This window comes from Syzygium oleosum, unplaced genomic scaffold, assembly GCF_021117445.2.
Source record: "Syzygium oleosum isolate NSW1041296 unplaced genomic scaffold, Sole_v2.1 Sole_v2.03, whole genome shotgun sequence".
NCBI classification, from domain to species: domain Eukaryota; kingdom Viridiplantae; phylum Streptophyta; class Magnoliopsida; order Myrtales; family Myrtaceae; genus Syzygium; species Syzygium oleosum.
Genome location: NW_026607487.1, coordinates 12,250,533 through 12,320,797, shown reverse-complemented (window position 1 = coordinate 12,320,797; position 70,265 = coordinate 12,250,533). Strand labels below are relative to the sequence as shown.

The 70,265-nt window shown below is 40.2% G+C and overlaps 5 protein-coding genes across 11 annotated transcripts in view; 1 reads left to right on the top strand and 4 right to left on the bottom strand.

Moving 5' to 3' along the window:
• LOC115670677 (protein indeterminate-domain 5, chloroplastic-like) overlaps positions 1-3,665 on the bottom strand; it is a 5,375-nt gene extending 1,710 nt beyond the window's left edge. Inside the window, exons 1-3 of one of the 3 annotated variants that reach the window (XM_056309468.1) lie at positions 3,524-3,665; positions 2,605-2,888; positions 1,850-2,246 (exon numbers count right to left, since the gene is read on the bottom strand). In XM_056309468.1, coding sequence (XP_056165443.1) covers positions 1,850-2,246; positions 2,605-2,758 — 551 coding nt within the window. In that variant the 5' untranslated portion in view covers positions 2,759-2,888; positions 3,524-3,665. The other 2 variants (XM_056309467.1, XM_030592000.2) reach the window with 2 other exon arrangements.
• A 20,029-nt stretch (positions 3,666-23,694) lies between these two features.
• On the bottom strand, positions 23,695-34,433 carry LOC115670686 (protein CHROMATIN REMODELING 19). 2 transcript variants are annotated; one of them, XM_056309509.1, is made up of 13 exons: positions 33,720-34,433; positions 32,496-32,613; positions 29,080-29,120; positions 28,708-28,958; positions 28,451-28,631; positions 27,456-27,641; positions 27,133-27,306; positions 26,882-27,040; positions 26,081-26,149; positions 25,865-26,001; positions 25,098-25,316; positions 24,810-24,974; positions 23,695-24,292 (listed from the first exon to the last, which is right to left on the bottom strand). In XM_056309509.1, the coding sequence occupies exons 1-12, from the start codon at positions 34,308-34,310 to the stop codon at positions 24,812-24,814; spliced, it is 2,289 nt and encodes a 762-aa protein (XP_056165484.1). In that variant the 5' UTR covers positions 34,311-34,433; the 3' UTR covers positions 23,695-24,292; positions 24,810-24,811. The 2 variants fall into 2 exon arrangements, with proteins under 2 accessions (XP_056165484.1, XP_056165483.1); XM_056309508.1 differs by lacking the exon at positions 23,695-24,292 and adding an exon at positions 24,519-24,728 and having other exon boundaries at positions 33,720-34,432.
• A 5,243-nt stretch (positions 34,434-39,676) lies between these two features.
• Positions 39,677-43,976, bottom strand: LOC115670613 (transcription factor bHLH111). Of its 3 annotated transcripts, none has more exons than XM_030591917.2 (7): positions 43,519-43,976; positions 41,837-42,488; positions 41,336-41,458; positions 41,090-41,155; positions 40,877-40,942; positions 40,238-40,279; positions 39,677-40,124 (listed from the first exon to the last, which is right to left on the bottom strand). In XM_030591917.2, exons 1-7 carry the CDS (start codon positions 43,860-43,862, stop codon positions 39,960-39,962), a joined length of 1,458 nt encoding a protein of 485 aa, XP_030447777.1. In that variant the 5' UTR covers positions 43,863-43,976; the 3' UTR covers positions 39,677-39,959. The 3 variants fall into 3 exon arrangements, with proteins under 3 accessions (XP_030447777.1, XP_030447775.1, XP_030447776.1); XM_030591915.2 differs by having other exon boundaries at positions 41,090-41,161; positions 43,519-43,969; XM_030591916.2 differs by having other exon boundaries at positions 41,090-41,161; positions 41,837-42,485; positions 43,519-43,967.
• Positions 43,977-49,830: 5,854 nt separating this feature from the next.
• On the top strand, positions 49,831-53,307 carry LOC115668679 (uncharacterized). The gene is made up of 2 exons (XM_056309632.1): positions 49,831-50,207; positions 53,229-53,307. The coding sequence occupies exons 1-2, from the start codon at positions 49,831-49,833 to the stop codon at positions 53,305-53,307; spliced, it is 456 nt and encodes a 151-aa protein (XP_056165607.1).
• Positions 53,308-60,452: 7,145 nt separating this feature from the next.
• Positions 60,453-66,772, bottom strand: LOC115663549 (uncharacterized protein At2g02148). 2 transcript variants are annotated; one of them, XM_030585541.2, is made up of 10 exons: positions 66,687-66,772; positions 66,235-66,478; positions 66,016-66,139; positions 65,534-65,875; positions 64,042-64,204; positions 62,769-62,892; positions 62,373-62,438; positions 61,523-61,783; positions 61,018-61,155; positions 60,453-60,815 (listed from the first exon to the last, which is right to left on the bottom strand). In XM_030585541.2, the coding sequence occupies exons 2-9, from the start codon at positions 66,397-66,399 to the stop codon at positions 61,054-61,056; spliced, it is 1,347 nt and encodes a 448-aa protein (XP_030441401.1). In that variant the 5' UTR covers positions 66,400-66,478; positions 66,687-66,772; the 3' UTR covers positions 60,453-60,815; positions 61,018-61,053. The 2 variants fall into 2 exon arrangements, with proteins under 2 accessions (XP_030441401.1, XP_056166259.1); XM_056310284.1 differs by having other exon boundaries at positions 61,027-61,155; positions 66,235-66,713.
• Positions 66,773-70,265: the final 3,493 nt, after the last annotated feature.

Genomic DNA, 70,265 nt, shown 5'->3' with positions numbered 1-70,265 from the left:
AATATCCATGAGCCAACTTTCCACATGCTCCTGGAAGATCTGAACAAAGAGTGGTTTTTGAAAATAAATCGGTCCTCTAATTGCTATGGACATCAATACTTAGTTGTTTAATCACGTACGACTCAGTTAGGACCAACAAATAGTGAATGAGTGATTGATACGACGCGCCATGGACCCTTTATGGTCTTAGTGACAGTGATTACTATTGATTTCACTAGCTAATTCCATAGTCTCCAAACGCATTACCACTAGCTATAGGTAAAGCTAAAGGTTAAAATGAAGCAGGATGATCGTGAATCAATAAGAAAGCAGTGAATTTCCATTGCATTAGTTTTATACATAAAAGCCATACTGATTTTCTAAATGAAGGACAAATTCCGGTATAGGCAAAAGAAGGTAGAATACTAAAGGGGAGGGACAACTCCAATAGGAGTCGAAAGGAGGGCAATTATGGCTATAGGTGATGAAGAAATGATGAGGCACAAACAAATTCCGTCCCGAAAAGAAATTCCCGAAATGAATGAAGCCCTATTAAATGCGGTACCCAATTATGGAAAAGAATTTAAGGCGCGAGAGACCCGGAATCCTACTATCGAAACCCCATATGTCGATAATGATTCGTGAACAATCAAATAAAAACCCTAAGTTTACCATGTCCGGAACTGGCTCTTCATTAAATGAGAGGATAGAATTATTTGCCAATTTGGTGAAAGCCACCTAAAACTTTTTTCCCAAAAACTCATCCATTTGAGTAATTGCAAGAAGCGAACCCCTTGGACAATCTGGGTCACCGTTTTCAGCCAAAAGATAAAAAACCAAGAACTTTTGGAGCGCCTCTGATCGACCCATGAGAGCCTACACTTGCAAGGTCACTGAACGAGGCAATTATCTCAAAAGACTAGGAAAGAGAATGGCTAGTCGAGAGAGAGAGGGAGGGAGGGCGGGAGGGCATCTTTGGCAAAAATGTCAAGACGTTTTCATGAAAAGGAGAGGACCAGAGAGAGAGAGAGAGAGAGAGAGAGAGAGGTGTACAATGGAGCCAAGCTAGAAGAGAACAAAAGACTGGAAACAATATTATGCTGCTCGTGAGAAACGACGACAAAAACACTCCCTCGCGTCGTTAAACTACACGTGAACAAGGAAGGCCCAAAAAACAAAACAAGATAGACAGATGAATGAGTGAGAAAGGGCGTTGTTCTCGAGGAATGAACAAGTTCTGAAAAAAAGGAAAAACAAAAACAAGCTTCAAATTTTTTGCTCTCACTTTGAAACCGAAGAAATGCGAAAAAAGAAGGAAAAAAAGATCCTTGTTGTTTTTCAGACCACTCCGTTTCACACAGATGTTCACGTGGAGGCTGTCCTTGGGTCGTTAACCTCCACGTACGCATGGACAGCCAAGCACAAGATGATGAAGATTCAGAAAGAGGTAGCTTTTTTGTTTGTGCTGGCTATGGATTTACCCAAACACCGAATGACAATCAGAGATAAGTGAGATGACCCAAATTTGAAGTCTTATAAAGGAAAAAAGAAATAAAAGATGAGTAACCTCGGACTACCCATCATTCAAAATCGAATGAACCCTTTTCCTCCTTTTGTGTTTTGAGGTTCAAAAAGCATAAAATCCCTCTTGTCCCGGTTCTTTTTCTCAAGCTTTGGGCTAAAAAAGCAAATTGCTTTTCAGGGTCAGCTCGTGCGATTCAATGGGGACTGAATGATTGAAGTTATCATCGAAAAGCTTCTAATAAAACACTAACCATGGCGTAGGCTTCATTGGATAGTGAACACACAGAGTAAGATAGATAAGAGTGTAGTGTAGTGGAGTGAAATTAGTGTAATAGTAGCAGCGTACCTAGAGAAGAGAGTGCCGCAATCGCATCGGTATTCCCGAGTGCCGCAGATCTTGGAGTGGGCCTTCCAATCAGACTGGACAGCATAGCGCTTGGAGCACTTCTCGCACTTCCACTTCTTCTCGCCATGCTTGCGTGAGTAGTGCTTCTTGATGCCGGTGAGGTCGCCAAGGGCCCGGGACGGGTCGTGGTGGACGCAGGTGGGCTCGGGGCAGAGGTAGACCTTGCGCTTCACGTCCTTTGTGGTCTTCTGCTTCAGCTTCCAAGGCAGGTTGTGTCCTCTTCTGTGGAGCTGTAGGTTTTGCTCCCTTTGGAACCCTTTGTTGCATACCTCACAAATGAACCTGTTTGTTGCCATTAGGGTCTTGGGAGATAGTGCTATCACTTCTGCGTCTGGATCTGCAAGGTCCCAACAAAAAAAAAGAGGCAAAGACCAAACAAAAAAAAGACAATTAGGAAAAGAAAGAACAAAATTGAACCAAGAATTAAATCTTTTAGCTCAAGAAGAACATACAAACAAAAGGGTACATATATTATGTGAAATGAGAACCGCAACGGATGTGTATTGAATTTTTTCTCTTCTCTCCATTGAAAAAGTGTGAAGAGAAGTCAAGGGAGAGAGAGAGAGAGAGAGAGAGTAACTGCTGCTAATGAGCAAAAACCCAGATAGAAAAAAAAGGGAAAAGAAATTCCCCCATTTTTTTTGCAAGGAAGCATAGAGATTAGAATTGAAAGAGGATAAAGGTGGGGGACTTGCTTGGAGTTCCGGGCTGGTTCCTCTTCTTCTTGGGCGGCGCCGGCGTCGGGCCAGTCGAAGAGGTTGTCGTGGAGGATTGCTGCTGAAGCATCATCTGGTTTTGGCTCTCGTCTCCGAGGCTGAAGAACGGTGTCGATGATGATGTTGATGCCATATCTCTCTATCTAACACCTGCTTTCTCTCTCTTCTCTCTTTCTCTCCCCCTCTCTCTGTTTGGCGGGCAATCTCTTCCTGGTCGATTCTTTCTTCCGCCCTGCTCTCCTTCTTCTTCAACCCTAGCCCAGCTGAATTATCAAAAAAGCAATCCGATTCAACAAAGAAACCAGTAGGCATGTACTTGAGTTGTTTCTGTGGTTCTTGAACATCTGACCAAGTCATGCAACATACAGATAACGCAAATCTAATTAAACCCTCTCGTTACCCCCTTTTTCTTTTCTTCTTTTTGGTGGGGTGGTTGTGATGTGAAGGGTTGAGTTTACCTTGAGAGAGAGTGAAGCTTCTGGGTGAAGAGAGTTTGAGACAGCCCCCCCCACACACACACACAGAGGCACAGAAAGATCCAAGAGGGTAAATATCAAAAGGAGGTGACAGCTACAATCCGGAGAAGATGAAGAGAGGGAAACAACTGTCGCAGTGGATCTACTGGGGTTGAAGCGAGACGAGACGACCCTATTTTGCTTCTTCTTCGCTCTCTCTCTCTCTCTCTCTCTTTCTCTCTCTCTCTCTCTCTAAGTACTCTGTCTCTCTTTCTCCCCCTAAGCTCAGTTGTTTCGTTCTGGTGAACAGAACGGATCTATCTGTCTATCTATCAATCTGTTATCATCAAGGGCTCTCAATAAAAACTCTCACTGTTGTTCAATCATTTAACGTTACAGACCACACACACACACACAGAGCACAGCGACCGAAAGGCTCTTACATGTCTAGCAGATGCTCTTTCTCTCTCCTCTTCTCTCTCTCTCTCTCTCTAGAGACTGTCCTATACCCACATTATTTCTTGAATAAAAAAACGGAGAAACACCGTAAAACAAGAAAACGAAGGGGGAAATGAGAGACAGAGAGAGAGGGAGAGAGAATTAATTGAGGAGGTTGAGGTTGCCATTCATGCAGCTCTCAACGCGGTCATGGGTGTCGTTATTCGGCGAAGGGTTTGGGTCCACCAAACCCCCCCCCCTCTCTCTCTCTCTCTCTCTCTCTCTCTCTCTCTCTCTCTCTAGTTTCGTATCTTTGCTTTGAGTCCTTCCAAAACTTCCTTTCGTCATCCCCAGGATCGTATATTTTTCTCTTCTCCTCTTTTTTGACCCCCATGATTTATTCAGTATTTTATACGCGTAACCCGTTCTAATTCTTCGTTCAAATTGAAGATTAAGGTGAGCTAGCTAGGGCTATGGTGAGCTCTAGCTAGGGCTATGGTGCACAAGCCTTTTTTTTGAAAAATTAGTATGTGGTTTAACCTAGAGCTGTTTGGCTTGATCGCGCGTCTCATGTGCGCATTGTCATTAGTTATTGTGAACTTATACTCAAAGGTCGCCAATATGTGCATTTGAATGTATAAGTAATTCATATTAAAAAAAAATGATTACCGGGGAAAGTCTCTCCAATGCATTTCTTTTGAAAATCATAAAATAATCAAAGGGTATTGATACGTGCATTTGAGTGTATCAGAGGTACAACTTTTACACATAAATAAAATCATATGCAAATGGTGTTGATAACAGGATCATGTGCATTTTAGTGTGTGTGGAAAGGACCTTCAGTATATTGTCGAATGTGAACAAGTTGTTCGACCATAAATACGTTGCAGAGCTTGCAAGGACTTTGTAGAAAGTAACAAATTATTGGATGTGTGTGTGTATATATGTATTATGTATAAAGGTTCATTACAATCTGCACTAACTAAGACTCTTTCTAAGAAAAGGTCTTTATATTCTCTGAATCCCCTAAGAATTTGCTTTTCATTTTTGATAAATGATCTTGATTTCTCTCTCTTATGTGTGAAGGATTTCCTGTAAAGTGAAGTGATATAGAGAAGATGAGTGTATCGACAGCATCTTGAATGATTTGTCCATTTTCATCCTCAATACGCTGTCCATACTCATCTATTCTATATGCACTTAAAATTTGATTTTTTTGTTCATCAGTGAGGTAATTATCCTATATGCATATATATCGAAGACAATTTCGCATATATTTAACAAACTACTGGAAGTAGAAAGGATTTGGATGGACTACTGGAAGGTGAATCAACTACAAGGCACGAGGGCATCAGTAAGCTTGGATGTACCGATTTGCAGAGGGTGAGCAAACTGTAGGATGTGAGATTGTCAAAGAGGTCGGATGGACCAGTAAAAAGTGAACAGACTATAAGACATGAAAAATATCAATAAACTTGAAGGAACCTAATTGTGTATGATGAACAAACTGTATGACCTGATAGTCAAAAAAATTTGGATGGACCTGATTGTAAAAGGCGAACATGCTACCAACGAAGTGAATGGTCCAAATGTGTGATGGCGAGCATCTACAAATAAGAGTATTTCACAGCTGATTTTTAAGTATGAGAATCCTGCAAAAAAGAACTACAAAAGATCAAATAGTTTTTGCCTTTTACCAGCAGATACACAGAATGGCAGACTGTTGTGGAAACAATGACTTGTTTTGGGAACTTTTTCTCTGAAGCGATTGAAGGTAGAACTCGCAACTATATTTAGGATTTGAGTTTGTGTAGGTCATTTAAGACAAATGTCTATGAATACAATTCAAGGGGAGACGTTGAGTTGGGGGAAAGAGAATAAATTAAAACTGAATGTTCTTGGCATGTAATCTTTATCTCGCTATTTTCTTGTGTAGAAATTGAGTATAGCGATTATAATTCTATGAAGAAGGCTGAGTGATTGAAATGAGAAGATTGTTTGAGCATGATGAGAAGAATATGGCCAAAACGAGTTTAAGGGTTTCGTGTGTTTCACGGAAAATGAATTATTTTGAAAATATTTTTCTGAAAATGATCGCTTGTGCCGCTTGAAATAATTAGTCAATTAAAAATGTTATCATTACAGACAACAATTCATGTTTTAACATTTTCGTGGCCAATGCAAATATTTTTTGTTCGTTCAACTTTGTAAGTGATATGAGTGATTATTTTTAAGAAAATATTTTTTAAATTATTCATTTTCTGCGAAACAAATGCACCCTAAGAGAGTAATGAGTTTCCGTAATCTTTATCAATTCAAAAATGATAGTTCGGGAATTAACGACTTAATTAAATTAAGAGAATAATATGGCCAAAACGAATTAAGAGAAGATTACTAACTAATTGCTACTCGGACCATGGCAACTTCGGGCTAGTGGCAAATCCCTATTACTATTTTAAAATCGAAAAGAATGAAGTAAGTCGAGCTTTTCAAGTCAGAGACAAAGATCGGTTTCGTATTTACCAGTTACAGCGCAAACAAATGTCAGTCGCGAATCACATGTCTTGTCCTTACCCTAAATAAAAACACAACAACATAGGGATAGGCGACTAAGAGTTGGAATTGATACCAACGACGTAAATCAACTTAATCCTGGATAAAAATAAATAAATAAATAAATCCCATATGCGTTGGTCTTAACAAGTTGCAATGGCTGACCTTACTGTTATATTTAATTATCTTTTCTAGTTATAATTTTCATGTATTTCCCATCTTATAAGCTTCAGTTTCTTACATGATCTTGTGCTAATAACTGACGTTGCTGTGTATGTGATTCTGTGCTATTGCATTGGCGTATCATGTGGGCATATTCCACCTGCCTTCATCGATCCCTCAATCAGCAGGTTCCCAAGAGAAAATTCTCTTTTATGAATCCGACTCGTATATTCTGAGTCCATTTTTCAAAATGTGGCGAACCTCAAGGTGAGATTGATCAAATTCAATGTTTCCGATGCCTGAGCAACAGGAAAGTGAATGAAATTAATCTGTATTTATTAACACAAAAAATGCCGAACTTTTAATTATTATTGACAATTGGTAGACTTCGTTGATGAGAACAAACAATTGGTCATTTATGAACAAGGAAACTGACAGCTTGAAGGAATCTACAATCTGAAAATCAACAACTTGAAGGAATCGACAAATAGTTGATAATTAGATGCAACCATCAAAGAAGTAACTATCAACGTAGTGGAATAAAACAACAGCCAATATAGTGAAGTCAATGAAACCATCCAGATAGTGGAGTGGGTGAAATCGTCAAGGTAGTGGAGTCAATGTAACCGCTTGTAACATCTGTTTGTAATTTCTATTTGTAACCGTCGATTGTATGCTTTAAATAATTACATTGTACTCCGTATAGAGCCCCCTAAACAAACAAACAAAGCTCGTTATCTTTCAATCAACTTTCAATTCCTGTATCTTAGTTGCGGTTTCTAGATATCCCATTGTCGATTAAATTCCAGCACGTTATCTTAGTTCTCGTTCTCATATCTTTGTAGTTGATTAAATTCTAGCATTGTATCTTGTTGTTATCTCATTTTGTCGTCAATTAAATTTCGGCAAAGCATTGTACTTTGACTTCAGTTAAATTCCGTTAAAGTATATCTATTGGTTTTCTTGGGCTTCAGAGATATATCCCATTCGAACCTCTTATAAAATCCAAAGAATGACTTTTGGTGAAAGGTATTTTGTCGTCAAGACAAATTCTGGCCAAACATCTTTTTGGCATACCTGGTGAGACTACTTGTGGTTTATTCTGAGGATTAACAATGCCAAGACCAAGGAATCCCCCAAAGCCTAACCACGTTGCGGGTAACAACCCAGTGAAAGGGTCACCCAGTTCGAGATCTCAGCCGCTTCTAGAGTAGTAGAGACAAGCCAAGGTGGGAATGTCAACATCTCGGGACACCTTACAGAAGTGCAGATGATGGATTTGGCACCTAATCCTATTTCGGTGGCCACCATGAAGAGGTTATTCAAGCAACAACAAAATGAGATGGAAAATCACATTATGAGACATCTCTTTGATGTGATCAAGCCGATGGTTGTTAACGCGATCAACGATATCATCTCAAGGCCTGGGACATTCAATCAGTCCATACCGATCCAACCGAATACGGTGACTTCTGGGTATGTTTGTCCAACTTTTGGTCAGTTGAACGGTGGAAACAATTTAGGCCAAGTGATCCCATCACCAGTCAGGATTTTACAAAGGCATCAAAGTTCGAATCAAATTAATCTGGTTACTGGAAATAACTAGTCTAGATTAATCTCGTCGACAATAGGCTTAATTTGCCAATTAATCATAACGTCGATAACCAAGACCTAGATCATGACCCTAGGGGGCAAGAAGGTCAGGTTTATCGACCTATCTACCCTGAACCTGGGAGGCAATAAGGGTAGGTTTCTTAGTTTCCAAATATTCAGCAAATGGCAGATATGGTTGCACAACGAATAGGTGCTGATAGAGGAATCGTTAAACCATTGTATAAAAAGCCACATCCTAATTGGGTTGACAACATACCATACCTAACAGAATTTAGAACTCCCGATTTTGCCGTTTATACTGGTGAAGATGACCAATCGACTATTGAAAACATCGGTCAATTTATTGCCCAATGTGGAGAGACAGGACCAAATGAATTCCTAAGACTCAGGTTGTTCACTTTGTCTTTATAAAAAACTGCCTTTACTTTGTATACAAATGTTTCTCCTAATTCAATCCATACTTGGGTTGAGATGGAAAGACAATTTATTCTCAATTTTATAGAACGATACCCGAGGTATCGATTGCTGATTTGGCTAAACTCTATCAATACAATAATGAGTTGGTCGATAAGTTTGTTGCTCGATTCAAAAAGGCTAAAAATAGATGGCTACTTTACTCTTTGAAGAGAATTCACAAATCTGGCTTTCAGTGAATTAAAATTCAATCTTAGAGAAAAATTTGAAGGCCAAAATTTTGCCGATTTATTCCAATTGGCAATGAGGGTATCTAAGTATGAGAAACTACTTAAGGAAAAAGATAAAGGGGTCACATGAAAACTTTACACAAAACGTGATTTCAATGGAAAGATATGAGTCACATAATGAATTTAACCAAGATAAAATTCATCAAGGAAAAGTCAAATTTGCCGATGACAAGGAGGCACATGATAACTCTTGATTATATAATTAAGAAGAATTGAATAATCAATTAATAAAAGGGGGTAGCGCGAGGCTGACTCGCCCAGTGATGGCGAGATCGAGCTTTGCTAGTGGCCAGTGAGGTTGACCTCACTTGCCTTGCCTCTGACCGGTCACCAAGGAGAAGGGAAGGAAAAAAAAGAAAGAGAAAGAAAAGAAAAAAAGGAAAAGGAAAAGAAAAGAAAATAATACAAAAATTTATTAAAAATTATTAAAAAACGTTAACGTTAGTGCCGACCTTGCCACGTAGAATGGCCGATGTCAAAGTCAGCAATTTTTGACCAAAATCGACACCAATGCAAAAGATTTAGGACTCAATTGACGCAAAAAAAAAATTTAGGACTAAATTGGCACAATCGCAATAGGTTTGAGATTTTTTTATTAATTTTTTCAGTAATTAGTTAATGAAAAATATTTTTATCATCGTTAACAATTTATGTCTAAATATTTTCATGGACGATATAAAACTTTCTTGTTCATTCATCTTTGTAAGCGACACAAGCGATTATTCTTAAGAAAATATTTTTAACACCATTCATTTTTCACAAAATAAATACACCTTATGAGAAAGTCCCTATTAGCCACGAATTACTAGCCCCAAAATGCAAATTGTCGCTAAAAGTATGTTTATGGCCACAAAAACAAAATCGTGGTAAATGTTTAACTATTTACAATTTGGGTACTCAAGAGCTTCTATATGCGACACGATAAGTGGGGCAAGTTCAAGCTGGTAATAAATCGTTTTCCTTTGTGTGCAATAGATAGATAACAAATGGACACATACATGCCAAAAGATTTAACTAATTTTGTGAATTGCATATTTTACACAAGCTATGTACACAATATAAATTCCTTTATTTATTAACTTGATCCATCGTTTTAACATCATTATATATTACTATGGCACTGTGTTTTGATGACATGTCATGATAAGATGCAGATTAAATTAAAGGGTTAATATCACGAAAAACTCTAAACTGGTACATCTGTGATAAATTTATCCCAAATTAATTTTTTGACCACTAAAAACCCCAAATTGGTACACATGTGATAATTTTACCCTTCGTTAGTTTTCGTCAAATTTTGCCATCAAATTTCTGAGTTAAATGACACGTGGCAGTTGACGAGTGTACCGGTTTGGTGTTTTACCCTTCGTTTGTCATAAGTGTACTAATTTGTGGTTTTTCATAGTGTTGATGCAATTTAACGGAGAGTAAATTTGTCACAAATGTACTAATTTGGGGTATCTGGTGGTCAAAAAATTCGTTTAGGATAAAATTGTCACAGGTGTATCAGTTTGGGATTTTTGATGATCAAAAAATAAGTTTGGGGTAAATTTGTCACAGATGTTCCAGTTTAGGGTTTTTCGTGGTATTAACTCTAAATTAAATGACGCGATAATTCTCTTAAAATTAAGAGGATCTATATTATGGGGTGGCAACTCTTCACTTGACAAGATGAGATTTGAACACGAGTAGAATATCCCAATAAAAATTCAAATTTGATACCGACACGACTAATGCGAAATTGACATAACTTGATATGCTTCCACCAGTTTTTAATTTCAATCGAAAAACCACTTTACAATCATATTGAAACATTTTGACATGAACAACCGACACATATATGACGACACTATCCCCACATTTATGACGACACTATACGAAAAGGGATGTGAAAGGTTGCATAATAGTCTTGAGAGAAGGGCGTGCGTAGGATATATTTTATAATAAGTCAAGCCGACCTAATCCACTATGGCGATTCATGTTAACTGTACTAAACTCGAATGTTGGTGTGAAAAAATTGCATCAGCGGTCCCTAAAGTTTGACATTTTACGACCAAAGGATCAGTTTCCGTTGAACTTGCGTCTCACTTCTTTGCTCATTACATAGGGGAATCGTCGCCACGAAATTGCAAAAATGACCCTAAAAGTCAAAAGGTGACCCTTATATCCTTGCAATTTGACTCCCCTAAAAGATTATCATGAGCCGAACTCCACGCAAATGCAGGCTATTAGGGACCAAAACGCACAAAAAAGAAATTTCTGGAGATTGAAACCATGTTTGTAAGAACCAGATATCAAACTTTTGGGATCACAAAAGCTGTTAGAGATAATTAGGATAATTTTTTAGGATATTATTCTCTATTAGAGATAATTAGGATATTTCCGTTGGTCTTCTGTATCTCTCATGATCGTGTGAATATCTCCCTTTGATTATGGCATATCTTGATTGATATATATTACCTTATGATAGGTTATAACCATCTCATAAAACTTATAAACAGGCTGATGTAATCTCTATTATGATAAACCACTGGGGCAAACCCCAGTGGCCACTCTTCCTACCCTTCCTACTTGGAAAGGGTGGGGAGTTCGATTCCCCATCTTTTCAGGGGTTAGGGGTGGGGACGTTTAGTTTCGGATTTTGGTTTCGACTCCCATCGTTTATAAAGAGGCAGGGCAATGGGTTTCGACTCCCACTCCCACGCTCTAGAAAGAGGCATGGTAAAAGTCTGAGAGTGAGTTGAGAGTTAGAGTATGACAGACCAGAAAAAAAATCTTCATTATGTTACACTGAAATTTCTCAATTCTTATCTTTTGCATTATTCTTATCTTGGTGTCAAAGCTACCATTCCTGAAAAACTTTAAGTGCCCCGGCACATAGCAACCAGTGCACCTGAGCTCCCTCTTGCACACCCAAATAAATCCATTCCAACCGCTCAACAGTGTTTACTTTGTGCTCACTAGTCTCATTTGAGCAAACGCTTAGTCGAGTCCATTCCATGATGGTCGTGTCTCAGCCGTGTGACACTGTTTAGACTTGTATTTAAACTCGAGGTGTCTCAACCGCAGGATACTTTTCAGACTTGTAATTAAACTCGAGGTGCATAGAAATATAACCACTGTGGATTGGACTCGACTAAGCGCTTCCTCAAATGAGACTTGTGCGTACAAAGTGAACATTATTGAGCGGTTGGAATGGATTTATTTGTGTGCACTAGGGAGCTCGCACCCGGTGCACTTAGGGTTTCTCAAGAATGGTGGCTCTAATACCAAGATAAGAATAACGTGAAAAATATGAATTGAAGAATTTTAGTATATTTCGATGTATAATAATAAATATTATTTAAGATGACTATCTAAGTAACATATATCAATTAAGATATGCCACAATCAAAAGCAGATATTTGCACAATCTTGAGAGATAAACATAAATAAACTAATTATCTCTAATATAGAAAAATCTCTCAGAGAATTATCCTAATTATCTCTGACATATGCTAGATTTCCTTTTTCTATTAATTCAATCTTGTCAATATTTTATATGATAGTGCCATGCATATCAAGACTCGTAAAAAAAGAATAAAATCAGTGTAAGTGACTTACTTTTTTTATAATATGATTTTAAGTTTCTATATCAATCAAAAGAAGAAGAAGAATTATATTGGATAGACAAAGTCCCAAGGAGAAAGATGGGCTAGAGATCAAGAAAATATGTGAGGTCATGATGAAAAGAAACAAAGATTTCCCATTTTTCCTTCTGGGATCTTTTTTTAGCTCCTAGACATTCCATTGAACTACCTTCTTTGTTCTTTAGTTACATAAATCCGGTAACCAGTTCATCTTGAAATGAAAGTAGGGGTTGAAATTGCACCGTCATTCTCTAGCAATAACATCGTGGTTACGCTAGCATTGCCCAAGTAAATTTAATATTTTAAGTTCATAAATTCATTAATTTACTTAAAGCGCGCTTGATATAAATATTGCTGAACTCTAACTATGCTCTTCTGTAACGGTGTTGTGCCGTAAAGCCTTGTAACCTGTATGATTGCTGATAAATGTTCTTAACGATAACATCTTGATTAAAGGTAGGCTAACCAGATTCCAAAAGGCTATTATAAGTTGCTGTAACTTTATAAGTATTTGTCAAATACCTTATGAAAGTTACGGCACCCCTTGTTGTCATAGACGGAGCAACTACTATAGAAAATTTGTACCAAACATATCCTCTTAGTTTTATAGTTATTTGAAATTTTAAAATTCAAATTAAATATTCAATTCTAAAATGGTACCAACCACTTCTCTAATTCGGGGATTAATTACTCTTCACATTCCTTATTCTTTATTCTGGTTGCTTTATTTATTTATTTCCCTTGTCTCATTCGAGCTATCAATCACAATAGGGCCTAACAAGAAAAAATTACAAGAATAATTATGGCCCACATGATATTATTAATTAATGATTTAATAATTATTTAAATTATATAAAAAAACTGTATTTCCGCATAATTGCCTAAAAAAATTCCATATCCGAGCTATCCATTTGGACTTTTGCTTACATATCCCCTAATTCAAGCTAGATGTATTTTACGAGTCAGAAGTTTATGAATCTAAAGTGATTTTCCTCATAGAAACATGCATAGTAATAAGCATCAAAATTTAGGGTATGCCAATGATAGAAGCAAGACTGAGTGATTATATATGGGAAATGAGAATTACATTTGATCATTTGAACTTTAGAGGTGGCAGACTTAAAACCATAATTTAGGATCCGTTTGTTTAACGGAACATTTCGTGATGAAGGAAAATATTTTCCATGAAAATTATTTTCAAGAAAAATGGTTAGTTTTCATTTGCATTGTGGTTTAGAGAAAATGAAGTTCTTCTCACTAGAAACAGAAGTCATTCTTCCCTAAACTAAACTTGTTGTTTTCAGTCCATGAAGAACTTTTACCGTAGATGAATTAGTTTTCCATTATCCAAACACCGGAAAGTAGTAAAACAATTTCCTGAAAACAGTTTTACTTCAAATAAAACGGACCCTTAAAGAAAAAAAGTTATTTTAGTTAATTTATGGACTACGTAAGTCTGATTAGTGTTTCTCCTTAATTAGTATCTGGCATATATGTTTCACTTCTTCACTGTTAATTACTGTTTTAAAAGCAAGAGTGTTCGTCTTTTTTGCTCGTTTGGTCTTCCTTTAAAATTTAAAATTGCAATTCGTTCGGTTGACATTTACATCGGATTGCACTAGAGATTTGCTATCGATTCTTCATTACTGTTCGGAGAATGACGGAATTATTAGATATGCGTATATTCTTACGACTCATCCATGGTCGGTGCAAAGTATATACAAGTGGAATAAAATAGGAAGGAAATCGATTAAACAAATATCAGATTAAGTACGTAGCGTAATGGGTATGACAATCTCGATTCACTGTAGAACACAACAGAAAATTACTCGATCGGCCTATCTTTCAGTTCAATGAAAGCAAGAATCATTCTAAAATACGAAATCGAAAAGAAATAACTACTGTCAATACCTAAGATAACATCAAAGAATGGAGATGGGGTAAACTCACATTATAAATTTATTCATTTGGACGAGTGACTCGTCACCACGTTAAATATTCAACCGTGCTGTGACATTATTTATCTTATTTTATTTTTTCATTTTTCCATCTCTCTCTCCAACAAATCCAACAAAGGTTTGTGCCGTTGCCCGCCTGTTGCGGCGGCAGCTAGTGTCCTCGCCGCCGACGCACCTCCAGCAGGTCGTGCCTACCGTCGCCCGTGATGACATCAAATAACCGATTAAACACAAGAAAATGGGGAAAAAAGCTTCAAATAATCTTGCTCAGGACTCGGGCCCCTGCAACACATTTCTCCATAAAAATTGACGCCCGCGAGACCAACTAGTCACGTACTTGATCCAGCCTCCTCCTCCTTCGTCAAAAACGACATTAAATAATGTGGCGACATACTTTACTTAAATTCTTAGACAACAAGACAGTACCTACTTAATATTCTCTCAGGGACGCAACAATTTTCCCTCATTCTTTATGGGATTATTAAAAAAAACATCAAGGTGGGATTATTGTTTACATCACGGCCTAGGGGGGGACAAGGACAAGGGGAGAATGTTTAAATTAAAGAAAAGTAGAGGGCGACTTGTTCCGAGGGTGGGGTCACCCCTTTTATCTCTCCAGAAAGGACTTCTTTCTTAGGGTTTCTTCCATGGATTACCGGTGCCCCACGGTGGAGTGACACGAAAGTGATGGGTATGGAGTGAGAGAGAGTCCGTGGACCTCCTTCTCTACGAAGGAGTCGCGGGGCCCCCGTCGGAAAGCGAAGCTCCCTTTAGGTATCTCGAATCGTCGCCGTCCGTCCGTCGGAGGAAGCTTCGTCCGATTGAATCTTCGATTGGCAGGTTGCAAGTTACGTATGTCGACCGGTCCGAACTTCACCGAGCACACACTTTGGGTAATGTTGATATTTATAACAACCAAGGGAGGAAAACATATCGCCATTAATTTCTCGGCATTCTTGCTCATCAATTGGTCAGGAATAGTGGGACTTTGGATCCGAATCGTTTTGAACAAGCACAAACCCTAGAATTATTTCGACCCTATTGTTGATATCATTGATCGAGTGGAGTAGTAGTATAATATGATGTTTTTATCAGAGTCCCAGGAGGTCAGTTGCTTAGAAGACTTGCCCCTTGCCGGCACGGACAACATAAAAGACAAGCCTTCTCTCTCTTGGTGAGCTGTTCGAAATCCGACCCCAGCAAGTGATATTTCATCTTGTTTTAATAAAAAAAAATTATTCTCTCTCTCTCTCTCTCTCTCTCTCTCTCTCTCTCTCTCTCTCTCTCTCTCTCTCTCTCACGAGATTTCATACACTTCTCTGAGACCCCCCCACAATGATTTTTTTTTATCTCACATGATAACATAAGTGCATGCACGGCTTAGTATACTATATAGTCTATACTATAGAAGCACATGGTCGTTTTTAATTTGACTCGTGCCCGGAAATGTATGTCTGTACGCTTGATTTAATTAAATTGAAAGTGCAGGAAACTTGGTTTGAGAGAGATCGATGCTGGCTTTGTTTCACGATTTTTATTTATTCGCTTTTTGACCATCTGCCCGCCGTTCATTTGGTACATTCCTGATGGAAATACAAAAGTCGCAATTCTGTAGAAATTAGGAGGCACGTCTCTTGTTTTTTTCCCCCCAAGCTCATTATGGCTGCTTTCTACTATAAGGAAAAGTTCCTTTTATGATATTTGTGGACAGATAAGAGGAATCTAAAGGAAAGAGTTGGGAAGAAACCATAATTGGCATTGCTTTTCATTAATGAAAATGAGGAAATATGAGCACTGAATTCGTGCTTAAAACTAGTCAAAAAAGTTCAAATCACATTTGAAAATTTAGGAATCGAGAGTTGAAATAAAGTCAATCTCGAAAAGCAGTCGAGTATGGAGTAAGGAATAGAACACGACTTGGTAAGTAAGTAAAGACTCGCCAAGGAAAGTCACCGCTCGAAATGTCCATTTTTTTTTTTGTTACAAATGATATATTGGCATGTACTTCTGCAATATAAAGGACACGCACGGTGTGGCACGGCACGACATTTCCTCCCACATTCATTCTCCTAGTGTCTATCCAATAGAGGAAGTTTTTCCTTGAGCTTTTTTCATTGCGTTCCATTCCAGAGTAATAAAGTCAAAGCCTTTTTTATAATTCCAAGAAAAGTATGTTGCCGAAGTTTTAATGAACTGTGATTGGCTGACTTAAAGTAAGTAAAATCCACAGAGATAATAAGTATAGGTAGGTGAATAAGTGAATTCTTGACAATCGGGACAATTGACACACAAGTGATTTGATGTACTGCAGTTAGCTGAAAATGCCACCCTTTTGGAAGTATAAACTGGGCACGTTTCATTTACCTCCATGTATATTCTAATGCTAGCCAAAGAAAAGTTAAGCTACTTATGTAAACGGTTCTTCCCATGGTCAAATCAAGAGCTAACTCACCATAGAATGCATGCATTCGAATTCGAGAGGAAGATTTTAGCTGTGAGCTTCTCCCGTCTTAATAGAATCCTCTGCAGTTAAGGGTTGATCAAACTGACTGAACTACTCTTATTCTCTGTGAAAATCTTAACCCAAACCCTCAAAACCCTTCTCTCTCCCCTCTCCCCTCTCCCCCATGCCTCCACCTCCGCTCATCTGGTGTAGCATATTGGCTCGCCGCCGCGCATCACCGCTCCATCGGTTGCTCAGAGAGAGAGAGAGAGAGAGAGAGAGAGAGAGAGAGAGATTTGGCAGGGTTGGCGTGTAGGCTAGGGCTGAGGTCAATTGTGGAGGTGACATCGCTGGCGGCGTCAAAGAAAGGGAAGAAACGAAAATGGAGGAAAAGATAAAAAGAGAGAATTTGATCTCGACCATTGACTCGTAAACACGCTCTGTATATTCCACTTCGAAGAGAACGAATTGAGAACGTCTACTTAGTCAGAGATGTCGATCCCCAGTTTTCATCCATCCAGCAGCCATAGCCAAAGATAGCAACGACCCAGTCATGGGTTCCTGCTTCTTGAGTGGACATAATGATGAAAGAATCTCCTCTTCTTCTTCATTTTTCTTTTACTTTTTTTATAGATAAAGATCACATTGAACTTCCACGTATGCCCCCAACAATTTGGCCATGGACAAGACCTTTGAGGCTAGAAGCACCCTGCTGCAGCTGAAGCTGGGTAGATTCTCTTGTGATTAATTTGGCTAACTGATGAGCTCGGACTCAGGGTCCCCTCCATTTCTGTTCGCCGTGGGCCATATCTTTTGTTGGGTCGTCCGCGCGTTAATTGACTCGCCACGCGTCATCTTCCCATTCAACAGACCCATTAATTTTTGGGATTTTTGTGAATAAGATAATCACGTACCACCGATTAGAATTAAGATGCTTTATGAATCCATATAAGGTACACCTCCCACGTGAAATACTTCTTACATGAACATTCATCGAATAGAAACTTTCATCAACGAATTCACTTACCAAAAGTAAAACCTCTATATCTTAATCCTGTTTGTGTAAACAACGCCGGTGTACCAAACAAAAGTCCATATTCTAAATTTCATATTGATGATTTTTTAAATCGTCACATATCAAGAGAGAATCAAAATTAAGATACTTTAAATCCCAAAGCGAGTTCCGCTTTTCTTGACAATTGGTTGGTACTTCCCCAAACCAACAATTAACATGTAAGATACATTCCCTTCAATAGACTATCGAACTAATTTAGTTTCAAGGTCAGGACACATCATCTTGAAAAAAAAACAATTAGTTTTGCAAAGTGATGTTAATGATTTGGGAAGGACAAATTAAGCATTATGGTCAAGAGGTTCTCAAGACCCTAATCCAATAGGTACATAGCCAGCATCATCTTTTACTGTGATGTGGTGTTTGTGTCTGTGTGCCCGTAATCTTTTGCTGTTTTCCTCCGTGAAATTACTAACAAACTATTGGGGCTGCAGTTCTAGGACTAAATGTACGTTGGTCTGTGGATGTATCAATAAAGTTCCGAGTTAGTGAAGCTGGACAGAAAAAATGTTTGGGCAAGTGCGTCTCAAGATGCGGGCTTTGTTGATGATCCACAGTTCGTGGAAGGCACTGGATGGAGAGGATCGTAGACCCAAAGCTCGAAGACGGAGGAGAAGTCCGATGGACAAAGCACGTTGTCTGCTTTTAGTTGAATTTTGAGAAATGAGGATCATCTTCCGGGGAACTCACTTTCTCTGAGGTCAGGCATTGTACAGAGGATCGAATTTGCTTTGACCAACTGGAAAAAGAAAAAGGAAAGAGAAGTTTTCCCAATATTTGAGGGTTGCGAAAATTTGGGTTCTTATAAGTTCCCTATCGAGTTGGCATGATCATTGTGAAACGTCCCTACATGATCAGTGAAGTAAGCAAGCCTCTAAACTGGCTTGCAAACTAGCCATGTAGTTAATACTGTAGAAGCAAACTCGAAAAGCAAACACAGAACACGAGGATTTACGTGGTTCGATCACAACGTGATCTACGTCCACGGGCGAGGCAAGACAAAATTCCACTATAATCAAAGAGAGTACAGTTTTCAGAAGTCGAAACAACGACAAAAGCTCACGGCTCATAAAACTCTCCGAAAACAAAATTCGCTTTGTATAACAATGAGAAAACCTAGCCGCGGTATAAATAGTACTCCCAAAAAAAAATTTCCTCGGGGGCATAGCCCCCGAACCCCCCGAAACATTGGTTCGTTGCTCTAGCTCGGGCGAACCGCCATAGAGATTTGTTCACTTGTTACGAGTTGGGCCTATCGGCCCAACTCTCCGCGTCGCAAACTAAATCTCAATTTTCGGGTCGCACAAAATATATGTCGGGTCGGGTGTTGAACCGGACCGAGAACATAAAATTCAAGACATATTTAACAAATACTCAGTCAGAAGGAATGGCCATTTCACTACGGACCGAGCAACCCAAACCTCTTGATGTATAACCTGGCCATACGGGACGAACCAAAACTCGATGATGGACTATTGAATTTCGGCACGAACCTCACATAAATACAAAGAGGAAACAAGCCCAAGCACACCAATAGACATGACAGAGAAAATTACGCCATGCGAGACAGGTAAGTGCATGACATGTAGCGGCACTAAGTAAATGATCAGTTGAGATACAGACTCGAAGGATTGTGCATCATCAAGTGTTAAAGTAAACTAGTGCTTCAGTCGACCTCCCACACTCGCGCACATCGTGCACTCACTCATCTTTGTGTCGTTGCATGGCGTTTTGCGATTTTACGCGAATTGGGTGGACTTTTTCACGGCATGCAAGACTACAAAAAGGTAGGACAAAGTCCCAAACAAAACGACCGAAGACGACGTGATTCGCCTGCTCGATTGCATGTGAGTGATGGAGACCTTCGAGTGGACACGTTATGTGGGTCACCCCTTGTTTATTTATATGATACAAATATTCTTTTCTTTTCAGGGAAGGGTGAAAAACAAAGTGTTAATATCCCTCAAAGCTCATTACCCACCCATCGGTTCAACAAAAGTTCTCTTTAGAATAATGAACATATGTTCCTTTCTCCTAATTGGTTACCGTCTACCTTTGCCATCTATATTATGGCATAATTTGATATGATGCTGCTGTTCAAGTAGAAGCAGGCAGTGACAAAAAGTACTGAGAAGAGGTACCTCTCTCTCTCTCTCACTCTCTCTCTCTCACTCTCTCTCTCTCTCTCTGAGGGTAATAAAAAGAGGCGAGAAAGATTGTCTGTCAAAAGGAGAGAGAAACGCATCGAGGGACCTTCCTTTTTTGTTTTAGGGTTCCCTCAAACTGCTGATTTCGGAGCAGTTGGACCATTTCCACATTGCACATCGGTATGTAGAAAGAGAGAGAGAGGAAGAGAGGTAGAGATTCCTTGTTGACATATGAGAGCAAAAATGACAAGAAACCTTCTTTTTATCGTAGGGTTTTTTCATGGGGTGGTAACTTCGTAGCAGTTGCCGTACCATATCCATACGAGTGAGAGAGAGAGAGAGAGAGAGAGATCACGGGCTATCACTTCTGTGGGAGAGAGAGAGAGACTAGAGAGTGGTGCTACGACACACAAACACACACCCCAAAAAGAAAAGATTCCTCTACAAAGATGGAGACTTGAGAGGGAGCTGATGCAGCAAAAATATCTTCAAAAAATGGAATTATTGTGGTCATTTTTTTTATTATTGTCATCATTACCAATATGACACACCAACCAACCCCTTTTTCGCCTGCCATCCACTTTCTACTAAGCCCAGATAACCCCCCGGTAACTGATAAATTTTGCTTTTTAGGCATCATCCCACCTCATCCGTGTATCCATCTGTGTATATTTATCATATTCAGAACAACATATCCATTTTTTTTTTGCTGTTCTTTTCATGTATGGGTGGCGTCACAAGTAGCTGCAAATCGAGCTCCGGCAACAGTCACACCTCGCACAAAGCCAAAAACTCAGCCTTACTTCAGCAACATCTCAGCCCTGAGGCCGGTTCATTTCTTCTTCTTTTCTTTCTTTGTTTCCAGAAACAAATGAAGAACCCTTTTATTATTTTGTGTTGGAGGAACAAGCCACTTGATTGGTGCCGGCTATGTCTTATATACATCATGGAAAGTAGTCGCGTTAAACTTTCTATGTTGTGTCTCTACTTACTACAAACGCAAGGCGTCAATACTCTTATATGCTCCCTTCGTTTGACTCAAGTAGTCATGTAAAGTTACAAGAGGACCCCCACATATTTGAGTTCTATCGATAAATGCGATTGATGTCAAGTAGGAGCTTAACATGGCTCCAATAGCCATATAAGTTCATCTTATATAATATTATTCGCGAGCTCATGATTATTTGATAGGTTGATGATGTGGAGCTGACATACCTGAGAAGGTAACTGACCAATAAGTGGAAAAGGTATATGGTGGTAACAGTCACATTGCTGCAAATAGCTCGTATGCAAGGATGATGTTAGGCAACAGACACGAGCTTATGATGTTACTTAATGTGATGAGGATTCTTTATATCTATGTGATGAGTTCACATCTTGAATTGGTCCCCTTTTGAATTGAACGACACATCCATGTTTATGTGTTTTGTGGCTGACATAGAACCCCTCCACGTTATTGTATTTTCGTGTCTTCTACCTCCTCCAACAATGACAAAAAACCTCTTGCAACCGGGCCTTTGCTGCCAAACACTGTTGCCACCGTCGCGAGGCAAGAGCTATCAAGACAACCGACACCAACATCACCTCTGCTTGAGAGAGAGAGAGAGAGAGAGAGAGAGAGAGAGAGAGAGAGAGAGAGAGAGAGTAGAACATGGAAATGAACTCATTGGTTCTTGACATTAAGATCCATAGGTGAGTTGTGTTAAAAAAAAGGTCCAACATCGAAGAATTTGTATGGTGTAGAGTAGTTAATATATCATAATTGGCCCATAACTCATTGACTTAAGTTTTTATGTGAAGGTGAATCCAGCTAAATATGTTGACGGGCTCGAACTTAGACTTCCTCTAAGCAATCTCCCTGACTTTTGCTGCGCACTCTCAATAAATGATATCAAAATTGTTGATTGATTGGTGGCTCACTCCCAATCCATATCAATGTGTGGTGAATGTGTCAAGGGAGAAGGTAGCCTTCATGGTCCAGTCTGGATAAAGAGACTAGCGTTAGAGATTTAAGTTGAGACATGTTGGAGCAAAAGGATACCTAAATTCAAGAGGACTAGACCTAACACTAAGCTCACATGTGAAAAAGAGATTGTTGAGATACAAGTGTGAGTTGTGTTAGAAAAGGTCATACATCGGAAATTGTTGTGCTGTGGAGTAGTTAATATATCTTAATCGGCCCATAAATTATTGGATTAAGGTTTTGAGTTAATGTGAGTTCAATTGGATATGTTAACTGGCTTTGACTTGAACTTCCTCTTGGCGATCTCCCTGAGTGAATATTGGGCTTCTGCTGTGCACTTACAACTCTTATAATTGCCGGTTCCAAGCCAGTTCTTATGAAAATGCAGCCTCGAAATTTTAGGTCACTTTGGGCTATTAAACTCGCCGTGTGAAGAGGAGACTTTGGGTTGCGAAAGCTCGTTAGGTCAATGAAATGCTTCGGATTGCGAAAGCTCCCTATGCAAATAAAATTAAGAGGTTGCATTTGCGCAGTCCCTAAACTAGTTAAAGTTCGTTTGGATGTTGTAATTATTTAATAGTTTATTACATAAAACTTGCATGCGGCCCCAAATATTGCTACAAGTAAATGGTCATGCAGATTATTAAGGGCGTGTTTGATAACGTTTCTATTTCTTTGTTTTTGTGTTCTTTTATTTCTTGGAACAGGAAAAGAATATAAGTTTATTTGTGTACGTCAGTTAATTTTTCTATTCTCCAGAATAGAAAAGTGGCCGGGGAATAGATTTGAAACAGAAACAAGAAGTAAAAAAAATCTACTTTTCTGTTCCCAGGGACAAAAAAAGAAACAATGTCATTTTAGAGAAACAATTTCATAAACCATTAAATCCCCAAATCCCAAACCCTAAAACACGAAATCCTAAACCCCAAACCCTAAAAGCTAATACTCGAAACCCCAAAATCCAAACCCTAAAACCCAAACCCCGAACCCCAAATCGAAACCCGAAACCTCAAAACCCTAAATCCCAAACCCAAAACCTCAAAGCCCTAGATCCCAAACCAAACCCAAACCCCTAGATCCCAAACCAAACCCAAACCCCAAAACCCTAAACCCCAAACCTCAAAACCCCAAACCCTAAAACCTAAAGCCCTAAAAACCTAAACCATAAATGCTAAACTCTAAACCCCAATTTCCTCGACCACCACCCGATATTTGCTTTGTCTATAAGGGGTAATTTTCTTTATGATTGTATTAAAGTCATCCAATTATCAAGTCTTCATTGACATTTTTAAAATTAAATGAAAAAATTGGGAATAGAAATTTTTAGGATTGTACCAAACGCGTTTCTGTTCTTTTTCTATTCCGGGAATATAAATTTTGTGCAGTTACCAAATGCATTATTCTACTTAGAAACTCGTCTAGGGTATATAAATATAAAAAAACAATTTATGAACAGAAATTATTTCCAGGAACAGAAATGTTACTATACGCACCCTAAGAAACCTGAATTCCTGTATATGTGGGCTCTTAATGATGCATCAAAAGAAGTTCCATATCTCATGAAGTTTCTTTCTAAAAGAACTGAAAGCAAGTTATGCAAGAGACGTGATTACTAAAATAAAAAAGATATAGGAAACAATACTTAAGTCAAAAGAAAACTTGTGGATTTAAAGAATTGCCCATTGGAATGTATAAAACGCATTTCGTAAAACATTCATGGTATTACTTTTCTTCTTACATCTACTAGCGTCAGTAGGCCTATTGAATGAGCTCAAATGGTCCTTGAGCTTGACTTGGGTATTTAATAGTATAACGTCCACGTTTGGATTGCTCTTGAAATTCATGGCAGTGCAGTTGGTATTACATCAAGAAGTAGTCACAATCTTTCAAAACAAACGGATTTCAGGCATTGGCAGGTTCTTGTTCTAATATATCTAGTAAGTTGAAGAAACTCAGAACACTTCATTTCGAGTGCACGTGTAACTACAAGTTTATAACCTCTTAACTTATGAATTTATCAATCCTAAAATACAATTTTGTTTCCTTTTACATTCGAGTTTAGACAGCATTTGCGTGTATTGCATCGTTAGGATCTAGAGGAAATATTTTGGACTTGAGATTGGGAGTGGTCATCTTCACCTTTAAGATGGTGAAGGAATCTCAAGCTACGCAGAAAGAAAAACAGAGACTATGAATCCTGCTTCATGTCTTTTTGGGGAGAGTTACCCGAATCGTTTGAGGTTCTTGGATCTTATCGTTCCACTGAGGTTGAGAGCAGTTTAGTTATCAATTTGACGTAAGGTTGAGAAGATGAGGACTATGGAACAGAAGTGCACGGATTCGTGTAAACCTCGGGAGCTCTCTCCCTTTTATTAAACCTTGGGTTAAACTTCTACCGGTTCCAATCTGTCACCACGATGGCAACGAACCAGCTATATTCTTTATTAACCGGAAAGACTGTTGCGTCATCTGACAATCTGCAAACAGAAATAGGCCTAAGACCTTGATTGGGTACATCAAAGGCTTAAGCTGATCACAGAGAAATGAGCCGGTCAGCCATCTTTGACAAAATATACTACGATTCCAAGCAGCAAACTGATTTCTGAGAGAGATTCAATTGAAAGCGGGCTAACAGACCAATCATCATTTGATAAGAGTGATGCCCGTCGATATTCACTTCTATCGCTATACGGAAGTCCGAGAGAGGTCAACATCAAAAGCTCTTAACAGACAGATGATCACTTGATAAAGATGGTTCCTGCCAACATTCACTTCTATCAGAGCCCAATTTAGGCCCCTAATACAGATGCTTGTCGACATTTAATATTACAAATCTCCCTCATCAACATTCCTTTTCTCTCAGAGCTCTAAAGTCAATCCTAAAATATACAAACTTACTGTCATGGTACCGGTGTTATTGGGAGTTCATCAGAAAAGTATAATGGCATATGCCCCCACTATAACCCTGAAATATGAAAGGAAAATAACCAGAAGATTCCAATAATGTGAACTTCTGTCGACCTGTTTGTTATCTAAAGAAACTAACCTCTAGCGAAGCAAAAGTGCAGACAGTATCTCCCCCATTGTCTTCTCAGACGTATCCTTCTCATTATCTACCTCAAGACCAGACTCCAGAACAGCAGCATCCAGAACCAGCTTCCTTTTTGCAATCTCATAAATATTCTCATCGACTGTACCCTTGGTCACCAACCTGAACAGAATTCAGTTCAATATCCTAATATAACAAAAACTCATGCAATCACAAAAACAAGCAAAGCGATGAGTAGGAGATCACAAAAAAAAATTCTCAGAAGTGGGGGCACTGGCACCGCACCTATATATAGTTACTGGCTTTATTTGGCCAATTCGGTGACAGCGATCCTCTGCCTGTCGGTCAATTTGTGGGTTGAAATCCATGTCATGGATGACAACTGTGTCAGCTCCGGTCAAATTCAAACCCTGTCCACCAGCTCTCGTCGAAAGCAAGCAAGCAAATATGGAAGTATCATTATTGAAAGTGTCAACTATGCTTTGTCTGTCCGTCACCTGGGTACTGGCAATTTAATATGCAAATTAACAAAGTGCTTTTACAGAGCATGCATGAACATTAAACCACACTTTATAATGAAGCAATGAGCAAAATCAAAACGACAATCCAGGAAGTACTAATGGATTTTTGAAGATGTAGGCATTAATCCAACTGCCCTAGCGGACAAGGAGATCCAAAAGGGGGAACAATACTCAAGACATGCTTGAGAAAAAACCATTTTGAGAACAACTTCAATCAACAGAGACCTTGAGAAATTCCTGCTTTCGACAAGATGACATCTAGCCCAACCCCGAGAGATAGTAGGCTAGACACGGCCAATAGAACATACTACTTAGGTACTAAATTCACTCCCAGGATCATGCATTTACTAAGAAAACCAAAATAGAAGATCAAGGAGATAAAATCATTTCTGTTATGAGTGTAGTATTACCCAGATTTGCTTATTGAATTCCCACCATTCAGTTAGCAGGAGCAAGCAAACGACAAAGATAGCAGGCAGCCAATGTATGCAGAAGAACGACAAGGGAGAGAAAGAAATCAGACAGGAGCACCTTCCGTCAAGACGTCTGTAAGTAACGCCGATAAGTTCCAATATCCATTCTAAGATATCAAGCATCGAGGTCCACTGGCTAAATATCAGGACGCGATGACCACCTTTATGGAGTGCAGGAAGAAGTTCAGCCAGTGCCTGTAATGTAGCTAATCCATCTGATTACAAGCGGGATTGGGTCAAATTAAACTTGATATGATATAAGATGAAAACATACACGGCACTTAGCAGAAAGCATGGCATGTTCCTCTGATAGAATCCCATCGATACCATAACAAAGTAAAAGCTGCACAAAGATAGTTATGGCACCTATCAGTGTAAAAAGTTAAAAGGCGCAATAAATCATCAGTAAGTAGTTTGCGGTAAATTAAACTCTCTGTCTGATCAAATAGGTAGAAAAGTGCCAATGCCAATAAATTATTGACTGCTCCAGTTCAAAATTTCATGCTGTAGGCAATGAGACAAGCAGAAAGAAGATGCTGAGTATGCTGGGATGTCCGTCAATAAGTATCGAAAGAAAGAACACTAGTCTGTCTAACTGCAACACTTGAGAGTATAGCCAATAAACAACTGCATATCAGCTTTCTTTAAGCATAATGGCCCTAAGACTAAGGGAAACTATGAAGCTCATCTATTCCTCAGTAATACTTGAAGATGGCCAACAAATGCTTTCCATTAAAGGCCCAAATCAATATATGTAGCTCCAGCATAATACACGTAACTGAGAGGATTGGAAGTTGCACCGCAAATTGTTTGTGCCCCAGCCATCTAGATAAGTTATTGACAAGGCTGAAGTGGAAACTCGACATACTCAGTTCATTTAGCAAACATTTAGTTTAATGGAAACTACAGGCTTATCTGCAACATTTTCTGCATAATATAAGGAAGTGTTCTGCTCAATAAAACGGAAGGAAAACAAGCAGCAATCAATAGGAGCAACTGTACAAGAGAGTATACTCCATCTCAATCATATGAACGACTTCATTATAGATATGTAGTTTATGCCACTAAGAAATACCTGATGAATAGAGAAATCACTATACTTCTTCATTTCATCTATTACTCGTTCCAAACCACATTCAAACCCAAAGGCACCCTTTTGATATAACTTCTTAGCGAAACAAACAATATCACCATCATCATAAAGCCGCCTTACTAGCAAAGGATGATTTGCAATCTGGATCAAATTTTAGACAAGAAAAAACACATTTCAGTCACAAGATCCTTACAACATCTGCATTAGGAAACATTACAATTATGATGCAGCACCTTCCGAAACTGGACAAAATAGTTAGAAATTTGACGCTTTGGAAGAATTTTGTTGATATTTCTCAGGCAATCTCCTGAAAACTTTGCCAAACGAGCACCTGAAGCGGCACGATACTCCTCAATAGCTTCTACATAAGCCTCCTCCTGTTGTTGATCCATTGTCACAAACTCAACCTATGCAAGAATTAACACTCAGACCCTCCAGAATGAAGCATTGACCGAAAAAAAAAAAGGAACAAAAGTGAAACTGGCCCGACTCAGAGAGAGAGAGGTTGAACCTATCTAAAACTATCATCTGCCAGGGGTGATAACAAAATCCATACCTTTTGTATCTTAGGAACAAGTTGCCGCATAACATCAGATTTTAAACGTCTCAAGATAAATGGGCCGAGGATGGACTTCATACGACTGACTAAGGCTCGGTCCTCAGCATTTAAAAGTTTTTTCAAGTCCACATCTTCAGTTGCAAAAAGATCAGGCATCATAAATTCCAACAGTGACCACAATTCCTACAAAGAAACCCAAGGAAGTGAGGACAAAGTACATTACACAACCTACATCTAATGAAACTACATTACCTCTAACAAAGAGCAAATACATCTTTTTTTTATTTAACAAACATCATCACAAAGCTATAAGTTGGTTCTTGGGGTCGTTTTGGCCTGGTTTGCCTCATGACTACCATGGGCACATGGCTTTTCATTTGCGCTTTTCACCGATGACTTTCCCTCATTCTCTCCTACCCATGCAATAAATCTCAATATGGTTGCTATAAGAAAATTCATACTTTTCTGCAATTCTTCCAATTATAGATAAAATATCTATGGAGAAAAAAATGAGCACAAAGAGCATTATCAACTGTCATATGGAGGTTTGACTGCTAAAAATATTAAAAAGAGTACACTAAAATATTTTCACTCATTATTATAATCCTCAAAGAAGGTTGTGAAGTGTAGCACATTCTTTCACGGTTCTTTTCTTCCTTTTTGTTGATTAACTTGTCTCCCAGTTCGACTAACGAAAATATACGGGCTTCAAATTGTACCACAACAAGTTCTTCAACAGAGAAATCAACAACCAGAGAGACACAGAAACTTAAAACAATACTACATTGTCGATTAACTTGTCTCCCAGTTCAACTAATGAAAATATATGGGCTTCAAATTGCATCACAACAAGTTCTTCCATGTAGAAATCAACAACCAGAGAGACACAGAAACTTAAAACGAGACAATATTTAACATAAAGTATCTATTAACTTTTCAGGCATATTAAAAATTGAGGAAATTGAATTAGAGAGAAATATCATCAAGCATACATGTAGATCATTTTGTAGGGGTGTCCCAGTCAACATTAGACGCTGATTCGCATTTCGTGCAACAGACATTAAGTTTTTCCATCTGTAACTGTTTTTATCCTTCAATGCATGGGCTTCATCCATCAAGACGCAGCTCCACCGCCAACGTCTTAAAATTTTGCGATCGTCTTTCTGCTGAACACTGTGATCATAATCAACAATCAGTAATGGACATACGTCAAGTTGGTAGCAGACAACCTAAGACAGAGATATCCAACCTGTGACGTTCAAAAAGAGAGTAACACACAAGAAGCACGTTGAACGGAGGAGGTAATCCTGCTTTCGACAGTGAGGTCAACTCTTTTGAGTAGATTGACCGGTTAGCACCATGATATTGGAGTGCTGAAAATGAAGGACACCACCTTTTGAGTTCCCTTTCCCAATTCTCCAAAAGAGAAGCGGGGCATACAATCAAGTGCGGACCCGGGTCATTATTCAAGTGTTTCAGCAATGTTAAGTATGTTATGGCCTGTAAAGCAGCCAAAAAAGAGGTATATAATAGTCTGTGAAAAGAAAAATGTAGCACAATCTTCAAAAATAGTGCAAAAGTATAAGCAAATACTTTTAAGAGAAGAGAAAAAAGTGATTACCTGAATGGTCTTCCCAAGACCCATCTCATCCGCTAGGATGGCTGCACGGAGTACAAAGATGCACCATTAGCTAGGATGTATCTATTTTAGCACCCCCTGCCCCTCTGCAGAGAAAGGGGAAGAAGTACTAAGCTGATATTACACAATAAACTCTCAAAAAGCGATTGACAACATGAAATAGAGAAAGAGAATAGCATGACACTGTCTGCATTACCAATCGTTAAAGCCACTCTGTCCTAAGACATAAACAAAACTGGTGCACAAAAAGTCACGCAGGAGCATTAAAATACGGACATAATATTACGGCTATCATGTTGTTCGAGTTATTGTAGTAATTTTTGAATTGTGCTTTAGAGTCCTTTTGAGTCTTTATTTGACTTATGACAATGTCAAACAAACATTATTTTTTTCATGCTGTTCGAGTCAATATAGTAGGCTTTTAAGTTTTTGTTTAGAGTCCTTTCGGGTCTCACCTTGAGTTTTAAGAGTCCTAGGAGTATTAGTTTTACTTTCCTAGGAAGTGTTCCTTTGATTTAAGGATCTTTATGTCTATTATCAGTCTTTAAGGGGCTCTTTTCAGATTAGAAACTGTTCTCATATTGAATGAGGTTTCCTTTAAGAAAGTTGTTCTCTTTTCCTTGGCCTTGAAATCCAAAAGAACAGAATTTTAAATTGCTGTTCCTTTTGAATTGCTTTTGTTTTGATTCTTCTAATGTGATCTTGGATATCCATATATCCAGAATCACCCAAACAAGTCAGTAGACAAAAGTCAAACCCTTCATAACTAAGTCATTCAGCAAATTTACTTTTGGCTAGAAAAGGTTCCTCGCCTGACTGAAGGGCTGGACAACTTTTACGCTACAAAACTTTTTATCAATGATTTCATTCCTTTTTGCTGATAAATGACTTTAATCTCCAGTTCCTAGTGTGGATTTCACAATGCCTACGACAATTGGGCATTCTTGCACTTAATGGAACTGGCTCGATAACTGTGATGTGGATTGCCCTATCCCACACTTTTACAATCCGGGTTACATCATTCTGGTTTTGATACTCTTACATTCTCAATCACCAAAAGTGCGGATCTGTCAACCACACCACATACATGTGCACTTAAAGATGTCAACAAAAATCTAGTGGTGCTAACATGTTCCAAAAGAACATGAGCTTTTGCATTATAAGAATGACTTGGTTCTCTAGTGCTATTACTTAATTGAATTAATTATATGCCATGTGGTGTTGAAATAAGAGAACCAATAAAAAAACTACTAAATTATCCTATTAATGTAGAATAATCCAATTAAATGCTTCTAACGTAGCCAATCCAAATAAGCAACCCAACTAAGCATGCTTTATTCCTCACACACTCTTTCTAGTCAAATGGCATAAATAATTCGCAAACCACAACATAGCACATCTTGATCTAGGTAAGTCTCTGCTCTTTAAATCATACAAACTATTTAGTCCTATCAAACAACATTTAAACAGTAAGTTCTATATTCAAGGTCCTCTATAGGGCTTTACTGGTACATTCTTAGGCCTCCCTTCCCTCTTTTCACCTTGGATTTTTCATCCTAATGAAGCATCTTAATATCATCATTGCATGAGTATACCACCTCAAAAGAGTTTCCCCATCCTTGATACAGCAACAAAAGGGCCTGTTTGGATCAAAAGAACATTTTTCAGTCTTCTTCTCCACAGATGATGACAATGAAAACAGTTCTTTGTTATCCATTTTGTCGAAAACATGTTTGCTAAGAGAAAATGAAAATCCTCTTTATGAAAGAAAAGTAAAATCGTATTTATATCCAATTAAAAATAGAAGATTTTCTTTCTCTGTTTCTTCAAATCCACTTGATTTCATTTGAATGAACACAATGAAAACAACAGGAAGCCACTTATAGTTTGTACCAGTTTCAGTGTTTCGTTTGAAAACCAGAATTTTTATATGAAAATGAATACAGAAAATTTCACAAATTTCCAGAAACCAAACAGGGTTTAATTGTCTGTTGATGCATCATCAGTGTCGTCCTTCTCGCTTAGATATCGAAACATCATCTTTTCTACACAATTTGTGTTTTCGTAGTCTATTACTTTTTAAAGAATATCAGTATTCATCTAAGAAGAAAATTTTTGGTAGACCCTTTATTTGCACATAATTCTCTAGTAAAGTCGTATTTCATATCTTCTTGGTACCTATTAGAACACGAATCCTTAAATTGAAGAGTTCCTGTCATGCTTCAAGCTCCAAATATACTCCAAGCTTGATCTCACCCACAATGAATGTATCCTCCCCTAAAGGCATACACCAAGAGACAGCACCATGTTATCCAGTACTAAGGAAAAACTGCTAGGGTTTGAATGCTGAACCTAAACAAAGGATACTGCAGTAGAGACTTCTTAATTCATCCCTTCGTTTTCCGTTAACAAAGCAACATCCATGATGCACATGGTAAATCCTAGATGTTGCAACTATATCACTTTCTACTCCAAAGTCGTCCACCCAAAAAAATTCTCTGAGGATCATCTCATTTGCATTGACAAGATCTACAATCATCACTCTCTAAATCCTTTCCATCGACATCCTCATAGGACAAATAATACTTTTAAACAATCCTGCCCACCTAAAAACAAGCGGTTTCTCTAAATTTAAAATGTGTCACTCTTCCACAGAAACTAGTGATGCTGTCAAGTAGAAATCTCTTGTAATAAAATAAATAACCGATATGACAACTTCTAGCAGAACCCACAAGCTCATGGAGTTCCCATAGTGAAACCTGTCAAATAAACATCTTTCATGATTTTCATTATTCTTATTTTCTCGGAGAAATCTAAGAACTATATTTGAATTTTCTCTGTGATAATAACAAGAGGAAACTCTCTTGAACAAAATGGTCAATGATGTTATAACTATTTTCTCCTCCATTTCTAGGAACATCACTCATTCTTTCTAGTAGCAGACAGTAAAAAATTTAAGCTTGCTCGTGTGACATTATTTTCTGCCTACTCCTTCATACAAACAAACAGCAGTAATAGGCAGCCACGTCCAGAAGCACAAGCAAAGACCACAGAAGACACGAAGAGCCAAAAGTCAACAGGCCATGGAGATATAGGGTTGGTAGTTGCCATTCCTTTCCAAGCAGTTGACTTCAATGCGAGTCTCACTGGCCACTTTCCCAATCTCATCAAGCAGATATAGAGGAAAAATGTGATGCTCTGCTTCCCCAAACTATAGACAGAAAGCTTTTCTTGTGGCCGTATCTAGTCTAACGAATACAGTAGGAACATAAAGCTTATTAAAAACAAGAGCTAAGTTCTCGATGATAGTTATATTAAAAACAAGTATTCATTCGGTTTAGGTCCTAAATGACACTGCCGATTACATCAAAAAAGAAGGTTGAAAAGATTCACGATACCTCCTCCAACACCCTTCCGGTGCAACAAAAGAAGAAAGTTGACACCAACAAGCTGATAAGGCTTCAGAACAGGCTGAAAATCTGTATCATCAGAACCACAAGCTGCATCAACATCATCCTGCAAAGTCAACGTCAAAGGGAAACTTGATGAACAGACCTGCTAAAAATATGTCTATATTCTCAGGTTCCCAACAGAGAAGCACAACTGCATATATTTGAAAACCACAATCAAAAAATGGAAAGACAATGTTTAAGGAAACCCAGCCATATCAACCTTTATAATTCCTCCACATGACATCAATCAACTGAACCAAAGTATCCCATTCGTCCCTCTATACATCATGCAATGCTAAAGGAGAAGGGCTACGAATCGTAAACAACTTTCGGACCCCTATTAACTTTCTAGTTCAATGCTTGGTCACCTACTACTCATGAGAGAAATTTACTCTCTGTACACAAGATCTGGAAGAAGTGAAATTAGTTGCTCCATTCTCCGTGTTGTTATAGCACAAAGTTTTCTGGTTAGGTAATTCCCAGAAGAAGCACAAGCTTAGTTAAACTGTTAAAACTCGTACAAACATCCATCCGCCACCTAGGTGCAGTTCAGCTTCATGAGATAACTCGGCACAAAAAACTAAAAAATTGGCTTGAGCCACAGTTTCAATAACAGCAGATTGTGAAAAAATTGATTTCACGGAATAACTGATTTCAGTATCATCTGTTTCTACTAATTAACAACCCAGTCCAGGCTACTACAGAGCTCCCAGCGCAATAGCAGCTGATAATATATATAAAAGTAACAGCTTTGCAACGTAACAAGCATGTCTAGGAGGGAAAAAAGAAGAAGAGAAAGAACCTTCAACGCAGCCCAGAAAAAACCTACATTTCACCTAGTCATCAGCCAAGGTTCTTCAAGTCACTTAAAAAATTCCTTCGGTCCAGAAAAATCCTACATTTCACCTAGTCATCAGCCAAGGTTCTTCAAGTCACTTAAACAATTCCTTCCGTCCATAGCCAAAATAACCACATCAGCCACGCCAAAAAAACAAAAAAAAAAAAAAATCAAGAAACCAACTCAATCAACACCGACAGTATCCTCGTCCCCCAAGCTTCCATCACATCGTAAAACTCCAACCTTGCAAACACTCGTAAGGAGCGAAAATGCCGAGCAACCAAAGGTCCTAAACTTAATTCATGGGATGGAAACGAAATTGCAAAGAGAACCTGAGTGACAATCCGATTAGAGGAAGCTTCCACTTCGGAGTAGTGCTCGCATGAAGCGACGGAAGAGCCATAAAGAGCCTTCTTCAAATCCGAAGAAATTTTGGCGCATTTCTGCAGAGCCTTCCCCACCACATCATCATCCTCCACCGCGTCCTCTTCTTCTCCCGGTTCCTCCACCTCGGCCTCCTCGCCCTTCTCGTCCTCCGCGGAGCTTATATCATAAACATCGACCAAATCCCCGTCGCTCTCCACCTTACTCCCCGCTCCCGCCGCCTCCTCCCCCTCCTCCTCCTCCTCCTCCGCATCGTCGTCGTCGTCGACGACGAACCGGCGGCCACGGCTCGCCGGCGCCGGCGCGGCGGAGCCCACCAGCTCGACGTCGTCGTCCTCCAAGTTATCGGAGCTGCCGATCTCGACGATTCCTCGGCCGGAGGAGCTCGGGGAGCGAGGCCCGCGCGATTTTCCGGAGAAGGCGAAGGACTCGATCGGGGGCGGGGGCGACGGGGTCCTCCGGAGGACGCGGGAGGGCTTGAAGGAGCGGGACAGGTCGCCCCAGTCCTCCTCCGTGAGCTCGTCCAGTGCGCGCTTCATCACCGTCGCATGGCGGTCCTCCTCCGACGGCGACGGCGACGTCGACTGAGGGAGGCGATTGCCGCGGAAACCCTAGACCAGAGGAGGAGGAGGAGGAGGAGATCAGCGTCGCCGAGAGGAGGAGGAGGAGGAGGCGACGCCATTTGTGCGGGAGACTCGGGGATTTAATAGTAAGGTCGGAGCGAAAAAGTGCGCTCCAAAGTGAAAGGGACCCGCGCGGGTCTACGGAGCATAATTTTGTTCCTTTTTCCTTGTTGTCGAATCTCTATTGCAGAAACAGAAGAAAACAAATTTTTCGAGCAAGGAAAAATAGAAAAATATTGAGGCTCCTCTGAATAATTTTGCTTGAATAACGGCAAGAATTTAGACACCAACACAAAGAACTAAATTTTTTAAAAAAAAGAAAAAAACGGAAGCATAAAGAAAATCGTATCCCATATTCCGGTTTATTTTTGCATATTTCGAAACGTCCCGTGTGCTAAACGTCAAATTGTGTGTCAAATTGTGTAGACTATCGAATTTGGCAAAAAAAAAATCTGACCGAATAAACACGGTCACTTCACCTTTTCTAGATAAAAAGGTTCTTATTACCTTTCTTGCGAAAACTTAAAAGGTTATTCGTAAAAACAAAATTTATCATGCACCTTATCGTATAAATATTTTTTAGTTTCGAAAGCGTTTGGAAATTTCGCAGTTTTCGGAGTTAAATTGTACATGTCAAAAAATTACGAATACAGAGTCAAAGCTCTTAATTGGCCTAAATAACTAATGAGGAAGAATTGTGTTGAAAAAGGATTGAAAATAAATATTGAAGGTGATTAGGGAAAAGTGAGAGTGGCACTCAAAATTCTTACTTTTTTCTTGTTCAATAAACGGTCAACCGTACCATTTGACCAAATAGATGCAAGAGGGGAACATTTGACACGACATAAAATGGGCGCTCAACTCAAATTCGAGACTATAGCTCGATTGGAATTGGGCTTTGGCCCACTCCATTTCCAGCCCAATTAGACATCTCTGGAATGAATCTAAAAGACTCTAACTAGGGCCCTGGATTGGACTTGGCATCGTTTCTCAATCTGAACCTTTAACTTATTTGGTTTTAGAGAAATGAATTGGAAAATAAGCATATTTCTTCTTGTTTAGGCAACGAAAAAAGTGAAGGGATGTATAAAAGAGATTATTATTGCATGCATATGTGTTTCAGTCTTACTGTTTACTTTATTTTCGAGGCCAAATTCCATAAATAAAAAAACGAAATCATAAACTTTGTACCGTTTATCAAAAATACCCTAGACTTTGGAACGTATGTGAGGACCCTCAAACTTGATTTTTTTTTTATTAAGTGTTTGGCCGCTCGACATCACGTCAATACTCCGATCTGACGTTGGATTTTCTTTAGGGTTAATGCCACGAAAAAACCTTAAACTGGTACACATGTGACTAATTTACCCCCAAATTATTTTTTTGACCACAAAAAACCTCAAACTGGTACACTTGTGACAATTTTACTCCGAACTAATTTTTTGACCACCAAAAATCTCAAACTGGTACACCTGTGACAAATTTACCCTCCGTTAGTTTTCGTTAAATTTTACTGTCAAATTGCTAAGTATGATGACACGTGGTAATTGACGGGTGTACCAGTTTGGGGTTTTACCCCTCTGTTTGTCACAAGTTTACCAATTTGTGATTTTTCGTGATATTAATCTAATTTAACAAACACTAACGGAGGATAAATTTATCACAAATATACCAGTTTGGAGTCTTTAGTGGTCAAAAAATTAATAAATTTATCACAAATATATCAGTTTGGGGTTTTTAGTGGTCAAAAAATTGATAAATTTATTACAAATGTACCAGTTTAGGGTTTTTAGTGGTCAAAAAATTAATTTTGGATAAAATTATCGCAGATATGCCAGTTTAGGGTTTTTGATGATCAAAAAATTAGCTCGGGATAAAATTATCACAAATGTACCAGTGTGGGGTTTTTGGTGGTCAAAAAAATGATTCGGGGTAAATTTATCACAAGTGTACCAGTTTGGAGTTTTTGGTAGTAAAAAAATTAGTTCGGGGTAAAATTATCACTGGTGTATCAGTTTGGGGTTTTTCGTGGTATTAACCCTTTTCTTTAAGATAATTCACACGTGTATCGTAACAATATCCCCCACACTTGTATCGTAACAATCTCCCATTCACATATGAGCTTAAAAATATCTCAAACTTGAATCTCTATCAACCCCAACTTAATCACTGTTACTACACAACAACGCCCATCGCCTGGAGACCGCATTGGTCACCATATTTTGTCCTTGAGATATGGGAGCAAATTAGGAGCCCACCAATCTACTCTCGGCTCTGATATCATTTTGAGGGTGCGAATGATAATCATTTTGTTCTAGAAATCAATTTTTGGCCAGAAATATATTTTTTTATTTCTATTCCATGGACGATTCTACGAGCAAAAATACGCGTTTAACAACGATACAAACTTTTTATTTTCGAAATAGAAATTCATTTGATAAGGATACAAAATTTCTCCCTTTTGGGCGATCAACGAAGGACAGCAGGGGGTAGAGGACGGTAGCCGGTCGCGGAGGACGGCAGGCGACGACGGAAGGTGGTCGGCAGGTGGATGGCGGGTGGGCGACGAAAGACGGCAGGTGGCAATAGAGGATGGCGGCCAGCTGCGTGAGGCGGCTGGCGTCGGGCAACGACGGACGGTGACAGATGATAGCCAGTGGAGGACGGCAACGGGAGGTGGCCGGCGGGTGGTAGAGGACGGCGGCGGCGGGAGGCAGCCGACGAGCCGCGGGTAGGCGGTCAGTAAATAGAAGGGCGAGTGATAAAAAGAGTTTGTATTTCTCATGTCCGTTTTAGAAATAGAAAAAGTAGAAAATTTATACTTCTAATTTTTGTTCCAAACTTATTTCTGGAGTAGAAATTTGTTCCAGAAATAGAAAAATGAAATTGCATTACAAAATATATTTCTGTTCCAAACCTATTCCTAGGAACAGAAAAATAAAAAAATATAGAAACGGAATAGTTATCATGCGTGCCCCAAAAGTCCAATACCTTCACCCGGGAGATCACCAAGAAGGAGACTAAGTTCAAGCTCGTCAATATATCCAGTTTGATCTACCTTCACTTAGAAGCTTAAACTAATGAATTATGAGCCAACTTGGATATATTAATTACTCAACACCACACCAATTCTCCAATGTATGACTTTTTTAACACAACTCACACATATATCCTAACAATAAGAATATCATCCATCGATATCACTAGTAAGAGCTCCTTTAAATGCCGATGTGGAATCCGACATGCCATTTAGGTCTAAAAAAATGCTAACTACGCTATAAGTTAATTACACATTAGACAAAATTACGTTGTTTTGATCGAAAATAAAGCAACCCTGTTCAAGTCAAAGGAAAAAGATCAAGAAAAATCATTTGCTCAACTATCTAGTACTAACAAATTATTATTAAATATGAATTTTTCCATTCCCAATTCATTTTACTTTTAGGAGAAAAGAAAGGATTATCATTGTATACAACTACTAATAGAAGAAAAAGAACAAGTTGTTCTCCACCATTGCTTTGGTGGTATTGTAACTACCCACTCTTATATCAGCCATCACATAATGGGTGTACGAGGCTGGTTATGAACAATCTTCTCTCCACTGTATCTGTATTAGATCTACATCAAGTTATATCAATAATCCCCTTTTATCGATGTATGAGCCTTCCTTTTTTGTACGTCTCATCTCTCAACTCCTCTACCGCACTTATCAATTGCGCATGAGATACCCGTCGTCCTATCGATATACTTTTTTTCTTTTAGGTAAACCAACCGACAGTCATATTACTTAAGACTCAAACACGTAGTTCAAGTTACACAAGCAAGGTCATCACAAAAAACAAGGAGTATCATTCAAATAAAGGAGGTCTCCATCTCTCCCCATCCTCGTAGCTCCACAAAAGTGGAGAGCCTAAGATCGACATAGAAGGTTAAGTTCGATCGTACCGATAAATATTTAAATATTAAATCATGACTTTTTTAAAGGCTCAAAAAAAGCTTTTAAATGACCGAGCATTCGAAATTCAAAATATATGAGGTCGGGACATAATTGTTTAATGTCATTCTACTAGATCATGTCATTAACATCTAGAAGTGGCACTACCAACACTAGACCTCACGACAGGTCTCCATATTGTTTGCTTTCAATTTGATTAGGGTTTCTTGGTCACAGAGAGAGAGAGAGAGAGAGAGAGAGAGAGAGAGAGAGAGAGAGAGAGAGAGAGAGAGAGAGAGAGAGAGAGAGAGAGAGAGAGTACGGTTGTAATCTCTTTCGTTCGTGTGGTCAGGGCTGATCTTAAGCACTTAAAGATGCAGAGAGACGTTAGTTTTTTTCACTGGGAGGTAAAAGCACGAGTCTCGCCCACTAGCTCCTCATCATTTCTCGAGTAGAATTCAAAGAGAGTCTCCTTCTTTCTTATAATTAGAGAGAGAGAGAGAGAGAGAGAGAGAGAGAGAGAGAGAGAGAGAGAGAGAGAGAGAGAGAGAGAGAGAGAGAGAGAGCAACATCTCTCTCTGTGTGTGGCCTCTCCGAGCCCACCCACTAGGCTCAGCAACTTCGTTCATTCACTTCACAGCTCGAGTCTCCTTTTGACCCTTTTGTCTCGTTGCATCGTCTCCTTTTTCTGCGTCACCTGCACTTCTAGAAACCGGTCTTTTGACACCAGAACTCCTCATAAAAAAAAGCACTGAAACGGGACAATCTGAGTGGCCACCTTGAATACCATTGAAGTTGCTCATTTCCCTTCTTTATCGAGCAATTGGAAGGGGGGATCACTCTTTCTATCATTCGCAGGACTGGCGACGATTTGCTTTCCTCCTATTGTTGCTTCGTTACCGAATCTTGTTTAAATTATTAGCCATTTTAACACGATGCATGCATCTTTTATGCATGATTTTCAAGGAACAGAAATGAAAAACTTTTTTAATGTAAATTTATTCTGCTGTTAATATACCTCTATAGGATTTTATGAAAATAGTGGAATGAATGTGTAACATTAATCTCCCCAAGCAGTCCAATCAACTACTTGACATCTAGGACACTCTCTCTGCTTACTTAAAGGTGCTCCTTTGCACATAGCTTAGTGTATGCACCGTGCACGAGTAGTTCATTTCGAAGTTCGGCTTATTTTCATCCCGAACTGCTCTCAATGACGTATCGGTATCATATTTGGCGTGCGTTTATACTTTAATATCATCATTAAGCTTATGAGTTAATACCCGACATCACATTAGTTGACCATGGATTTCAAAGCAAATCGGGTAAACAAACTCAATATTCAAGCTTACGGTCACTAGAGATGAAATATATTTGTATGATATACTGGACTTGGAAGTTGGTTTATTGCTCCAACTTTTTATTGTACAAGAGAGTTAGGTCAGAGGGTGAAGACAAGCCAATACCTACTACAGCTTTACCACAAAATACTACTCAAGCTTGAGTTTCGAAGTTACCGTCGCTTTGGTGTCCAAATTGATAACCAAGTACACAGTGAGCTTATTGATTGCATATACCCTATAAGGAATGGACTAATCAAAGCTGTTATCCTATATGCGCGCAAGACTCGTTCACCTATACAGAACCCCACGATACGGCGGCGTCCAGTAGTCGGACCCCGTGTTCTCGCGGTAGACCTGAGGCGTGCACGAGACCGGGACTAAGCAAAGCCCTCTGCTTTTGAGATCAACCCTAAAATCTCCCTTCTCTTTCCTATCCAACGCTCCCCATGGGTCCTGCAAATATTTAGGGTTTCATCACTAAAATTGTAGGTGTGAAACACATAGGCCTATATCACATAATGTTCCACAAGAAAGAGTTATTAGAGAAGCATGTGGAATTTATTCACCTTGTGGGGATTCGTCTTCAAATAGGGGTTGCTCACTAATAGCTGCAAAGGAGGGATTGACTTTATTAACAATACTAAGAATCACTCTCAATTTGTAATTCGATATAATGAGCAAAAAGGGGCCTAAACTTGTCCTAAAAGATCAGAAACTAACATTTTAAGGAACAGGACAATTTGTACTAGCTATGTCCTACTTTAGAACATGAATTATACATTTCTCGCATAGTGATTGGCTTTGTATTTCACATCAAAACGAAGAGAATTACATGATATCTACTTTCGTTGCGGAGAGTCGCATCATAGCACTTTAAGAATCTATTTTCGACTTGATTTGAGAAATTATGAAATGGAAAGTGCTTCCGTACCCTCTAGAGAAAACTAGCAAGTGCATGATTCTCGGTGCCCCCTAAAACGTGCACCACATTAGATTTATCTACATTTGGTTCATCCTCACAAAAGAAAACAATTCATGTTCACTTTCCACTTTCATAATGCGGGCCACTTATTAGCTTACTATTATATTTTCAAATTATCTCGTCAATAATTGGCATGCTGACGTATATATGCAGCCCTTTTTTCTTGCTTTTCCACTTAGTGTCGAAGTACAAGTCATGATCATGACTTTGGAGAACATATTACCCGCACTTGCTCCTGCAGAAACTTTATGTACCCGATCGCTTCCATTAGAACCGATGCAGTGTCGGTCTGAAGATCAATTGGAAGTAGTTGTTAGAAAGGACACGAATTAAAATACTGAATTAAATTAGGGAAATATAAAAAATGAAGAAAAGCATTGTGTTAGTGCTCTTCTTTTCTTCTTCTTTTCTTTCCATAAATAAAATAAAGCCAGACCTTTCCGAATGGCGACACAATTTGCTGAAGGGCTGTAATCCTGTCCCCAAGCTTGACTTTTGTTACCTGCATCTTTTGCAGAAACAACAATAACAACTGTAAAAACCAATTTTATTACTAATTCCACATTCAAAATTAATTTACTTTGCCCGAACAAAGTGTACTATATGCATATATGTGTATTTATACGTATTAAGTTTGAGAAAAATAGAAAAAAAAAGAGAGGAAAAAATATGTTGTTAGTACCTTGGAAGATGAAACTGCGGAGCACTCGTGCTTGGGTTTCTTGGCGACGGTCTCCGAACTGTCTTCCGACCTTTTCTTCTTGCCCTCGCTTGCATTTCCCTGTCCTCTCATGTTGGCCCTTACCTATATGTTGTAAAAGATCATTATAGCAATAAGCTCTTGTTCATAGGAATGAAAAAATCAGACCAAAGAAGATAAGTGAAAGCTCTTGTTCAGGGCAAATCCACCAAACATGTGTGACAGGTTCCTACTTATCGTAAATGACTTTGATACCATGATTGTGCTTAGATATAGTATTGAGCGATCTGAGCTATTAGATCGGTTGAATTTCACGTGAAACCCACACAGGTTACTGTTTAGATCACTCAGTTCATGGTGGACTACTTGTTTATCACACCCAGATAGAGAAAAGAACTCCATATCAATGAAAAAGCAAACATAATTGAACCTGCGCCGTCAATAAAACCTAATTGACTTAATCTCTCCTGCTTGCTTACTTACCAGAGGAGATGACAAGGGCTTGATCTTACAGTCAGATAAATTCAACGTCTTGAAGCGCCTCCCTATTCTGCTGCCAAAAGACGATGACGTATTATCGTCGTCGAAGCCTCTGCACAAGGAACCGGCAACTCCGCCGTAGTATCTGCTGTTTTCTGCCATGATAGACGTGTTCGTTGGCCCAAACCCGTCTCCAAGAACATTGTTACTACTGTAAATGCTCGGCGATCTCCTGAACAGTGCTGTTCCAACTGATGCTTCGAGCTCGCTGCCATATTGAGTGCGCGGGATTGTCGACCCGCACAGACCGTGGCACGTGGAAGAGGAGCCCAATGACATGGGGCTCGATTCGAAGGGGAGGTTGACTTCTGGGTCGGGAGGCGCGATTGACCAGTCGCCGACCGAGTTGGACAGCTTATTATTCGAGCTAAACCTCTGGCCTTGCATGAAGTTTGGCCCGTTGAGACTGGTGTTTGGGAAGTCCCAAATGTTGCAAGTGTTGCTTAATTTCTTCAAGTAATTGTTGCACGAGGAGGTTGCACTTGGTGGTTCGAAGCTATTCAGGTTTGACATGGTCTTGGAGGAGAGAGAATCGAGGAGGTTCTCAGGCACGTCGTGCTGGTTGTTATGCAAATCTCCGCCGCTTCCGACACTTCTACATAGACAGATAGATACTTATGGAAGTAAATATATGTGTATATTCTTCGAAAAGTAAAGAAAATGGTCCAAGAAAGTGAAATGAAGGAGAGACACTTCTGCATGGGTTTGGCAAAGAAAGATACTCCATAAAAAAACCAGCATGAAAATACAATTATATGGTTTTTTTTTTGGTCGAATAAATACAATTATATGTTGACAGCTTATGTTTAGGGGAGAAAGTTGATAAGACATTCTCTGACACAAGTCTATGGAGTTGTTGATTGCATATGTTTCATCTTGCTTCCACACAAGTCTAATGTAAAGAAATGAAAGATAGTCCTAGCTAGCAAGTCAATAGAAAAATAATAGCAAGAAATGTAAATACTAGAGACGTGAAATATTTTTAGCATTATGTTGTGCGCAAAAATCATCTGATTGAGTGTCATTTGCAATATTAATCTCTGTGGCTGCAGAACTTACCTATATATATTTTGTATATACGCTAATTGTGAGAATCTTAACTCTCTTTAGAGACATTAGATCGGTTGCAGTGACCACCCGAAGATTTCTAGTTTCATTTCCTTCAATTCTAGCAAGACTCTCTTGCCCTAACAATAAATAATACCAGTCTCTTGATACCCCAAATCCACACCTACCACCACAATCACCCTTTTCTCCAATTGTTTTCTTTAAAGCTCTTCTTTTCCACTGATAACGATTAGAAGCACATCAACTCAGTTTGTCCTACTATACTCATAACTACTATTTTTAATACGGGTATCGAAACCATGCGACTTGATGTACTCGAACTTTCCCGTTCACGTACACCAGGTAAATCTCTTCATCACAAGGTGATGAACCCGATCCCGAATTTACTCCTAAGTAACAAACGTTATGATTCGAACATGAGATTTGTTGTGTCTCAACTGAACGTTAGACCGCTCGGCCACCCTCCTTCTACCATGTTCATCAGAAGAAGAGTGGTCATAGGATCATTTGCAAGATCAAATAGCTCTATCGGTACAAAAATATGCCTAGGAACTTACAGTAAGACATGGTTCCAGAGATGATGGTCAGAAAGATGCTCCCCGATCAACTCGTTTGGTGAGGAAGTCGACTCAAGAAGCCGGCCAGAGGACTCGACAGTCAGTCCCGAGTGGATCGATGTGTTAGTATAGGCCGAGGACGAGATCGAAACAGCTTCATCGCAGGGAGAGTCGTTGGAGCTAGGGTTTTGGTTGTGGTGGCCCCATAAGTTGTGGTTGCTACCGTTAATCCATGCAGGAGGAGGAGGAGATATAGAGCTTCCGTGGGGATCATGCCACCAGTTGCCCGGCTGCACGACCGTGGCATCGATGGCCACGGAGCTCTCGGCACATTCTTCGGCCATGTCTGCTTCTCTTGTTGTGCTGCGGTGGGATCTGGAGTGGTGGATTGATTGGAAGAAAGAGAGAAATTCCGATCTTCTTTTTTGGGTGCGCGAGTGGAGGGTTGGAATTTAAAGGAGGATATATATCCGTTGGTGGTGACGTACACAGTTTATGCGTTTGTAGGAGAGGGGACAATAATATATGCAGACTGAGTTTTTCCACTAGGGACTCGTGGGGGACAATTATTATTGTTTTTGAGAAATGGGGTTTTGGGCCCGGGAAGAGTTTTGGCTCAGGCTCGTTACTGTTGTGGGACGGTGCAAGGAAACTGAAGCTAAGCTAGTAGAGAAAAAATTGGAAAAGGTTTTCAATGTGCCTTTCCTTCAACTTATGTGTAGGCTTAACCTAAAAGAAATTAAATAACTGCGAAAACCCTAATAACACACTCTCTCTCTCTCTCTCTCTCTCTCTCTCTCTCTCTCTCTCTCTCTCTCTCTCTCTATATATATATATATATATATATATATATATATATATATATACATACATACATACATACATACATACATACAAATATATATTTGCTTATTTTCCATATTTCTTAGGATTATGCATAAATCTACTTTGATTGTGCACATTTTACAGGGATATGCACAATCAAAGTAGATTTATGCATATCCCTAATTGATTATAATTGCTATTATATTTATCTTATTATCTTAAATAATTATCAATAAATCTATAGATAGGCTTATGTACTCTTTATCAAGATATATATAAATATATATAAATTCCTCAAATCATTTTTTAGCATTATTCAACTTGGTATAAGACTTGAATTTTTCGCTGTCCCCTCTAGTTCTCAACTTGAACATCCAGTACCACCACCAGAATTTTTCGCTATTCCCCTCCAATTGTCACTGCTTGTTTCGAGAGGCCGAAACCACCACTAGACTCGTTACCCTCAGACGAGTCATAGCCCGAAATTTCACCAGGAACAGCCACCGGAAATCAACTCCACACTCTTCATGCACAAGCACACCTACCACTGATCGGTGTAACTGGTTTAGTCTGACTGGTCCGACCAGTTCCATAGTATTTTTACGACCGGTTCAAGCACTTTCCGACCGGTTCTTGGCGATTTTGGATTGGTTCCTAGGGTACTTTGGCGTGCTGAGTCCATTTTTGGTGTTATTGTCCAGCTCACCTATTTCATGGAGAAATAAATTTTCATCACATTTTTTGACTTGATTTCACACTCTAATTGACTTCGATGTTAGCGATACTTGAGTTTGAGATGGGATATTAGTGCGAAATTAGGATATTTATTTATTTTCTATCTCTTAGAATTACGCATATATCTTCTTTGATTGTGCATATCACTGATTGATTATAATTGATATTAGGTTCATCTTATTACCTTTATCAATGAGCCTATTCTTATAAATAAGCTCATGTGCTCTTTATCAAAATCTATAGAAATATACAAAAATTCCTCAAATCTATTTTCCACATATGCGTGCATATATAAGAGGGGTTTTATTGAGGGCGATCAAGCCAGTCGATCTTAGCTTAATCATCATCGGTGGAGCCAAACGAAGCCAGATCTAGTCCCATCGAGGATGATATGAGCCAAACCTAGCCCAATCGAGGCTGCCTCAACCAGATGTTTGTGCTCCACCATTGATAGAGACGGAGCCAGATTTGGCTCCACCACAGGCGCATGCGAGAGATAGAGAGGTGTAATTATTTTGTGAATGTAACACTAACCAAAATATAAAATTTCTAAAAAAGCTGACCAATCAGATTTCCTCCAATTAGGTATAACAGTCTTATAAAAAAAATTCAAAGATCGTAGAGAAAAGACGCAAAATGAAAGAATTGACAAAAATAAAGAGATGTCATGTGAAGGTCCCCGCATCGGGTCCTTTCAACTTTTTTTTTTTTTTTTTGGTAAGGTGGTCCTTTCAACTTATTCATCGCCATTATATCCTAGTATCTCGTATCATTCTCGCATCGAAACCACACAACAAGCGAGTCCATAGCCCCTATTAACTGTTTTCTTTAAAAGGGCAAAAGGAGAAAATGCGAAGATTTGTACAGACTACTTCCAGCTTATCAGTAAACATTATGCATAAAGAGGGAGTACTCTCAATGGTAAATGATGTTATTCAACACAAGTCGGCCTAATTAAGATATGAGGACAAGCACATTGGAAAAAAGAAAATAAAAAAAAGCTGTCAAAGCATTAGCCCACCCATGCGTGAAATTGAGAGAGGGAGAGGAGATATAAAATGACCGAAATTGGTCTAGTACATCTCACATAGTTCAAGAATCGGACGGCCTTAAAAGGCTACAACCCAATACTCCGGGGTTGTAAATAGAATAGGGGTATTCCCTCTCTTTAGGGAAGAAAAATATTTGGAGGAAATTAAGGGTAGAGATCATGCGGGCACTGGCATGTCAAAATAAAGAATGCATCCGTGGAGTCTGCCCGACAGGATTGGGATAGATTGCGGAGGCCCCTATAGGAGATTCAATTCCCTTCTTTTTGTGAGATTACCTCTTAACCAAGGATCCAAGGGAAGCATTGAGAGAGGGAGAGGAGATAGAAATGACTAAAATTAGTCTAGTGCAACTTTTTTGCTACATCTCACATAGTTCAAGAAAAATATTACATAGACTCGGTTTATGTAGACCAATATCGTCATAGCTACTACATGTCGGCCCTATAGCGAGACATACATGATCAATGGTTAAGACGGTTTTGGTGTGCTTGGACTTAGTTTTTGTAATAACTTCTCCATATTTCATATGTGGAGGTGAAAAAGGACGGGCACATGAATGCACAAAAGAATGCTCGTGTGAGTGCATGCCTCTTTAACATTAGATTTGTGGCGTCAGCAATCAACACCCAATTTGAACGTCTATGTGATGTTTTATCTTTTCTTGACATTCAAATTCGAGTACGTATTAATTGTGCGGTTGCTATCAATAGTAATTAATCTAGTGAAATGTTAAAAGAAAGTTCCTCGAAAACTATGATGCCAAAAGGTGGACGATGATGATCTGTGTCCGACTTTATTCTCTTCATGTAGATGTAAATGTAGGTATGAATCGTTAGTTATAGATATTAGAAAGATGCAATGATTTATATTATAAAAACGTTGGTTAAGCTTCAGTTGGAAAGTTGAAAGCATATAACAACTTTCAGACAATAACGAAAATAATTCATGTATTACTACAACTATTCAAGTTTAGTCTCGAGCTTTTACTTTTCTGACAGAATTGATTCTTAAACTGATATTGGATAATGGTCTAATGAATTGTGTAGATCCATCAAACGTGGACGGAGCTACGGAAAGGAGGGGGTGGGGGTGGTTGGCGGCGGCAGCGGCGGGCTGAGCAATATGATGGTGGTGGCGACTCCGTCGAAGATGGCATTGGCTTCGTCTGGGACGGTAGAGGTGGCTGCCTAAGCGTAGGAAAGGGATCTGGTTTAGATGGGTTAAGGCCCCGTTTGGTTCAACTTTCCAAGTCTGGAAAGCCGAAAGCTAGCATTTGGAATGCCGAAAGCTCAAAGCTGGTCCAGACCAGCTTTGGGCTTTCGGCATTCCACAAATGCTGACTGTTTCCAAAAAAAAAAAAAATTCTTCAGCAAAGCGTGGCCGGCTAGGGTGGCCAGCTAGGGCGGCGAGGTCGCCCGACCCAGGCGACGGCCACTGGGGTCGGGCGACCGCCCGGCGCCGTCGCTGGGTCGCGCGACCCCAGGCGGTGACGGCCTAGGTCGCGCGACCTCGGGCGGCGGGCCGCTGGGGTCGCTCGACCCTAGGCGACGACCGCCCGGGGTCGTTCGACCCAGGCCGTCGCCGCCCGGGTCGCGCGACCTCGGGCGACGGCCGTGCGGGTAGTTCGACCCAGGCCGTCGCCGCCCGGGTCGGGCGACCTAGCGGCGACGGCCTAGGTCGAGCGACCTCAGGCCTCCTTGGGCGACGGCCGCCGGAGCCAGATCTGGCTCGCCGGCGGCCGTAGCCCTTCGCCGGAGCCGGCTGCCGTAGCCCTTTGCCGGAGCTGGCGAAAGGTACTTTAAAAAAAAAAAAACCTCCCAAAGCCCATTTGTAAAAAAAAAATTACCAAACACAATTACATTTCTCCAAGTGACTTTTAAATGATTTTTTACCAAACATCACTTACATTTTCTCAAGTGACTTTCACCTAAAGGTATTTGCATTCCCCCAAGTAGTATTTTATAATACATTAACTGCTCCACTACACACCACACCAATACTCATGATACACGGGACTTCTCTAACACAACTTGTATGTGCATTTCAATATCCTTCTAAAAGGGAAATTGCATGTTTCACGGGTCTTCATCAAATATCCTCCTAAAACTAGTTGTGAAAGTGCGATTGAGTTCTAAAACTTTCAAAAGTGCAATTAAGTCCTACCATTTATCAAATTTGTGAGATCGAGTCCTTCTGTAAACTCCGTCCAAATAGGCTAGTGAAAAATGCTGACGTGGCTTTTTTATAATTTTCTCTCTCCTATGTGGCTTATTAAATTATTTTATTTCTCCGATGTGGCATTGACCTTACTAAAATATGAAACATAAGACTAAAATGATGCTGTTTTGGTCTAAATCTTCATTTTTTTAACCAATATCATAATTAAATTAGATTTGAAAGAAAAGCTAATTTTTCTTTTAAAAAAAGGCCTCATCGGCCCTTTTCGGCGACACTGAGGCAGCGACAGAAAGGACCTGCGGTCTTAGCCTTTTGTATTTTTTGTGTTCTGTTTTTTTAATAGAAAAATTAGCTTTTTTTAAATTCTATTTTATTAAGATTTTGTTTAAAAAATTAGAATTTGGACCAAAATGATGTCGTTTTAGTCTTATGTAAATAAGGTCAATGCCATATAGGAGAGAGAAAATATTTTTAAAAAGCCACGTAAAAGAGAAAAAATAATAAAGATAGCCACGTCAACTTTTTCCATTAATCTAATATAACGAAGTTAACAAAAACGACTCGATTGCACCAATATATCAAGTTTTAGAACTTGATTGTGTTTTTTATAAGTTTTAGGACTCAATCGTACTTTTATGATAAGTTTTAGGACTTCCGGTATACTTATTCCATTGAACTTTTAATTGAAACCATTGAGTTTTTGTCGATCACAACCATGCAAAAAGCCGCGTAACAAACATCGAATCTTGTTAACGAGTGCCTCGAGCACTGTTATCCATAGCTATCAAAGAAGTATTTCCATTTTTAGCACACTGACTACACATAACACAAAGCAGATAATGCATTGAAAATGACAACCTTCCTTAATTACATGCGTTAACCTCCTCTACAGTATCTTCACCACAGTAGAGTTTAACCATCAGGATGGATTGATGTGGTTCTTCTGCACCTAGGACACTAATAAATCAAATCATGAATGAAGAAAGGCACGAGTGAAAAGCATATTAACTAGTGATTGTGAGGCCCCAAATTTCGACTAGAGGGGACACTAAAGGCCTCTCCCCTTCCATTCCTTGGATAGATAGAGAGGGGTAGAGCTTTTGGTTTTTTAAGTTGTCAAAGAGTTAAATAATGAAAATAGATGGCGAAGATTTTAGTAAAGTAAATAGCAGAATTGTGGATAGGGAAATATACAAACAACGGGATATGAATAGCGTAAGTGTCATAACTTCGTACGGCGCTCACTTGAGTGCCATAACTTTTTTTTTCGCTCACTTAAGTGCCACATCGGAGTAAAATCAATCATTTGAGGGCCATTTCCGGCAAATCATCCTGCGTGGATTTTTAATTAATTTTCCATCCGACGTGGATTTTTTAATGTTTTTTTACTTAATTTTTTTGAATATTTCTTTTTCTTTTTCTTTTCCTTTTTTTTTCAAGGCTGGCAAGGGTCGCCGGTGACCCTTGCTGGAGGCCTCGCCCTCGGCCAAACTGGACGAGGGCCGCCTCACCATCGGCCGATATGGCCGCGCAGGCCCTTGGCGAGGCCATCGCGGCCTCGCCAGCTGCAAGCGAGGCGGCGAAGGCTCTCGCCAGATCTGGCGAGGTTGCCTCGCCCGCGGCCGCGAAAGCCCTTGGCGATGCCATCGCGGCCTCGTTAGTCGCGGTTGAGGCGACAAAGGCTCGCGCCAGATCCAGCGAGGATGCCTCGCTCGCGGCCACGGAGGCCCTTGGCGAGGCCGTCGCGGCCTCATCGGTAGCGGGCAAGGCGATGAAGGCTCTCACTAGTTATGGCAAGGCTGCTTCGCCCGCGGCCACGAAGGCTCTCGCCAGATCTGGCGAGGCCGCCTCGTCCGCAACCACCCAGATCTGGCAACGGCCTTCGCAGCCGAGGGCAAGGTGGCCCTCGCCCAATCTGGGCGAGGCCTTCATAGCCGGCGAGGGTCGCCGGTGACCCTCGCCGGCACTGAAAAAAAAATTGCAAAAAAAAAAGAAAAATAAAAAAATATATTTAAAAATTGTCCACGTTAACTCCGACGAAGCCACGTAGGATGACTGACGTCCACATCAAATTTTCCGAAGAGGCAAATCGCCGATGACACTAAAGTGACCAATTTTTCAAATTTGTGGCACTCAAATGAGCGAAAAAAAAAATTATGGCATTCAAGTGAGCGCCGTACGAAAGTTATAGAACTCTTAGGGCCCGTTTGGTAACGTGCCAAATAGTGAAAATTTCTGTTCTTTTGTTCCCAGAAATAGTTTGGGAACAGAAATGCGTTTGGTAAACTTTTTGTTCCTCGGCACATTTTTGCAAAAATTTGTGCCGAGAAACAGTTTTGGAAGAGAAACAAGAAGTAAAAAAAAGTTGCTTCTTGTTTCTCGGCACAATTTTGAGAATCAGTTTTTTTTCTTCTTTTTCTTTTTTTTCTTTTCTTATTTTGTGGTGTTGTTCTTGGCTGAGCCGGCCGCCGGCGACCGGCGTCCGGCCACAGCCCAGGGCCGGCGAGGGTCGCCCTCGCCGGCGAGGGCGAGGGCTGGACCCTCGCCGCTGGGCGAGGCGGCCTCGCCTAGAGACGGCGAGGCTCGGCCTCGCCCGAGACGGCGAGGCTCGGCCTCGCCCAGATCTGGCGAGGCCGAGCCTCGCCGTCGCGACCCACGGCGGCCGACCTCGCCATGGGTCGCGACGGCGAGGCTCGGCCTCGCCGTCTCGGGCGAGGCCGCCTCGCCCAGCGGCGAGGGTCCAGCCCTCGCCCTCGCCTCCGCCGGCGGCCGGCGCGGTCCGTGACGCCCTCGCCGGCCTCTGGGTCTGTGGCCGGTCGCCGGTCGCCGGCGACCGGCCATGGCCAAAGAAGAAAGTAAAAAGAAAAAAAAAATTTAAACAATTCAAAATATTATTAAAATATTATTTGGGAACAGAAATTTTGTGTAGTTACCAAACGCATTTCTGTTCTTTTCTACTCTAGGAATAGAAATTTTGGACATTTATCAAACGCCTTCAAATACTCAGAAATTGTTTCCGGGCACAGAATCAAAAAAAATCATTTATGTTCAGAAATAGCGCCCGGGCACAGAATGGTATTCATGCGCACCCTTAGTATTCTTATTCCTACAAACAACCTACCTAATTTTATTGTCGAAATTTTGATTGGACTAAGCAAACTAAAAACACAATTTATTGAATAAAGAAAGAGATTATTTGATCTGTTTTCGTATCGCTAGTAATTATATCACAATATCCAAAAATGATACATAGGTTCAATCCATGAATACTTTCTCACTGCAAGTAATCACATCCCGTGAAATCTTACTTCTTGCAATGTCTTAAATGGCTAAAAATTCTGAGGTGACTTGTTGTGCAAAGAGGAAAGACAGCAGCCAGCCGAGGTGGAAATGACGGTGGCGGCGGCAAAGACGGCGCCGGCGCCGCATGGTGGTGGCGAGATGTAACAAGAGAAGGTGGACTTGGTTTTCGCATTGCTTTGTGGTGATATTTTGAAAAGTGGGAAACTCAAAACAAGGTATTATTAGAAAATCCCGCTTCAGCATATTCTAAGGAATCTAATTCTGCAAGCAATGTAATTCTAAATTTAAACTCCTTTCCATCCCACATACTATTATATGATGCGAGGGCAATTGCCCCCATACTTTTTGAAGACCTACTAATATATCTTAGGCTTTTGAATTATCTCACTTGTTTTTTTTTTGGGGTAAGAAGAATTATCTCACTTTTGCCCCCACAAGAGTTCCAAAAGGCCTACAAGACAAGTTTACTATTGCTCATTTCCATTTTCCTTTAATTTTTTGCTGGGAACCATTATAGTCAACCGTAGCTATCAGGAAATAATTGATTCACTAACCAATTTTATTTGTCATTGCACATATAACCCATCTTTCTAAACACAAAAGGCCCCACGGTATTTACTTAGATTAATTGAAAAAATAACATAATTAACTCTTTAAGTTTGCCATTTGGATTTGTAAAAATATATCATTGACTGTGAAGTTTGGGGCCCACCTAAAAAGTGAGTGTGGATCTGTCCCTGCCTAAATCCGCCCTAAAAGTGTACTTTAATATTTATGTATTGTGCTTCAATCAATCTACTCATCGTGTCACCCATAAATATACTTTGTAAACTGCACGCGGAAGAATCTTTCCGCAAGTTCTCCTGTATCACACAGTACATTCCAGTATCACACAATACATGCATCTAAATTTTGACCTCACTTATGCTAGAAACGAGAAAAATTACCAAAAAGGCTTAAATTTATTGTAATTGTACCAATTCAGTTCTAAATCAGTATTTGTACCAATTCAGTCATACACATTTTGCATTTGTGCCAATTCAGTCTATCCTGTCAATTTTGGCCAGCCCACACTAGCCGTCCAACCAATGCTAACATGGCTATTTTTTAATATATTTTTATTTTTTTCAAATTATTTATTTATTTATTTATTTCTTTTCTTCCTTCTTTTCTTTTTTCTTCCCACAGTGGCCAGCGAGGTCGTTGGCCATGATTGCCTGCGGCCGGTGAGGCCCTGGCGACACAGGCGAAGGCAACCATGGCCTCGCTAGCTGCGGCCAAGGCCGACGAGGCCCTGGCGAGGTTGGCCTCACCCAGATCAAGGCGAGGCCACCTCGCGCCTAGATCGCGGACTACTGTGGGGAAAAAAAGAAAAGAAGGAAGAAAAGGAAAAAGAAAAAGGAAAGAAAAATAATAAAAATTAATAAAAATTTTGAAAAAATATTTAAAATTTGTCAGCGTCTACGTTAGCATTGGCTGGCCAAAATTGACACAAATGTAAAAATTTTAGGACTAAATTGGTACTAGAAAAAGGTTTAAGATTAAATTGACATAATTACAATAAATTTAAGATTTTTTTGATAATTTTTCCTTTAAAAATGACGTTTATACTTACAGATGGCACGTGGAATCTAAACATGGTTCACCACATAGAATTCAGGAGACAATTGCCCTGACATTCCCATCAGAAGTCTAATATGGATCAAGATCACTCCACAAGTTCCTAGAGCTCATCTCCTTAGCCTCCTGATCTGAATTTATATATTGGGTAGCTTTTGGTTGAAAGCTAGAGCTACTTGGCCTCCTTTTCTTGTAATTATCCGGACCTTTTTCTCTAACAAATTGATTGACAATAAAAAGATTAAAGAGGAAGAAAAGGACAGGTTTCTTTTTGTGGGTATTTCTTTTATTAAGGTGCTATCGCGTATGGATCGGTTCACATCAACTTTCCACTCCATCTTTTTCCTCCTACTTTCAATGCCATTGGCTACAAGGCACAGTCACCTTTCGGTTTGTGTGTATAGAAGACCCTTAATCAGGACGTCTCTATCACATAATACATGGGGTACTATTCGCTCGTCGGTGATGAAGTAATAAAAAAAATTGACTGATAATTTGAGGAATTACCCTTTATCAGGCTTGACTTTAGCTCCTTCGTACCGAATGGTAATGAAAGTTGTAGTTATATAATGGCAGAGTTCGGCGAAGTTCCGTTGCATTAGATATGAGAACAGAGTCGTTAATTTAAAAACAGAGTGCATAATGATATATTATAATTAAAATTTTAGTCTATTTAATGATTATGAACGTTATATCGTTGGAGTTATGATAGAGTGAATCACACTAAGTGTAAAATGAGTTAAAAGAGGGATGGAAATGACGTGTCGGCAATTTAGTCATCATTTAATAACTATGTGAAAGTGATTTAATAATTTTTTTTCTTAGGTCATGAATAGTCTAGTTAAAAGAGGATGAATTTATATATCGGAATATTTTTAATAATTTGTGACAGAAAGAGGGATGCACTGTGGATCTTGAGTAATAATTTCGGCCAAACCATAATTTCTGATTTGTTCTATATATAGAGAGAGAGATCATTCCTCTTGTTCCATCTTTCACGGATGATCGGTCCTCGAGAAACTAAGATCGTCTACTAAACTAATTATACTCAATGGTAATCGAAAGCGTAAACAAATAAGATCCTACATAAAGCGGTTGACTTATTTAGCATCGAATATGATCCTGCCAATCACTTAGCATTTAAATTTCGGTAAAAAGATCTAATAAGTTGAGCATCCTTCTTCATGGAAAATATGCAATGCTTTGTTCCTTTGGAATGGATAGTTTACCGCTTTCACATTACACCCATGGTCGCCGTGTCGTAGCCCCCTATCACCCCCAGACCAGCCCCCGCCTCATGGCCGAGAGCCACCACCAGCGGCGCTTGTCTCTACCTACATCTCCACCTCTCTCTCTCTCTGGCCAGTGTCAATGAGAGCTCGATGCCGGATCTGGCGAGCTCAATGCGACAGATCCGAGTCCATCTTTGCCATGGTGTGGAGCTCAACCCTTTGTCAATCCCGACCATGACAAACGGAGAGGGCGGAAGGGAGGGAGAGAGAGATATGAGCAGATTAGGGTTTGCATGTGTGTGAAGAGATCAAGGAGACGGAAGACGAGAGAGAAAACAAAAGGATTGAGATTATTCTAGGTTGTTTAAATTGGTGAATAGATTGGTTACTTTTAGATGATCAAAACTAATGTGAATGACAGTCACATATCCTAACAAAAAGCATTAACGTTGTAGCCCTACTGCAACAAAACCTTTCCGAAAAGAATAGAAGGTCTCTTTTCTAATGTTTCAAAACTTTCGAATCATGTCTTAGGAAAGAGAAAAGGCGATGCAAATAACATGGGTAGAAAGAAAATAGAGAGAGATTAGTCCTATCCAAAATGGGAAAATTACCCAATCAGTTGTAAAACATATCAATTTAGTTCTAAACTTTTCAATTTTACCCATTTAGTCCTAAATCTTTGCCCAAAATTCTAACATAGTTCTTCCAATCAATTATAATCAGAAATAGAGCACAAAAAAAATTGTCATAAAAAATTGCCAATATGGCTATCTATTCATTGTCGTCCGTCCTACATGGCACACTGCCACGTTGACGATTTGAGGCGAATTTTGGTGAAAATAGATTATATTGAAATTTGAGCAAATGTTTAGGACTAAATGGACAAATATTGAATTTACATCCGTATATTAGGTTTAGGATTAATTGGACAATTTTTCCTATCCAAAATTGATGCCTAAGTTCAAGCTCTTCGTATGATTTATCAAGGCAAAAGTACACCACAAGTGCCATAACTTGTGTACGGCGATCACTTTGGTGCCATAACTTTTTTTCGGATCACTTTGGTGCCAACTTTTTTGAAAATCGATCACTTTAGTGCCAATGCTAACGTGACTCGCCGGAAATCCGATATGGCGCTGACACATCTCGCCGGAGAGGTCCACGTCTCGCCGGAGAGGTCCAGTCAGCATTAAAAACCAAAAACGACGCCGTTTAGCTCGCTGACGTGTATTTTTTTTAAAATATTATAATTAATTAATTAATTAATTAATTAATTAATTTTTTTTTTAAAAAAAAAAAAAAAAAAAAAAAAAAAGCCCTGCAGCAGCGGCGAGGGAGCCCTCGCCGCTGCTGCCGCCAAGCCACCACCGCCGGGAAGGGCCGGCGGTGGTGGGCGCAGTGGTCGGCGAGGGTCGCCGGCCCCTGGCCGGGGCCCGACAACCCCCGGCGACCCTCGCCTCGCCGGCGAGGGCCCGATCCGGCGAGGCGAGGCTGCGCCTCGCCGTTGCGACCCAGGCAACGGCGAGGTCTCCCCTCGCCGGGCGAGGCGAGGGTCGCCGGTCCCGGCCAAGGGGCGGCGAGGTCGCCGGTCCCGCCAAGGGGCGGCGACCCCGCTGACCACTGCGCCCACCACCGCCGGCCCTTCCCGGCGATGGTGGCTTGGCGGCAGCAGCGGCGAGGGCTCCCTCGCCGCTGCTGCAACACCTTTTTTGTTTTTTTTTTTGTTTAATTATTATTATTTTTCTAAAAATTAAAAAAATTCGAAAAAAAGCCACGTAATTTCCACCGTGTACAAGTCAGACCATTTTTTTTAATATAAATGCCATGTCAGCTTTTTGGCCGGAGTCACTAAAGTGATCGATTTTCCTCCGACTTGGCACCAAAGTGATCCGAAAAAAAGTTATGGCACCAAAGTGATCGCCGTACACAAGTTATGGCACTTGTAGTGTACTTTTGCCGATTTATCAATAATTTGTATCCCTTCGATAACTAATTGAGTTAGAAGTTTATAGAATAGATGCTCAAACATATCTTCTTGCTTTTTCATATTATGATACTTTTTCCAGCCCTATATATCTAATTCTTTGTGGCACCCCCTTTGAGCTGATGATCTTGCCACCACCTTGGTTCACGCCAATCATAATTCTCCCTGATAATTCTCCCTACAATTTTTTTTTCTTCTTTTGTCTAATTTTTTTAACAAGAGGCCCGACCCTCTTAGACTCTTTGAGCGGGAAAATACCAAAAAAACCTATTAAATTGGTGTCAATTCAATGTTAAACCTTTTAATTGGACCAATTTAGTTCTAAATAATTTTACATTTTGCCAGTTGAGTCCATCCGACCAGTTTAGACCGAAAATTACTAATGTGGATACTAGCCATTCTATATGGCACGACTAACGCTAACGTGAAATTTTTTAATAATTTTTTATTTTTTTCCTTTCTTTTTTTGGCTGGGGCGAGGGTGGCCCTCGCTAGCGCTCACTCTCGCCCTGGCAATGCCCCGCGAGGCTGCCCTAGCTTGGTGAGGGTTGGCCTCGCCCTCGCCAAATCTAGCGAGGGGAGCCTTTGTTGACGCTCACCCTCACCCAATTGAGGCCCATTGAGGCTAACCCTCGCCTGTCACCCTCGCCGGCCATGACCTGTGGCCGGTGGCCGGCGACCGGTCATTGGCAAAAAGAGAAGGGAAAGAAAAAGAAATAAAAATCATTAAAAAAAATGCCCGCGTCAATCCTGGTGTCGGCTATGGCATGTAGGACTGCTAGCATCCACATCGGTGATTTTCCAAATAAACTCAATTCGCAAAATGTGAAAATGATTAGGACTAAATTGATCCAATTGAAAGGTTTTTTATTGAGTTAGCATCAATGCAATAAGTTTAGGACTTCAGTAATACTTTTCTTATTTTTAACGACTTGACTGTTTCCTCGTTCCATGTAACTACAAAAGTACACGTGTTCGTGCTCCTGATAATAACCCTAAACTAATGTTTAAAGCATGATGATTCGAATTCAGGTTAAAAACGAGAAAGTTATGTCCTTACTAACGAAGCAATCGCCGTGGCTATGCAAGCCCTAAGGTAAGGTCGCTTTCTTGATGCAAGACACGAAACTTCCGTCGACCTACTTTACCAAAATTAATAAACACCGGTGAATCAGCCACCAAGGCAAGAAAGACACATGCTTTACAAAAGAAGCTGCCCTTTCCTTTTCCTCTATTTATAATTTGCTCAACAAGCCATAAGGTCCACGGATTGCTGAAAATTGGGGACCGCTGATTAGGCTAATCCCGATGGCATCACATTAATTAATGTACAAAAGTGAGATTTACGTAGCCGTACGCTTCCACCGAGAGAGGAACGATTCAATTTCTCCCCCAATGAAATCGTGACACCTAACGAATTTTGGCGAGGACCTATCGAGACAAAATAAATGTACAAGGACCTATCAAAGTTAGGTGACAAAAATAAGAAACATTTCAGTGCCTAAAAACCCAATTGAAGATCAGACGTCCATTATCGTAGTGGCAGCCATTGTCCTGTCTAATGTACACGCCTTTTCCTTTTTGATTATAAATCATATAAATCGATAAAGCAGCGTGAATGGGGTGAGGCCTACCGGAAGCGTGTCGAAGTGAGGCACGAGTCTATCAACTTTTCCCGGGCCAAAAAGAACCAAGAAAAATTTACATAAATGAAATGAAATTTAGATGAGACAAGCGATCCGCACGCCACCCTCGAAAGGAATTAGTAAATTAAAAGTCTAAAAAGTTCGTCCTGAAAAGGATGCTAAAGTTGGTGCTCGTGTTAATTAATCATGGATTATGGTGGCGATTGCTTGTTTAAAGATGACCAGCAATCAATGTATAGGAAAAGATTAAAATAATGAGTGTTGACCTAATTTTGCTTGGTGTCGGATTTTCCAGGGGCTAATTTGGAGTCCCATCCCGTCCACTCAAAAAACACTCGTGGTCCCTTTAGGGGCGGCTCTAATCGATGTCAAACAGTCAAAGTGGATGACTGTGGGGATTAAGGGCCCGTTTGATTCAACTTTCCAAATGAGACTTGGAAAAATGCAAATGCCTTCAGGTTAAAATCTCTTGAGGAAATGCAAATGGCATTCGGTAAAAAATCCTTTGTGAAGCTATTTTGGCCTAAGTAGTATTTGATAAATTTTTTTCGCAAAGGGCTTTGGGAATTTTCTTTTTTATTAAAAAAATACTTACCCTACCCTTCATCGGAGCTAGCGAAGGCTTACGGTCACTAGGGGTGAGCAACTTGGACCGCCCAAACCGGGACCGGACCGGACCGGACCGGACCGACGAGTTTGGTCCGGTTCTCGGGACTATCGGTCCGGTTCCCGGTTCCTAAAAGCGGAACTGGTTTCCGGGCGGTCCGGTTCCCGGTTCCAAGGGGGAACCGGACCGGACCGGACCGACTATTTAATATATATTTTTGTAATTTTTTTCTTTAAAAAAATTAATAAAATGTGAACTAAACTCTAGGTGAACTTCATTATCATAAATTCATTGATAAAAAATAGTAAAATGTGAATTAAACCCTAAGTGAACTTCATTGACATAAAATAAAATTAGTAAAATGTGAACCAAACCTTAAGTGTTTGACAAAAAAAAAATCCTAAACTCTAAGTAACCGGTTCCATTGGACCGGACCGGAACCGGACCGGACCGTCGGTCCGGTCCGGTTCCCGGTCCTAGAATCAACCGGTCCGGTCCGCGGTTCCCAAAATTGGGAACCGGTTTTCTCGGTCCGGTTCCCGGTTCCACCTTGGAACCGGACCGGACCGGGAACCGCTCACCCCTAACGGTCACTGGCTAGCTAGATCTGGCACCGCGAGCCAAATCTGCCGACGGCAACCATCGCCCGAGGCCTGACGACCCTCGGCGAGGGTCGTGCAACCCGCCTGGAGTCACGCGACCCAGGTTGGTGGCACCTAGGCAGTCGCGCGACCTCAGGCGGCCATCGCCTGGGTCGTGCGACCTCGCCGGCCCGATCCAGTGTCGGCCGTCCTCACGCAAAAGATGAATAGTAATAAGAGGGGCAAAATCGGAATAAGCCAGAATAAGTAAGGATAGTTTTGAGGCAAAAAAGTTGATTTCAGCATTTGCCAAATGCTAAAAGCCCAAAGCTGGTCCGGACTAGCTTTGGGCTTTGAGCATTCCCAATGCTGACTTTCGGCCGAAAGCCCATTGGAAAATGCTTGCCAAACGGTTTAGCATTTTTCCAAGGGGCTTTCGGCCCAAAACTGAACCAAACACCCCCTAAGATTGCCATGTGTCGCGAACCCAGTTGAGCCTCGGGAGTGATTGATCTATGTCCCTCGGACGGGATTTTGACTAGGGAATGTGCGAGGCGAGCGCTCTTCAGGTTTGATGATTGGTCTTCGCGACTTTTACAAAGTCGATCGAAATTGAATGCGAGGTTCTTCATACGGACTTTCACTGTTGTTGAATCAGCTTATCGGATGAGTTGCGATTCGATTGGGTAGATTGGTCATTGTGTTATTCTTTTGTTTGGAGAATAGTAGTTACGACGGCGGACACAAGCATATAACATCTCGAAGCTGCACAACCACTGCTGAATGATCGTCGTTTTTGCCTAAGGACAGCAACTACCACGATGGCGTCATGACTATGAGATGAAAGAGAGAAAAACCTGTCTCTATCTCATCGCTCCGACAACAGCATTAAAAGCATATGTTGGGAAAACAAATTTCCACATTTTTTCGAACGCAATGTTAAGTTTTGACTTAATGTTTTCAATGCTCCTACTTCTTACCCTTACACCGGTCATCCTGTTCACCAGTCATCTTATGGCGTGGCCGAAAAGCGAGTGAAAGAAGGCGTTGGTGACTAAGGTTTGCTATGCATGTCCAGTTTTCTCAGGTTTCGCATTGGCACGGCAGTTTGGTTGAGCATCATAACGCATACTGCCATCAAACTCAAGACCATCTGCATTCCTACACATACTCAATCACCTACATTTCCCATTTATAACTCGAATTTATGAGCTACTCTTCTTACTCGGAGAACGGACAACGATCGCTAATTGTCCTACAATCTATTTTTTTACAACCAGTACATCTTGCAAGAAGCTCGTAAGGACGAACTTCGCGGTATCTATGCCTTTTCCCTGTTTGATAAATACAACCCCCACAAGACCAACATACAACAAAAGCCATTTTCTGCCCTCTCCGAAACATTGCAAACGTGTACATATCTGCTGCATTTACAGCCTTCAAGCATGGCCAAAGCCAGATCACCCGTCCAATTCTCCCGCCGCATATTTTGTCTGTGGATACACGAGAGAGGACAAAGTTTCTCCAATTCCTAGGTAACAAATAAAATGTCGATGAGAACAGCAAACAAATATATGATTTGTGCTCAGAACTGGTCTAATTTGAATATCCTAAACACAATTCCAAAAGTATGTGAGGAGTCAAATTCTTTTGGCCAAAGAGTTCAATGGATTTAATATGTACAACAAACAGAAAAATGTCAACAAGAACAGAAAAGAGCTAAAAGAAATCACCAATATTACAGGGCCAGGGAGGACATGATGTTGGTGTTATGTTCCCAATCTCTTAGCACCGCACTCCGAGCAAAATTTTGAGGTTTCTCTCAAATATGCGGCCCCACATTCATCACAGAATTTTGCAGGGGCAGGTGCCTGCTTGTAAAACATATTAAACAAACAGTTGAAATCATGAACATATAAAGAGTAGCCCACCAAGTTTGTTAGGGGGAAAGCCGAAAGAAAAAAAAAACCATATAAGACATAAGTAGTAGTAAACCAGATTTGCCCCCAAAAAAAATTTCAATGAAGGAACAGAGTAGTAGTAACAGTAAATTACAAACATATATATCTTTACAAGATGCAATGGTGCATACTCTGTCCTTTTTTTTTGGATGAATTGTGTGCTCTGATATAATTCTCTGTAATCCCTTAGTCTTAGACTTATAGCGGATGAGTAAACTGACAGCAAAAACCTTGGAACCTTATCAAAACAATACAAAATTAAAATCCTGATTCTCACCATCATGTGCAAGCGCCCTCCTACATGGCCTCCACTGAGGGGTTGTAAGCAAGCCATGTGTTGTGATATAGGTGACGAATGATGAGAATGGGCTAAATCAGGCATATTAGAAGATGAACCACAATGATGGGTGGAAGGAAAATGAGATGCATGTTGACTCTGGTGAATTGGTTGATGATGGCTCTGGTGAATAGGGTGAAACTGGGGCTGATGTGACATTGGCTGCATATCATGCTTCGAAGGCGACTGCTGACTCTGTGGCTGCAGAGAAGGATATAATCAACCAACTACCCAAATACGGAAAACAATTTATAATCAGGACAGCATGAGCTTCTACATCACACTCAGCTGCTAGAGGGCAACATTTACTAGTACGGCAGCAATAGACAAAAGAAAAAGCAGCAAATTCAGACATTTGCACACAATTTAACTGCATAAGTTCTTAGAACATTTGTAACAAGCATCTCCTTGATAAGAATACCACTCGCATCCTTACTCTACCAGCTTTCAAATCAGAATTATTTCTTCGAAAGAAAAACTATCACGATTTTCTTTAGGGAAACAATCCCAACAACACACACACACACACATCAACTGACAGTAGATATGTCTAACCTAGATCCTCTCTAGTCTCAGCACTTAGACAGGATCAATAGGTAATAACTTCCAGATACTATGCTTTGACACAAGCACCTTGAGAAGCAACTTCAGTATTCTCAATAGTCCAGCATTAAACCAGATGTTGGCAAGAGAAGATAGGGCTGGGAAGAAGATAAGCATGCTACGTAGTGAATCACAATGATTGAAATCAATGTCGATCAAACATGCAGAGAAAGATAGAAACCCTTACTTCACTGATGGACCGATACCCTTCTTCGGCAGGGGACATGGCTGAAGAATCTCTTCCATGATATGGCTGAAATAGAAGATAAGCAATTAAAGTAGCTCAATCTTCAAAACAATCGAACAACGAAAATTAGCAAAAAAAAAACATGCACATAATATATGTGCAACTGCAGCCAGACAAATATACAAGCCCAGACGCACAGAAATGACGAGGAAATGTAGGAAAGACAAAAGCAAACATGATGTCAATGTAATGCTATCAAATAAGTCCAGTCATTAATCTTATATTTTTTGAGGCTGGGCATGTCATTAGGTCCTTATCATCGCCTGGAATGCAGAGCAAATCAAACTGTAGAATGGATGTTCCCTGGAAGAGCTTTTCATGAGTCATAAGGCTTACAGGCAGAGTAGTGATATTAGACACGGAACTGGACGCAATGCGCCTATACTTGTGTCTTGGTGAATAGAACTTATAGTCACGAGGAGAAATAGCAACCTCATTTCGACCAGTCAATCGTTTAAACCTGAAAAAAAAGGCCAAATAAGGGGGAAGAACATAAGTAGCACAATCCAAGTAACTGGGCAATATATAAATAGACTGTAAAGAAGGTGCTGGAACACAAAAAGAAGAAGGTGAGTTCATCACAAAAATAGCAAGATTTCTGGATATTAAAGGAAAAGCTGCTAATATATTAGGAAATTCATGACTGGTAGTGCATGAAAGTGGCTCAAGAAGTTATCATGCTATTAAAATATTATGCTTCGCATAAGGAAGAGTCTAGATGGTAGAATGAATAAGCAAAAATCAATGTTCAAAATGCCATCTACCTACATATAATAGAAAGCATAAGCATAGAGAAGAATTTTCTATTTACGCCATATAAGCATATGAAAATTTGATAAATCTTTTATTTGGCACAATTCTGTTCGTTTCTAATACCGCATGAATATCCCGTTGACATATTCAATATTTTGATTTATTGCTCAAATCTCACTATCATTAATTGTAAGAGCATATTTTATTAAGGCCGTGACTCATACTAGATTGGGTCATCTCCGGTTACAATACAAGAACAGTAACCAATGAATTTCTTCTTAATGCAAAGGCATGCCTTGAAAAGGCTAAGACTGAAGGTCCAACACTTCAAGTTCATAAGTTTCATATTGTTAAAAAAGAAAATTGTTTTACCGCACTGAAATTCAGATGAACATTTTAACAAAAATTTGCTATTCTTTGAGCATAAACATCATAACTAATCGGTTATCAAAAAAAAAAACATCATAACTAATCAATTTTTTATGCTTAATTAATATATTTGATTATGAAAAGTATCACAGAAGTATGCATATGTGATACAACTCTATGTGAAGTTTCTATTATTCTAATTTGTAGTGAAACCTTTGTGTATAATCAGTTATATACTAATAATCAATTATTCTCTATAGAAATACAAAGTTTTGATTCCCACATATCATGCGATTTATCGACTAGTTCCCTTACATAACCTAAGAGAGGCAGAAAACTTGGAATGGTGCTGAAAGAGGACAAGAAGAAGGCCATAAACAAAGCAAAGCTAGCTCAGTGCATTGAAACATCTATATAGAAATAGAAGACTATAATGGAATATAAAATTCTTTAATTATACAAGTAAGGTCAATAAGGATGCCCTTACCATTCAGCATCATCAATTGACATACTATCTGGTTTCTCGACAATGTCCAAACCATTAACTACTACAAAGCGAACTCGCTTCTCTTCCTGTATCACTAATTCAGGAAATCTTGTTCTTGTTTCAACGGAAGTAGCCAACTCTCTTCTCCTAAATGTGCAAGGACCTGTCCATCATGAAAGCAATAACAACTAAGACTCGAATGTACAAATAATATGGTTTTTGTACATAGGCGAGGTGCCAACACACAAACATAGGTGATTATCAGCAATTAAACATCTTATTTCACAGCACTATAATAAGTAGGGAAAGTCAAGTCATATTTGAGCTACTCATGCATACTGAAGTTGACTCTGTCTTTTTAGCTCAAATGGAGTTCGAGGAACTCAAGCGGCTTATCGAGTTTGGATACTTGACTCAATCAGCACACAACCGTAATTAAATTTTCTAATATAGTTTTCACATGTCATGTTCAAATGAATAATCAGGAACTCCCTGAACTGGCATGACCAGCTTACCCCTTTTATTAATCGCACTCTTTTCCAAAATAACCCTAATGTCCCTCTTCTCTCTTTCATCTCGTCCTGCAACTCGCTTTACTTATCAACAGCATCCCCCTAGCTATGATCTCCCTCTGCCTCTCCCTCCCTTCCTCTCTCTTCTCTCTTTCATCTCGTCCTGCAACTCCCTTACTTATCAAGGGCATCCCCCTAGCTATGATCTCTCTCTCTCCCTCCGTCCCTCCCTCCCTCTCCCTCCGTCCCTCCCTCCCTCCCTCCCTCTCTCTCTCAAGCACACACATATGTGACCAGCCTCTACCCAGTTTGACAGATTGTTGAAGATGAAAGAAGATTAGTTCATGTGCTAATTACAATAAGAGAACCACCGAGCCTTCTATTCATTGAAACGAAACCCATAGACCTTCACTTTCTTGTCCCTTTATTGTCCATCGGTGCCTAATAATGATTAGGGCTAGGTCCTTTATCTCATTAGAAAGCTTTTCTCCTTTCAAAATCAAAATTTTCTGTGGAATCAAGATTCTTAGGGCCACGGGCGCATCATTATAGGTTATCTCACATCTTAAAAAAATGATTTATACATATTCTAATTAGTGCAAATTTAACTGTAGGTAATTTCCCATGGTTGATCTTACAAAACTTGAATTTTATTCGTAAAAGTCGAGTTGGACTGAGTCAAGCTCAAGCATTCAACTTCCTTGTCAAGTTGGGCTCGAACAAGAAACACAATACTAGATTGACCTCAAGTTGGGCTCAAGCTGGGCACTGTGTAGCCCTGACTCAGGTTGACACCCCTACTAATGACTGGTAAGTGAATAGCATGCCATCCTACCATTGTACAACAAAACCTGAAAAACTATCTTACTTCACAATTAGTCACAGATACAGACTTTAGCCAAATCTTTCCAAGGAACAGCTGTTAAATAATCCTCTGCAGATGAAATCAAACTATTATCATAGGATAAAAAAGATGATACCTTTTTTAGGAAATTTTTTAGCCAGCCTCCTGTATAAACCACCAGCCGCTTCAAGAGCTACTCCAATAGTCTTCTCACGGATACCATTCAACGAAGTGAGCCTTACATTTACATCGCTAACTAAAGTCTCGTACATATTCGCCACGTACATTAGAGGCAATGCAAATCTCGCATCACCCTCAAATTGGACTTCTCTTGACTTCCTTTTGTTCAGCTGGCCTTGCCCAGATTGAGGAGAGAAATCAGGCTCAGGATCAGATACTTGGACCACATGATCAGTAATGAAATGATCCACAACAATTTGCAGAAATCTCGCCCTCGAGGATTCAATAGGTGAAACATCTAGTTCAACATTCAACCATCGATCAGCTCAGGCCAAAAATCACTCCACCAGACTCTGATGATAATAGAAAAGCAACATCTAAATCCTCCCTAACTGCAACTTAAAACCGATCGCAACACAGTATAAACAAACAAATCACCATCGATGGTCAAGACGTCGTAGGAACTCCTCGACGGACCGACTTCCTCGAGGCTCGAGCGATCTTCTTCAGCTCCAACACCATGAATTGGCAGAGAAGCCCGGTACGAATCATGTATACATTCCTGCAAGCACAATGAATAAAAGGAATCTTCACACTCGCCTCCAAAATCAGTCAGAACACAAGTATCGACAACGCAGACGATTAGTAGTAGCTCACGACGGCAGCGGAATCGTCGTCGTTGTCCAAGCTGTCCTCGGTCACCGCGTCCCGGCTGACGCCGCCGATGTCGTCGACGGTGTTGAGGTCGTGGAGCGAAGAAGCGCCGACGAAGGAACCGGCCGCCCTCAGATCGTAGTGCTCCACCGGAACCCTACTCCCCATCCCCGCCACTCCACTCCCGCCGGACAAAGCCCCAAGCCCTCCCCTCCGCCGCCGGCGGTGGCGGCCCGAGCTCCGGCGACTGCGAACAAGAAGAAGAAGAGAGGCGGCGGCGGGATCAGCTCAAGAGTCGCCATCATCGACGTCAAAGAGATTCGATTTCTCGTCCGATTAGGTTTTGACTTTTGCTGGTGAATGCCGAGCTTCGTGGCTGCTCGTGTTGCTTCTGCTATTTGAGCGAGAGAGAGAGGGAGAGAGAGGGAGGGATTGTTCCAAGCCTGAGACCGTACCTGAGGTTTCGGAGAGGCAAAGCGAGCTTCCCAAGCCTGGTTCCGACGCCCGCACCAAATCCCAAGCCGGCGTGAATTTTGTATCGTTGACTCGTCCTGCACTGTTCTTCTACTAAGCAAGATTAATAATATCAGCGATTAGGTATTCTCTATACATATATTTTTTAGATTAGTTTAATTTAAGGAAAATATATAATTTTTTTAATTATAGACTAAGAATATTATAACTAAAGGAGACCCTGATCAACGTAAAAAGCCTGAACGGTAGAATTTTAATTCTAAATAACGATTCGCTCTTGTTAATTAGATATAACGGGACATCCGAAAAAATAAAAATGTGATAAGTACACACAATTCTACTGAACAGGATTAATAGCGGTAATTGGGTATTCTTTATGTATTTTTAAGATCGTTTAATTTAAGGAAAAGAAATATTTTTTTTTATGATAGACTAAGAATATTGTAATTAAAGAAGACCCGGATCGCCATAAAAAAGCATGAACGATAGAATTTATTTTTGAATAACGATTTGCTCTAGTTATATAGATATAACGGGATATCTGAAAAATAAAATGTAAAAAGTACATAAAACTAAATTAATTACTACTTAGCAACTTTTCTTTTTTCATACGTGAATTTTAGTTTGTAGTTTCCAGGGTGTTGAAATGTCAATTAAAATTTGTTTCATGAATACATAATCTATCAGGAAAATTTCAAATAAAGACCTGAAGTGCTCTCATTTTCTCAAATAAAGGCCTAAAGTGAATCTTGTGTTAAATAAATACCTGAAGTACCCTCATTTTGTCAAATAAGGATCTGAAGTGAATATTGTCTCAAATAAGGGTTTGAAGTGGCTATCTCAATCTCAAAAAAAGTTACTGAAGTCAAGGGCATTTTAGTCTTTTAATTTTTTTTCTTTTTTTTTTCTTTCCTTTTGAGTTTTTTTCCACAAAAAACAAACTCATAAAAAATTATATAAAAAATTAGGGGGAGGGCTAGTCGGCGTGTGGCCGTCGCCCCATCGCCGGTGGTGTGACACTCCCAATTTGGACCAAATCGACCAAAGGAAATGGAATTGGCGAGTAGATCGATCCGGGGATCAGTCATGGATCGGCTGGTGTGGTCGGAACAGGTATTTAAAGGATCGATCATGGTTTGGTCGAAGGATCATCCATGGATCGGTTAAGGGATCGATAATGAAATGACTTCCCAGTCACGCAAGTTGATTAGAGTGATTCGACCATAGATCGACCATTCGACCATAAGGGTCGACACTAGAACGATCCCAGACAACCATGGATCGATGTCGTGCGGGCATGTGTCGGTCGCGTGTGATTTCGTCAAACATGCACCGGTCGCGGGCGACCATGGATCGATTCTGTGGTATTCGATTCCACGCGATTACATGACAACCAAGGGTTGATCATGGATCATTGATGCTCGAATATCGATTGATCGCGAATCGACCATGGATCACTGCATTGAGTCAGGTAGGCCATGGACGAGCCGTGTGTCAAGCCAAGAGCCTAGTGGCTTGGTCACGGACCAGGTTTTGTGCCGGCCGTGCAAGCCAGGCATTGTGCCCAGTCATGGACCAGTCGTGAGCCATCAGTCACGCCACAGGCCAGCCCCATGCCCGGCTGTATGATTGACCTATGTGCCAGGCCTTGTGCCCATCGATTCCAGCCCATACCTAGTTCCGTACTGATCAGACTTGGCCACAGGCCATGCATTGTGCCTATCCGTGAGTAAATGCATCTGTACAGCTCATGAACCGTCCCTCGTTAGTGTATCCTGTTCGTATGCTTGGCTCCTCGCTCGTGCAGCCCGGCAGTGCGCTCGGTACGCCATCTGTATGGCCCGGCAGTGTGCCTGACCCTGTGCCCATGCGGCCAAGCCATGTGCCAGGCCCAACGCCCGGTCAGGCCTAACCGAACATGCCATGTACCAGGACAATCCGGCTGGTTCGGCCTTGCGCCGTTCAGCCTGGTCTTTGGCTCGGTAGTGTCCAAACATACTCGGACATATTTTACACCGAACCTCAATTCAAAATGGGATGGTCGATCGTTTATGGCACTTGAAAACTCCAAATTACCTTAGTTCTTTATTGAGTCAAGTTTTAGTGAAAATTGGGTGTTCAAAGGAAGATGTGTCATTAGAATTAAGCAAGGACCCCGAATAATTGAGTGTTCTTGAAATAGGACACATGGTTCACGCCTATAAGCTTCTTGGAACAATAAGACATGTTGACTTGACTAAGTCGCCAATAATTGAACTTGTCACCAATAATGGAACTTGTTCTACAAGAACCAATAATGAAGACCAATCTCCAATAATAGAGCCATAAACCAATAATGAAGCTTATCTTGCAAGACCAATAATTGTGGAGCCTAAGGAGAGGTTCACGCCCAAAGGAATTAACAACTTTCTTTGTAAGTTGCCAATAATTGAAGGTTCTTGAAGAAGACACCAATAATAGAGATAGGGCCAATAATGAAGTGTCTTGTAGAAGCCACCAATAATTGAGTCTTGAAGACCAAGGCCATAGTTCACGCCCAACAAGAGAGTCACGCCCAAAATGAAGAAAAATAGAAGACCAAGTCTATGAAGTTATCGGAGGGTCATTATTAGAGGCTTAGGTGTCTTCTTGATCATTAATGAAGAAGATGAGTCACATGCCCTAAATTTAGGATATGATGACTCTAATGAGAGACTTAGAGGCCAAGTTAGAAAATAAGTGGCCCAAGTTAAAGGCATGAAGAGGAAGATTAATGATAGCTAAAAACTTTCAAGACCGTCTTCATCATTAGCTTAACTTTTTGTTCTTTTTTCATAAAGGGCATTAGTGGACCACCCTATAAATAAGCCTTGTCCCCACTTAGTCTCCCTTTTTCGACACACCATCACCAACTCTCACGCCACTCTCTCTCTCTCTCTCTCTCACACGCCTATCCTAACAACCGACCACCTTTGCTCACGCCATCCTCTCTCTCTTTCTCTCTCACGCCACCTTCTTGGTCCCCACTAGATCTTGCTTTTGTCGAGTAGTGTAAGTAGATTCCCTAATCTCGGGTAGGATGTCACGATACATTATTGACTTGTGTTCTTTCCCGAACCATGATAGGGACTTGCTCGTTGTTTTTTGTGTGCTTTATTGTTGTTGCAAGACATAGTCACGAGTAAAGCATGACTTGGTCGCGAAAGAGGGAACGTATGTTTTATACGCACGTTATGGCGTTTGGATCAAGATTTGTTTGGCAAAGGTTCGATATTGAGGTATATCGGATCCGAGCTAAGTATAGTTTTGTTCAATGCTTGGCGTGTCGAATCAAGTCACGAGCCCTGAACCGTGACCGACATATTAGGTGATCTAGGATCATTGTTCATGAGTTTTACACTTGCACCCATGCCTTTGGCCAATATTGTTTTGCATGGCTATTAAAGAAAAATAAGAAATCGGTTTGATTGATTGCTTGTGACGCATGGACACATGAGAGACTAAAGCCGTCTACGATGGATTTCGAGACGTTGCCTGATGGATTTCGGATGTCTGATGGATTCCAGATGCCTAGTGTATTC

What these genes read in the sequence shown, in the direction of transcription:
- LOC115670613 (XM_030591915.2), bottom strand. Translation starts at nt 43,862, where the DNA reads ATGGCCGAAGAATGTGCCGAGAGCTCCGTGGCCATCGATGCCACGGTC. An exon ending in CTCTGGAACCATGTCTTACT is followed by an intron (nt 42,489 to 43,518) that starts GTAAGTTCCTAG and finishes CTGTCTATGTAG; the next exon opens with AAGTGTCGGAAGCGGCGGAG. An exon ending in TTCTGCAGGAGCAAGTGCGG is followed by an intron (nt 40,280 to 40,876) that starts GTAATATGTTCT and finishes CCTCCTTTGCAG; the next exon opens with CTATTAGTGAGCAACCCCTA.
- LOC115670686 (XM_056309509.1), bottom strand. Translation starts at nt 34,310, where the DNA reads ATGAAGCGCGCACTGGACGAGCTCACGGAGGAGGACTGGGGCGACCTG. An exon ending in TCTCTTTTTGAACGTCACAG is followed by an intron (nt 28,632 to 28,707) that starts GTTGGATATCTC and finishes TTATGATCACAG; the next exon opens with TGTTCAGCAGAAAGACGATC. An exon ending in AAGCCAGTAACTATATATAG is followed by an intron (nt 24,975 to 25,097) that starts GTGCGGTGCCAG and finishes AATTCTGTTCAG; the next exon opens with GTTGGTGACCAAGGGTACAG.
- LOC115668679 (XM_056309632.1), top strand. Translation starts at nt 49,831, where the DNA reads ATGGCCGCGCAGGCCCTTGGCGAGGCCATCGCGGCCTCGCCAGCTGCA. An exon ending in CCTTCGCAGCCGAGGGCAAG is followed by an intron (nt 50,208 to 53,228) that starts GTGGCCCTCGCC and finishes TTATACTTACAG; the next exon opens with ATGGCACGTGGAATCTAAAC.
- LOC115663549 (XM_030585541.2), bottom strand. Translation starts at nt 66,399, where the DNA reads ATGGGGAGTAGGGTTCCGGTGGAGCACTACGATCTGAGGGCGGCCGGT. An exon ending in CGACGTCTTGACCATCGATG is followed by an intron (nt 65,876 to 66,015) that starts GTGATTTGTTTG and finishes ATGTTGAACTAG; the next exon opens with ATGTTTCACCTATTGAATCC. An exon ending in GAGGGCGCTTGCACATGATG is followed by an intron (nt 61,156 to 61,522) that starts GTGAGAATCAGG and finishes TTTTACAAGCAG; the next exon opens with GCACCTGCCCCTGCAAAATT.